The sequence below is a fragment of the Pieris brassicae genome, chromosome 4 (assembly GCF_905147105.1).
Source record: "Pieris brassicae chromosome 4, ilPieBrab1.1, whole genome shotgun sequence".
Taxonomy (NCBI): domain Eukaryota; kingdom Metazoa; phylum Arthropoda; class Insecta; order Lepidoptera; family Pieridae; genus Pieris; species Pieris brassicae.
This window is the reverse complement of record NC_059668.1, coordinates 19,596,966-19,662,300: the sequence shown is the minus strand read 5'-3', so window position 1 is coordinate 19,662,300 and position 65,335 is coordinate 19,596,966. Positions and strand designations below refer to the sequence as shown.

The following is a 65,335-nucleotide window of genomic DNA, read 5'->3' as shown; positions in this document are numbered from 1 at the left end:
AACATAAACTTTTAAGTTTTACTATAATATATTTATCGTGATAATAATATTATTTTATTATTAAGTTTAGTAAGGAGCTGTAGTCCCGGTTGCCCCCTAAATCCGTCGCTGAGTTTTGTTGTTATATCATCTAATCAATATAATCCCCATCTTTTTAGCAAGCAACTGTGCAAGAACTTGACTCAATGTATTTTTAATAAATTCAGCAATGATACAAGTGCCTGATATAAACATAATGCTATAGTAAAAACAAAGAAATATTATTATTACTAGCTAATCGGATAAAATATAACAGTTAAATCAATTTTATTAAGTTAAGCGATGTAATAAAAATAACAAATAACACCAATGTTTTTAACGCTTTTATAAAATCAAATTTACTGAGCGAAGTTTACATAGCTGAAAGAAAACTCTCACTACAAAGTAATTGCGCTTACTTGTTCATCAGGCGAAGTCTTTCGTTGTATTGCATTAGGCACTTTAAATTTGACAAAACAAGAATACGTCTTTTGTTATAATAATTTTATTTGTAATTTGACAGTTAAGACGATTAAGAAAAACACTTTACCGTTCGAATTCATGTGGTAAAATAAGTTTTAATTTAACTCACTTTAAATTGAGACTTTATTTTTAATTCTGTTCGATATTTCTAATAAGCTAGATTTAGAGTCCTAGAACATATTATTTTAACATATATAAGAGATGACGTATAGAGTCACGTGACACGCTTGAATAATTTGATTGAAAAATATTTTTAGATAGGGACATCCAGTCACACAAAGAGGAACATGTCTCATTTGGTTTGTTTCGTATGTTAACATTATTTTTTGTCCAATATAAACCTTACATATAAGTGTAATTGTAATTTCACACAATATCTGAAGTTTTAGACGGTTGTGAAACGCACGCACTTACGAAGTACTGAACGATAAGTCGAACTGAAAGAGTAGTACATCCACCACGAGTGGTTTATGGCTTCCATCTTTGTAAAGTCGCGCACAAACGTAACTTGTCAATTAAAATTAAAATAATTGCTAGCCTTCAGTAGAACGACAAGTTTGTCAAATAGGAAGTTTCGTAGAATACATAATAGTTAATTTTTACCCAGAAGCAAGCTGCACTTTGCACAAAGTGAACAAAAATGGGAAACCACTATGAAACGGCGTAGTCTGCTTTATAGTTTTGTACTGCCACCTACGTTCTACGGCAACAATCACTGCGATGACGTCATACCCTGAAACACGATTACGAAGTAATATCGGCCGTTATCTACTCGAACTTAGCTTACTTTCCCTTCCTAACCCGTTGGTGCGTAAAACCAACAACTTCTCCTTCCCGACAAAGGCTCCGACACATGCTAACAACTCTGTATGATCCCATTACCATACTAAGTACTTTTCTTATGAGGTTCCATGCCACCCTTCAAGCAAGTGTCCACCAACGATGGCCCAAGCCGAGGTTCTAGTCGCGCAGGAGACGCCCTTTAGCTACGTATGGTAAAATGGCCCGAGTTGAGCAGTCAGTGCCAAGTCAATTCCCTAAGCGAGATTACATAAAAATAGCCACTGCGGCCGTCGGAACGTTTAGTCAGTGGTTGACTAGTCGCAGATCCTCCCTTTAGTTTGTAGGAACTGTTCACTATCCTGCCTCCACAGTTTCTTATGTGTCATAACTAAGCAAATAAAATATAAATATCTTGAAAAGATCTTGGCTCCTTAGTATTATAAACCAAAGCATTTTTTAAAGACACTGCCACGATTTAAAAATTACACGGCAGAATCGTTATGAAAGTAAATCAGGAATAAATTTCTCGACATTTTCTCACAATGTTCACTTTGAATATATGTAGTATGCATCGTTCAGATGCAGGAATATCAACACTCAGTATTCACAATGCGTTTACAAAGCTCCTTTGTCACGTTTTGCAAACGGTACCAGCTAGATGTTTGTGTGACTTTGAATGTGGTTTCGAAGTGTATTTTGAAGTCTGTTAAATCCTACGGGTAAAATGTAGGTAGGCACCATCAGCAAATTAACTTGTTTACCTATCGCCTGTCATAAGTTAATGAAAACAATATTTTCTTTATAATGATGCATGTAATACCTATGTTCTATGAATTATTACGATAAATATAGCGTATTAAAGTAACAATAACACTACGCAATAAGATACAAAGAGTACAAATTTTCATATCTTGGAGAGCTCTGTTATTCTTATATTCGCAACATTAAATTGCCAATCAATGGATTTCATTTTACCTAGTATCATAAAGATCAATTTAGTTAGAATAAGGGTTATGAATTCTTAGAAAAAAATATTTTTATTTATAAAGCTCTGATAACGTTCGATACAGTATTTTTTTAAGATAAATTGCTAAATAAAAACTACCTGTACGTTGAGAGATTGAGTTGTAAGTGTTACGGGAATTTAATGCCTGTATCTACCGAGAGATTCAACACGGCTGTGAGCGACTGCATTTTGCACCACGATGTATTCAAGACATAGTGACGCCATGACTATCGCAGTTAATTTCATCACCATCCTAGAAGTTATAGATCACTGCCGTGTCATACTTCCAAGGGAAAGGTGAGTATAATTTTAAAGGTGCATTTATAGCGTGGGAGAGTATTTAGACCATAAGTTTTTAACAACAATTATAAATAAGTTACCTGTTCTGTACTTGTGACATCATGATGATTAATATGACATTTGAATGCCTATTATTATATGGCTGATCGTGCGGGTTTTTATAATAAATCAATCTGAATGTAACACTTCCTTTCCAAATAAACGATTTTTATTATTAATTATTAAGGAACTTGTAACTAATTTGCGTGGATATACCGTACTAGTATTTCTTTTAGAAATTAAAATATAGCTATGTTTAGACGATAGTTAGACATATATTACCAAAAAATTTCTGTAGTTGAGACCAACGGCAACAATTCTCAAATACATTGGTTTGTAATAGTCATTTGTACATACACAAAAGCCTTCAATGTTAGCTCCAGTCAGCTTGTTACACAGGACATATTTTGACACCAGATTAGCCGAGACTTGAAGCAAGCTTTTCTATGTCATATAAAATGTGTTTGTAAAGTGTTACTAATGGGGCTTCTAAACGGGCCATGTTTTGCTGCACTATTGGTAAGTAATTGCCCGGCCATCCCAAAAATATTTTAATGCAACTGATGGCCGAGCAATCTATGGCTGGGCCATGTATTGCAATATGTCTGCTATAGTATGGCTGATGATGCTGACTCCTATACGGGCTAGCAAAGAGAGTGACTGAAACAACAATAGAACTTTAGGTTTAGGTTGTGCAATATTGCAGTTGAATTCGGATAGCCTAGCGATCGTCCAGCAACCCATCGGGGCAATATCTGCCATAAGTAGCTATACAAAACATGTTTGGTTATATGGTCGGGACCTTACTGCAATATTGCATAGTGTGGCTGCTATTGCTTGCAATAATGCCGGGCCACTGTGTTGCAGTCATCAATTGCAGCAAAATGTGGCCCGTTTAGGAGTCCCATTATATAATTTTCCTAATGTTTATCAGTTAGGTCATGAAAAAAACACCTACAGCATTTAAAGAAATTTACTTTCTAAGTGCACAAACCGGTTATGGTTAACTGTTTCCAGGTGGCTTAATGATGTTGATCTGAAAATAATATATTTATTAATATTTATATGTATTTGAACGAAGTAATCCTACAAGCAGAATATCTTTGCTGTTGGTTTTGGCAAAATATTAGCATAAACGATCTAAAAGCGCCTCTGGCTAAAAAAACTACAAACCTACTAGGAAACCAGTATGTCAAAAAATGGAAAATAATAGGATTTCAAAGCAGATACTTTTATAGAACAGAAGCAGCGCTTAATATTTTGTTTAACTCAGTGTCGATACTATCAACATTGATAAGTGTAAATAGTATAGACCCTTATATATTATAGAATTATATAAAAACCGGTTATATATAAAAATGTTTTTTAAGTCAAGACATAAAAAGATGTCCAGTATCTTTTATGCTACGCTTCAGTATGTTAAGGGTAATGAAAAGAATGCGAACCGTTATAATTATAATTCGTTTGCTTGAGATTCAGGGTCTGGTCCTAAGGTCCAAAATCAGTGAATCGCTATGACAGTGACAGTCGATTTTTCTTTAAGATTTCTCACGCAAACTGGGTTCGTAGACTGCCTGTTTATCTAAGTTCTTTAAAATGTGCCATCAAAATAAAATACTTACGTCCTGTGAAGTTTAAATATTAGGTTTTATCTTAAGACCGTTCATTTTTTCAAATTCCTCAGGGGTTAAATCCGATAAGTGATTTATGTCATAAGTGGCTGAATCGCCAGCGTTTGCTTTATTTATTTCTTTTAAAGTATTTACAAACGCTTTATAGTGTACTTCACGATCTGCAGCATCTTTGTAGTGTCTGTTATAATCTTTGATGAATTTTTCGAACAAGGCCGGGGCGTCGTTTATATCGTAATGTGGTTTTCTTTCTGGCGCAGCACTCACCAACACGACAACGAACAAAACACAAATAATGCGAATCATTGTAAGACTATTTACTGAATGCACTGATTGCTTTCAAAGGTATGGTTTATATACCTTTAAATATTAACGTCATTAATGACAAAACAAAGACTCGTTAATATTTCATGCTGAAATTTTTTATCGATATGCTTTTTGAACAATAAGGTAAGTTATAAGTCGTAATCGTTTAAGTACTATATTGTCAATTTAATGATTTAAATAATTCTTTTTATTTATTATTTTTTATTACGTCGTAAATAACAAATGACAGCTTCGCAAAACTACGGTCATTTTAGTCGCCTTAATGTTGTACAAACTACAAATAAACGTTTAAATTATGTATAATAACGATGGTATGATAGACATATACGCAAATAACTATTTAAAATAACTTTATTATTCGTGCTGCCGAAACACGGCTGTTCACCAATGGATTTTCGACATTCTCTCATAGAGTGAAGGAAATATCGTGAGGAAACCGGCATGCCTTTGTATAATATAAAAGAAAACTTTTTGCTATATCATGATTATGTATCTGCTAATATTGCTATTACAAAACGGCGGTTGGTGGTAAAAGGACGAAGATTAGTTACGTAAAAGTCTGTTGGTATGTAAAAATCCACTTATTATCATTCAATAACATGTATGCGTCAGTACAGTATTGGCTAATAATAATAATAATGGCTTCAGCGTGGGACTGACTTTCATCCCACAATTCGGAGTATTGCTATTAAATCAATATATTTATAACTAAATGTTGTGCTTTAGTTAAACAGTGGAAATTTTTACGAATAATCAGGCTTTCTATCAGTTATTGCGGCAGAAATGTAAACGTCAATATACATAAAACTATAAAAATAATATTAAATACATAAACTGCCAAGTCCACACGCGAAGTCCATTGGACTGGAGGAACTAGTTTGGTTTAGGCTAGATGAGAAAACATTGAACACATATGTAATTATGATTGTTAATTGTAATTTAATAGTTCTTAACGACCAAGAAAACCACTTAACTTAAATAATACCAAGCATTGTGTTACTGTAAATGTTCAACAAACTTTAAAACTCACTGTAAATTGTAATCATTTTACCATGAATTGTAATATCTTTACTTAGCATTATTTCTTTTCGATTAATACCAGTCGGTCAGTGTAAGTAAATATATTTAAAAAAGATATACATATCAATACATCAATCACACTTGCAAAACGATGAATATGTCTGATTTTTTGTTTCTTATTTAAAAACACTACGATCTACCGAATAAAAATGTTAAATAAAAGTGTAGACCCTAGACTCCACTGCCACCAGCCTTCCGCAATAGAGGTTTGGCACAATAAGTTTTGGAATTCAGATTTACAAAAAGGATCATCACAGCGTCTTTGAAAGTTGACGTCAGTTGGAAAACACAAACCTGGCTACAAAGGATTTTACCTACGAGACTTCTATAGTTGACCAAAAAATACCTTTTAAACATTGCAACAATACTTTGTTTGTCCGAAGTTTTAGGTTAGGTTGCTTATCGCTTGTTCGAAGCTGCTTTCAGTCCTAAAAGTTTACCTTGACAAGCGAACATGAAACTTGTTAATGGATTGGTATTATTCTAGTGTCTAAATAATCTCAGGTCATCATGAAAATATTGGGTTCCACTTCGTCTACAATCGTTTTTAAAAAATTTCTTTGCAAATTGTAAAACCTGTCCAAATAGATTTTGTTAGTTCGTCCGTAACTACTTAGTCCGTATTGTATGAATGACTCAGCTTGCATGTGGTAACGCATTATTTTTATCTATAGAGAAATAAGTTAATTTAAAATTATAATACAGGCACTGTCGTGGTTCAATAGTTACACGACGGAGATGTTTTGACCGAAACATTTTACGTCATAGAAACGAAGGATCTCAGGGTTAAGTATCTCGACATTTTCTCACGATGTTTACTTTAAGAATATAGAATGCATTGTTCAGATGCAGGAATATCAACATTCAGTATTCTCAATGCGTTTTCAAAGCTATTTGGACAAGATGTTTGTTTGACTTTGAATCTGGTTTCGAAGTGTGTCTGTTAAATCCTTCAGGTGAAATGTAGGTAGATACTATCAGCAAATTAAGTGGTTTGAAATGTTTTGCCTATAATCTAAGTTTGTTTGATGTGACAAGGTCTTCGTGGTCATTATGAAATTTTATTGACGGTATATTAAGCATGTAGATATCTAAACTTTTCGGCTTTTCATCCTATTCTTTAATAAAGATCTTGGAAACATTCTTATGTCTCTAAAATAGTGTTTAGAAAACATTTAATTGAGCTGTCTTGATTTAATGTGCAATTTACCCAAATCCTTGAATATTTTCGACTGACTACAAACCAGAACCCTCGAGTCAAGTAAAGGTGTAAATCAGGTACGGTGGCGCTTTATGAGTAATATAACACTATTTATATAGTTATTACCTAATAATTAAACCTGTATTACCTACCTACCCGACCTAGGTTGTTAAGACGCTCTTTATAAGGTGATTTATTTGCTTACTGCCATTACAATGAAGCTTAAAAACTAAAAAAGTTGTAGCAAAAAATCCGACATTCGAGGAAATCATTTCATTTGAACAGACTTTTCACAGATTCGGAGGTTCCTCTCCATTTCTCTGAGATTCCATCATCAGGCCCTGGTTTCTAGATCCTGATTCAAAATGAAACGTCACAATCGGTTCATAAATGACTAAGTTATCCGCGAATAAAATATACAGTCGAATTGAATAACCTCCCCCTTTTTTAAGTAGGTTAAAAACATACAACACCTGATTAAAAACTACTCTAACCCTATGATGATATAAATCTATATATAATAAAAGATGAATTAATTATTGCATAGAGATAAAAAAATTAACATGCTTATGTTGTGAAGGGCAGTGTTGGCCTAGTGCCTTCAGCAAAGAGAATGGCTATGGCTTTATAAGGGAACAGGGGGTTCATTCAAAATTTATTTTTCTTAAAAGGCCGGCAACGCACTCGCGAGCTCTCTGGCATTGAGAGTGTCCATGGGCGGCGGTATCACTTAACATCAGGTGAGCCTCCTGCCCGTTCCCACTATTTTATAATAAAAAAATTTCAAATGCAAAAAAAATCGATGTGGCTTCTGACGAGTTACTAACTTACTCGACCTAATTGCGTGGATATCCCCTGAGAATATTATATAGTTAACAATAACGTAATGTGCCTCTGTGATTGTTTAGAAACTAACATATAGTGTTTACAAGATGGTCAGAACTGTTTTGTACTAGAGGCAAATATCAATAATTGCAAACTACATAACTTTGAAATATATCATTTGTATATGTAAATATAAGCTTTCAGCGTTAACTCCTGTTGGGCTGTTCGGACGAAATTTATTATAATTTGAAGTAGGTAGGGAAACCAGACCAACAGAGTTCGATGTTAAATCCAACGATTTAAATAACGGCATTTTAATGTGTTAACACAAAATATATAATACTTCGTTTATCAGATAATTCACGAAAAAAATATGAGCGTAATTACAGATTTATTTTCTCAGTGGAAAAACAGAAATAGTTTGAGTTACAATGAAAAATATTGAAGACTTTTTTCCAAGTGGCTCAATGATGTTGACCTGAAAATAATATTTTGATTAATATGCGAACTGAATACACACACAGTGAATTCCTGTAACGTGAGTAATTAAGCGGTAATTATTCAAATTTGAGTAAAGTATTAAGGGTCTAAGCGTCTAAATCAGATTTCAGAGCATAGTACATTAGTATGTCAAAAACTGAAAAAAAATTAAATATGAAAATTAAGCAGACATTCAGCAGATACTTTTACAGAACCGAATCAGAGTTTAATACTTTCTTTAACTTATTGTCGATACTATCATTTTTAGATGGTACTGGTACAACTCAATAAACGTTTATAAAAATGAAAACATATTTTTAGTCTATTTTATGTTTAGTATTTTTTATGCTTACGTATGTTCTGTCATTAATTTTATTCATAAAATCTTGCCAACGATTGGCACACTGATAAATAGGTACAAGAAATCTAAAATACAAGATTTAATGTGACAATCACTTTTAGGCAAACATAACAAACACGAAGAGATTCAACAGAGAGAGAAATTCAACAAAAACATAAATTAGGTAAGCTAATGACAGCCTCATTCGCAATCTCTTTAAGATTTCCCGCGCAAACTGCATGAATATCTAAGTGCTTTAAAGTGAGTCATCAATTGATATAAATATAAAATACTTACGTTCTATGAAGTTTAAACAGTAGGTCTAACAGTAGGGACCCCGTTCATATTGTCGAATTCCTCAGGGGTTATATCCGTGAATTGGTTTATGTCGGCAGTGGACGATGATCCAACACTGTTCCATTTATTTATTTTTTCTAAAGTATTTACAAACGCTTTATAGTGTACTTCACGATCTGCAGCATCTTTGTAGTGTTTGTTATAATCTTTGATGAATTTTTCGAACAAGGCCGGGGCGTCGTTTATATCGTAATGCCGTTTTCTTTCTGGCGAAGCACTCACCAACGCAGCTACGAACAAAACACAAATAATGCGAATCATTGTAAGACAATTTACAGAATGCACTAATGCTTTAAAAGTTATGGTTTATATACCTTTAAATATTAACGTCATTAATGACAAAACAAAGACTCGTTAATATTTAATGCTGATATTTTTTATCCATACGCTTATTGAACAGTAATAAATCGTAATCGTAAATTTTTCAGTCTGGAAAATCTAATTACTATATTGGCAACTTAATGTTTTACATAATTGTAAAACCATAAATTTGCTCTAGTAAGTTTATGCTATTAGAATATTAAAGTAATTTATGCGTCTTTTAATATTGTTTCAATATGATTGACTGATACTTAGTTTCTATTGTTATAACATGAAAATATAATTTGTATTTACAATTTTCTTAACCTACAAAGTACCTTTAACGCTGGCAGCGTTGCCTCGCTGTATTGCGATACTTATTCGTTGAGCGAGGAAAGCACCAGCTCTGGGGCCACCAGTACTATCTACCAGGCGCCAACTTAAATCTTTAATAAGCGCCTGTGCACTTGAACCACACGACCCAAGAGTCCTTAATCCAAAGGAAACAAAATCAAAGTTGGAGGAAGGACGCTTGTACTTGTGCCGATTATTATTTTTTGATGCCCAAGGCTACTTACTTCAAAGCCACAAGGACACTTATGGGGACTACATATGGGCACTCCTAAGCGGAGGCTGATGGCAATGCGAAGTGATTCCGGGGCCAAAAGGGTGCCAGTGTTTATCGAAGGATAAGCATTTAGCCATTGACCGGCTTCCCTAGACCCGACAGCCACCGACCTTGCGCGGTCTGTTATATATATAGAGATAGAAGATCATCCCAACTCCTTTGAAAGTTCACGCTAGAAAGCAAACTCAAGCCTGGGTTGGATGCTAACCGCGCGAAATATAAGTACATAATATTGTGCGGCAAATAGACAATATTGGTAGGCCCTGAACTTCGTATTCAAATGGATCCGAAACAACTTGACTTCTGGAAGTTGGTCGTTGTTTGTCTCATTTAAATGCTGGTTCTTTGTTTCTTAGTGTTAATTCTTTTGGTAAAATGCATTCAGGAACATCGCCGAACATTAACATAGTATTTTCTCGCTTACAGCGTGTATGCCCGCAATAAAGTACATTAACTAAATATATATAAGGGGTGTCAGACGTATTTAAAATGATAGATTCTGAAAGCAGACGAGCAGTGTTTGCCATGTGGTTTAGGCGTGCTCCTGCGCACACCCTGCGGTCGTGCGTACGTATCACGGCTGTGCACAAACGGATTTTTAACATCCTCTCGTACGATGAAGAAAATATCGTGAGGAAATCGGCATCCGGCACCTTAGACTTAAAAATCGACAGCGTAGAAGTCTGATTACCTGTCTTCGAGACCATTTTTTTTGTTAAAAATTGTCAATTTTTAAAAAATTTATTTATACTCTGAAACATTACACATGTCAAAATGAGGACAATCAGCTACTTATTTAAATATATTAAAGGAAGTATAAACAGGAAATGAAAATGACTTGAGAACTTTAGAAGGCGCAGCGCTATCCAGACCCATGCAACTTCCTCACAAACGAGTAGCCCGCAATATCGCAGCTAACAACCCACGAGTCTTTGTATTAAAGAAGTCATGGGTCTGCCAAGCATCCACGAATATACAATGTAAATACACAATTTATAGGAATATGAGACAAGACAAAAGAAAATAATAATATCAAATGATTAATACAGTATGGTTGCGAAAACGATTCGGCGAATGGTCTCTATGCTGAAAATGCTAGCGCGTCATTTTTAACCACAGATATTATGAAAATAATTTGGTTATAGCATATAAATTATAACAGTGAATTTGTTTGCCTAATGTGCGCATTTTACAATCGAAATTGCACGCTTATCATAATGTTAACCGTGGAGAAATACCAAACGATAAGATTGGATATGGACAAATCATAACGTTTAATACACAACCTGAATAAACGACAATGCAAGGGCGATGCCGATCAAGCATACAGCGTTATTAAACCATTACTCTTCCTAGAATTTAGTGTGTGACATGAAATTGTAAGATTCGTCGGCATTGCTGTTGCTATTGGATGTTACAGACTGTGGACGCTGTTAGTTGTATAAAATTCTTTTAACCTATTTTAATAATAATAATATTTGTTTGTCCACTAGGGCTTTGCCAAATTATATTCAGCCATTTTGTAAAACAAATTCTTGGCTTAGGCCAAGTATATATACGGAATACTTATTTATATATAATTGTGTATATGTATTTTGGTAAAATAAATAAAGTTTTGCGTTTTACAGTATTGAATATGTATGTTAATTATCAATTTCCTATGAGTTTTTTTAAAATTATACACTGAATATCATACATTTATTATTAAATGACAATTTATAATGAGCAATAGGATCCTGCATCATAACATATCCAGGGAATAGTTGCATTCCAAGTAAGTCAAGCCGCGAAAACAATTCGGCGAATAATTAATGTTTATGGACCTAGTGCAGTGTTTGTGGGAAGTAGCACAAATTTGATTTAAGCTTTTCAATCCGAAATTTTGATCTCAAAGATGCACGTCGCTCTGGTCGCCCTATTACGCATGAAATGGTTGCCATAATGGATATATATATATATATATATATATAAGTATTTTGAGTGGAGAAAAATCGGCATATTAGTAGTTACGACGTAGCTGAAGAACTAGGAATTGACCACATAACTGGATACACAAAACTGCTCGATATTTGGTTACCTCACGAGCTCACTGAAAGAAACCTAATGAACCGTGAACTCATTTGTGATTCTTTAATACGACGTAATGAAACCGAACCATTTTTGATGAAGCTGAGCTAATGTCTGTTGATGAATAGTGGATAATATGCTAAACCCGAGTCCCATACTGCAAAAACTTATTGCATTTTGACATATTGCAGTAACAGTCCGTGCTGGGGCTTCTTTATATTATATCTTTATCTATGCCTATTACTTTTGTAGTACACGTAAACGCTGTTGATCTAATTACACTATTCTGTATTTTCAGTTTGTTGTGGAAGTCTGTGTACCATTTACTAAACAGATTAATATATAGCAAGGTACATAGAGATTTATTTACGAATTCGTCAATCACTATCTACAATGTATTATTCTGTAAGTTAATTTATATTTGCGATAAACGATTTTACGACTTTAATCAAATAGAGCTTTCCGTTTTAGGTCTATCCGTTTGGTGATAACACTGAAGGGACCATCACTTGATTTAATTTAAGAGCCTTTGCATTGTTCCAATTTCCTTATAAATGGGTTTTAAAAACAAAGGACCGTGAAATACAGACTATACTTGTTTCAGATTGATAGAGGTATCTGATAAATTATTGTATTTATTGCCTATGGTATGTCATACCGACGCTGTGACTGACGTTTAAGTTTGTTTCCCGCCGAAAGATTAATAGTTTAGAACAAAACATTTATCAAATTGATAAGTATATTTGGTGGCATAACTGCTTTCAGTTTAGCACACTCCTAAGAGGGAGATGCTCTCAGCTATTCTACTATCACGACCAAGTTACTGTGATGAGGCACCGAAAGTGCCGTTTCATATTAGAAAATAAGTTAGGTTAGGTTAAAGATGCATTTAATAAATAAAGAAGAATATGTTTAAGTTATTTTTTTGTTTTTAAATAAAGATGGTTTTATTTGGTAATCACTCGTGCTATGCCCCTGACATGAAATTTACCGGATTAACATACTTCATAATAAAATTAAACTAAATATTTAAAAAAAATAACCTCCATTGATTATAAAATATTCCTCCTTTTATAAAACATCTGATAAGGCACAAAGAAGGTTTTATATGTGCGACACATTTACTAAAAAATTATATTCGATTTAGGCCTGTTCATGATCGTATCATCAATCACGCCTTAGACAATTTACAAGATAAAATGCCTCGGAGTAAATTGTCTGGCGCACGTGACTATGACCACAGATTAGGGTCGATGACGTAACACATTCGATTGTTTTATCTATCCAAATGCTTATTACCAATGCTTTAATAGTAATTGTAATCACAAATTTTATAACTAATAGAAGGAAATTGAGAAATGTGATTTGAAATTATAAAAGGAGTTTTTTACAACAATGTTATAGACAATAGTTTAAACTCTTTATAAATATAAACGCACGTACGTACCTAATTCTGATTATAGAAATGAAATATTATGTGATGTGGATAAATGTTCTCCTTTCTTCTTCTCTTCTTTTCAAATTTGCAACATGTTGACAGAATATCATGCATTTCTTATTATACAAATGATCTCATTATAATTATTATCGAGTGGCTTTCTAGAATTTATTAACATACCTACTAGACTCAAGACATAGGCAAATACGAACAGTAATAGCTTTGAATTTCATTTATAGTCAACTAATAGTACGTTAATATTTTTACATTATACATGTATGTTCCGAAAGTGTGAGCTAACAAGCGATTATGGTCCGATCACTGTTACATCTATTTGCTAGTGACAGTTGCAATATTGCTACTGAATCGTGCGATTCTCGCAGAGATTTTTTGTTATAAGGCTACCGTGTTTAGTTGAACTATTAGAAGTCATTTTATCAGTATCTGTAAAGCGTCAAGAGGCACAGCACGTACTCGGCCCATCAATTGTAGCCCGCGCCACGATCCCTCATCGTTATCGGAGCGAACAGCTTATGATCGAACGAAAAATTTAATTTTCTTAAGGAAAGTTCATAAATATCTTTTGTAGTATTGTTGATAACGCTGCGCGTGTAGGCTGTTTATATATGAAAATAGACACAAAAGTCCCTGCCCCATATTTCCTATAGGTTACTATAGGGTTGACAAATTATTATAAATTAAATCATCATTATTCTCTTTTTTTAGTCCATTTCTGGACGTAACTAGCGCCAACCCTTTACAATTCTTCAACGTGTGCGCCATGCATTGGCGTCCGTCCATCTAGTCGGTGGGCGGCCCAACGGTCTTTTGTTCTGCCGAGATCTCCATTTACGGAGCCTGCGGGCCCATCGGGTCCTCTCGACGTCGTTGCGTGTTCATGATCTAAATTAGTGATAGCCCTTTTTATTTCCCGTAAATTAAAGTCAGTACGTTCATTATAGTTTAATTTCATTTATTGTTTTATTCAGTATAGATAACTCTAAGTTTATGCTTGCTATACATATATTATGGTTCAATTCTTCATCGTAGAGAGTATTTCTGAAACAATAATACAAAAAGTTAGTGTGCAAGACATGCCCTTCGCTAGAAGCACTTTTTGCGAATGATAGGCGCTAAACACTAAAGAGATTTATAACTTTGATAATTAAGATTACTTTCGCAAGTTAAGAGTTTACATAGTTTTGTAATTAATGACTTTCGAACGAGCCTTAATCAGAGCCTGACAATTGTCAGTGTCAATTGACAGCTGTTAAAATTCAACGTTGTTGGCGCAAAGGTTATTGCGCCATTTAAATCGTTATTCATAGTATTATGTTTGACCTTTGAAAAAGTCAACTCTTATTACATCACCATTAAAGCAACAAAAATACACTTTAAGTCTGTATAAATTATGGAATAAAATCAATTTAGTTTTATTGAGATTAGAGACCTGAAATTATGCATAGATATAGTTTTTATAATCCAGTAAATAAAGAACCTTTTCTTAAGGACAACGGACTCGGAGTCATGCATTTTTTACCACAATATCATTATATTGTCCGAAGCATTCCATATATACGTCTTTACCATGTAACTAATATTAAATTTTAAACCTTCATTTGTTCACGCGAGAAATTCACAATAAATACATATTAATAAGATACGTTTTACGGATACATTATGATCTTTATATATATAATATTCGGTTATTGAGGTAAGGTTTTTATTTATTTTAAGTTTACGTTTTATTTTTCTGTTTGCCTATATTTATGTTTCTTGATTGTGTGAATTTGTATGTTCTGTCTGTGTTTAATTTAGAGCGTCATAGTATTGTCTTTTGTTTACATAGCTTTTACACATTAAGAAAACACGTCTTAACCGGATTGAAGCTATGCATTATTATTATAAATCACCGTGACCACGTACGCTGTAAAGCACGCGAAACGTATCAAAAATTAAATTTGAAATTATGTAAATAATTATAAGTTTACAATAATAATACATAGCTTCAATCCGGTTAAAAAGTGTTTTCTTAGATCGTGATATTTTCTTGTATTATGTACGCATATTGATTTAGAACTTATATGTCCATAATCAGTATTTAGATGAGGTATTGACTGCAAAATTTTTAGGAGCAAAACAAAATGTTTGAAAGCACCACTAACCTTTTATAAAAATCCGTCAAATTCACTCGTCACATCTCTGTCGGATAACGAATTAAGTCCAGCTACCGACGATTTTCCCGACGAGTTCACTTGATTTATAAATTTGAGATTATCAACGAAGTTTTCGTAATGTTCCTTATATTCCTTGTCATCCTTATACGATTTGTTAAAATCCTTAATGTATTGCTCAAATAAACGTTTCGAGTCCTTTAAATCGTATATTATAGGCTTTTTACTTTCTTCTTCCATTTCTAATTCCTCGTAAAATTCATTAAATTCTTCTTTATCATTGTCATATTCGTAACAAATAGTGGATATAAACAACGTCAACAAAAAGCAAATAGTGTACTTCATTTCGGAACAGTTGCTTCTAATCGTGTGCGAGATGATTGCTCAAAAGTATTCAACATGCTTTGGCCTCCAGGAACAAGTTTCTGCCTTTTTTATTATTATAATACGATCATCTTTGGTTATTATTTTAGTATCCATGCGTAGGTAGTCGAGGTTACGAGCTTGGAATGTCTAGATAAATAAGTTTTACAATGTCATTTATATTTTTACGTTAGTAAAGTCAAAGCTTACTACAGTAATTTAAATTTTAAAAGTTTATGTTTAAAGAACTTTATTTTTCATTACAAAAAAAAATATTTTTTTATTTACATGAGAAACTTAATATATATACGAACGAGATACACGTCGCAATCAGCCGTCCCAATTGTAGTCTACTAGGATCATTCTAATATGTATCTTTAATGCCTTTTGAATTGGTTAAACGTGCTAATAATACGAATTTTAGACAGTAATTGATTAAATCTTAAATACAATTGATTTCACACCTTCATAATTAATAGACTTCTAAAAATAATTTGGCAAGATAAGCAAACTCGCTCGACGAGTATTGCGTGTAATGATATGTTCGTTTTTTCTAATGATAACCTACTATGGACAGAGCTATTTGAAAATGTTTTAATAAAACAGGTGCTATAAACATATAGTTATTTCATCGTCATAATTTTGGTGTCTTAGTAGATTTTATTAGTTTGTGTTAAAAACTTGTATCTAAATAGGGCTTTTATTAATTTATTTGTTTATGGTTGTATGTTAGAAATTTTGGTTTTGCATGCTATATCCCATATTTCAATTAGATTCATGAAATGTGGCTTTACTAAACAATTATAAATTAAATCACGCACAGATTGCGGAATGCATTTTGATATTGACCAAAATCTGCCTAAAAGCTAGTTAGTTTACGTAAATTGAAGTTCACCTGTTGGCCTGCAAAAGAAAATATGCCATAATAATTCAGTTCGAATAAGTTTGGTAGACCGTGTCATGTCAGGTTTTTCAACTTAGACGGTTCTTTAAAGGTGAATCCAATTAGTTTATATGAATAATATTCAAAGCCGTTTAAAATATTTGAATATAGAATTATTATTTGCTATATTTAGTTTATAGACGCAAAACCAATTAAAATTTTGATTTGGAACATCATAAATGTTGTCCTATCAATCTTCATTATACAGATTATTATAAAGCTTTAGATCCTCGATATTCGCGTCGGGTTATTTTTCTGGGTATCTATTTTTAGCATTTTTTTAATAATCATGTTTTTGTTTATAATCACTTACTCACAAACTTACTTATGTGGTGTAAAAGTACTGGAAAGTCGAAAATAACATTATCAATAACGCGTCATTCAATTCCCGCCCCGCATCATTACGTTTTACAAGAGGACCCCCCCCCTCCAAATTCTTTACGTAATATTTGAAAGCTCTCTTACGTATTGCACTTCTTTTTTTTACTTTTCTCTTCTATTCTTCTTTATTCTTCTAGCGATAAGTCCACCCGTTGCAATGTTTTTAATATTGTTAATTTAATTTAACCCTTAGCAAAAAAGTAACAAATAAATAATTCGAATTAGGGTAGCGTAATGGTACAGGTGGTCCATAGCCATTAGCCATGTTTAATATTAGGTCCTTACATATGAAATTGACGTTTTGTATGGGAGGAACAAAAAGTCGAATATTTTTAAATATAATATATTTAATTAATCCAAGTATGAACCATTGCTTACTATGCACTTTTGCCATCTCATAGGTAGATCTCATTGATCCCTTTACTAAAAAAAAAACAGTCGGACGAGAATCAATAAAATCTGTTAAGGCGATTTGGACTGCCCCATCAGACTTAATTTTTTTCCCTTGCAAGAAGTTGTCCAAATTTCGAAAAAAATGGTAATCTGTTGGAGCAAGGTCCGGGGAGTACGGAGGATGTCTTAGACATTCCAATTGAAGCTCTTCTAATTTGGAAGCCGTCTGTTGTGCAGTGTGTGGTCGTGAAGTAGCAGTGGCGTGGAGCGATTGACCAGCCTAGGTGGTTTAGCCGCTAGCTTTTCTGTCATGGTTTGCAATTGCTGACAATAGACATCAGCCGTAATAGTCTGGCCAGGTTTGAGAAAACTGCAATGAACAATACCGGGTTTTGGATTTAATTTTCGCTTGGGACAGGATTTGGCTGGCTGGCCAGGGTCCAACCATTGCGCTGAGCGCTTCCGATTATCGTAAAGAATCCATTTTTCATCACAGGTAATAATTTGGTTTAAAATACCTTCATTATTGTGCCGGTTCAGTAATGTAACGCAGCAGTCGACGCGCGTTTGCCGGTTTGCTTCAGTCAATTTGTGAGGTACCCACCTTTCAAGCTTTTTAATCTTCCCAATTAGCTTCAAGTGAATTAAAACAGTTTTATCACTAACACCGCAGCCTGCAGCGTGCGTAACTCGGACGTGGTTTGCGATGGATCCGCTTCCACAATAGCCTTCAATACTTCATTATCAACTTGGGTCTCAGGCCGTACACGGGGCTTGTTCTGCAGGTCGAAATTTCCAGAACGAAAACGTTGGAACCAAAAACGAACTGTGTTTTCCTTTGCAACATGACCGCCATACACATCATTCACCCTTCGAGTCGTTTCCGCAGCACTAGTGCCACGGCGGAACTCATACTCGTAAATAATGCGATACTTTAAGTTTTCCATTTTGTAAAATGAGTGACGCAATTTGAATTTGGAATTCCTTACCGAAGAGGAGAACATCGTGATTAAAGTGGCCAGTACGAAATACGCCAATTTCATATTTCACTCTAATAAAATGACGACAGATAATGTATGTATAATGTAGAGCGCGTTTGCTTGTCTTGCCGAAGCCGCGCACAAATTATTTGAAGAGTTCAATTAGGTGTGCAACTATTTAATCAATTACCATCTAAAATTTGCAATATTAGCGCGTTTACCAAATTCAAAATTGCATTAAAAATACATGTCAGAGTGAATCTACTAGACTGAAATTGGGACGTGTATCTCGCTCATATATACATAATGTTTCTCATGTAAATAAAATACAATCTTCTAAATCTAAGAAAATCGCGAGATTTCTGGGGTTTGTAAACGTTCGCGTCACCTCGTTAGTGGCTACACTTCCCCTGAATACACAAACTTGTCATTCTTGATTAATCCGCACGTGACTTGATTTTACTCCTAAAGAAAATAGTTTGAGACAAATCAGAATTGGACTTCTTAGGTAAAAATTTATTCCAACGACGTGCACCTTTTCAAATAAACTCTTTCGCGGAAAGACTTTATTGTTTCGTATCGCTTTCCACTGGGAACGAAATCGTAAACCTATTACGACTGCGTCAATCTTTTGTCATTTTTGACTTCCTTGGGTGATGTAACATTTTATCATAAAAAAAACAGGAGGATGTTTATTCTATGGATTTTTTTTTGCACAATGATAGTCGTAATCGTTCATCAAAAATTTTTTTTAATGTAATTGGAGGTAAACGGGTAGAAGGCATTACCTAATGTTAAGTGACACCGTTGCCAATGGGCACTCACATTGCCAGAAGGCTTGTAAGTTGGCCGGCCTTTCAGCTTCCTGAAATAGATAGCAACAACCATAAAGGTTAGTTTAGAATTGCAAAATTCTTCCAAATAATCATAAACAACCGTTTACAAACATATAGAGAGTGATAATAATATATCTCTATTAAAGGTTTTCACAGTATGCCGTCATATATTGCTGTGCCTGTGTTGTCCGTAATTATGTTTAAACAGTGAAACAATCATATAACGCTTTTGCCCTTCAATCTAATTTGATATGTTATTTGAATATTCATTGAAATAGTGATAGTGAAATAGAAAAAAATATGTTTATTTGACATATATTTCTATATATTTACCTATATGTAATGTATTTAGTATCCTGGTAATAATATCACCTTTTATTTTTCCTGAAAAAAAAAATTATTTTGCATTTACGACTTCGTTCCCCGGGGGTAAGCGATATCACGTATTGTCGTATATAAAAATGGAATTTATAACTTTATTTCATTAATAAAAGAAAAAATAATTCTTGGCCGTACACTTCATATTGTTTGGCCGGGTACACAAGACATTTAAAAGAATTCATCAAAAATTAATTTAAAAATTCCCAGAATTTACTTCACGCGTATTAATTTACACGATTATAAGTATACAGAATACACAAAGAAAATTAATTTTCATCATTTTGAAATTACCATCAACTAACTCAAATATACCTTAAAAAGTAATGTTTATTTGGTTAAATTACGAACAAGTCATTGGCAATATATTTAATAAATAATAATATTTATATTATTTATATAATTGTCTATATAACACGGTCTGAATGTTTATTTTCAGCTGACAAACAAAAGACGAAATTGATTTGAAATAATTACATTTTATACTAATTACACTATAGTGATGTATTTTGCGTATATAAATAATCAATTAAAAGCGTCGACACACGGCCCTAAAATCAGAGGCAATATCCGGCAAGGACTGGGTTTATTTTGAATGGAATCTCGCTGTTGGCCTTAAGGGCCTTTACAGCTCAGCTCGGGCTGTTTTGGCGAGCGTAGCTCGGCTAGAATGGCGTTTTATCCCGCGGCTAGCGTAAGATCGTCTCCTGTAAGACTCGGACCTCGGCTTGGGCCGTCGCGGGGTGGTCAATGGCCTGAAGGGCAGGACGGAAGCTCACTGGAGTGAGCGAGCAAGGGCTGGGTACTGCCGATTCGAACTACGAGCCGATTTCATCCCCACCACTATTGTCCCGATATCGACAATGATTTTAGGGTCGAATTTCTAATATTGAAAAAATAGTGTTGTTTCCCCCCTCCCCCAATTAACTACTTTTTCATAACATTGATCATTTTTAATTAAATACTGAAAGTAGTTATTGCCTTAACGCAAACATTTTGTTAGTTCGAAATAAAAAAAATATATAAAGGTAACTGTGTCGATAAAAGGCGCGTAGCCTATTAAAATATCATGCTTCATTGGTAAGCCTCTCCGGCATTAATTATGCTTGTTGCTAAGAATGCTATCTAACATTATAGTGATTAAAAAAACGGTTAAATGCAATATTAAAACCAATTGAAAAAAATTGTGTTTAAGTTTTCTTACAGAGATTTGATTATACCTGCAGCTGAGTTTCATCATCGGACGTCGAGGCAGAATACAAAATTCCACCCGTATCACCTCGACGTCCGCCGTTCCACGACTGAGCGTTTTTCTAGGCAATTTTTGCCGCGCACCACCGCTATGTGGAACCAGCTGCCCACTGAAGTATTTCCGAACCAATTCGACTTAGGGTCCTTCAAGAAAAGAGCGTACAAATTCTTAAAAGGCCGGCAACGCACTCGCGAGCCCTCTGGCATTGAGAGTGTCCATGGGCGGCGGTATCACTTAACATCAGGTGAGCCTCCAGCCCGTTTGCCCCCTATTTTATAAATAAAAAAAATGACGTCAGATAACGAAGAAACCGAATTTGAATGTAGTTTCATCTGGATCTACAACTCTTATGTGTGTCTCCAAATCGCTATCGACCAAGAAGTTTTTATTGCAAGCAAAAATGATCATCAACGACATTCAAATTGTCCCTTATCTGTGGTGCCATTTAGTGTTATTCATGTCATTACTTACAACGTGTGAAATTGTATAGTATCTATAATTTCTAATTTAATTTATGTCGAAAATAGTCGCTCGTACTGTTTATTAAGAGTTGTTAGAAACATTTAATTCTCTCGTAACATTTGTATATGTAAAGCTTTAGAAATTATTTTAGCGAGGTCCTAAATAATTATTGTTTCAGGGGAAAATCATGAAGGGTTATGTTAACTAAGTGTTACAATAACTTTAGTAATTAGGATATTTTTATTTACTTTCAATGGTCTACGTTGCAAAATGCTAAGCATGTTTTTCCGTATATTAGCTAAAAGAGTAATCTTAGAATATTTATAATGCCAAAGTTTATTCTTTGAACTACGCAACAGATTTTTAATGATGTTTCGGTTTAATAGACAAATAGTTACCACAACAGCGATTATTATTATAGCGATTAATAGGATATTACGTATTATATACGTAATATATACATAGTATAAAACAAAACCGTAGTTTCCCGCCATTTTTGTTACTAAAAGTCAAATTATCTAACAATAGTATAAATATTTTTATGTTTCAATTAAGTCACAACTGTCAAGCCTATACTAATATATAGTCGCTTATGTATAAACAAACCCGTTAGTAATAAATTCAATTCCCCACGCAAAATGTATAAATAGGATAATAAATAAAAACACAATAAGAAAATACCTGGCAAAAATAAATCAAGAATTAAATTAAAAAAACAATATTTAACCTTGTTTTTTTATTTAATTTGATTTCTTAACAAAGACGTGATGACTGATACCTCTGTGAAGTATATGTTTTGATGTGTAAAATGTTTTCTTTGCATTGTTAAAATGGGCTCGAAATTATAATAGAGCTATAAATTTTTTAGAATGAGATCAGAGATATTAAAGTAAATGACCATAGTTCTAGTGCGCATGTTTTCGCTTAAAGGGATGAACAAGGATACTTTGTGTACTGTCGAGACGAACGTCACACGCGCCATAGCTGTTTCAGAGACAAGGATCTGCAAAGTTTAGAACGAACCAAATTTAAAAAATCTCCCTTATATCGAGGTTGACAGAAGTTCTCTACTCCAATAAATTTGAAAAAATATTAAATATTGTTAGCTAGCAAATTCAGCACTTGCTGAAAACCTCCAGTTTTATTTAAAAGTGTTTTTGTGTTGCTTACAATATATTACGGTACTAATTTAATTACATTTTTATTGTGGCAAGGATTGTGCGTGAAGTAATGTGTTAGAGAGTGATAAGCATGAAGATTTTTACAATATTAACAATTCTTGGTAAGTTTTTTTTAGCTATGTGCAATTTTTTTATGGTTTAGTCGGAATGTTTTCTCTCATTTGCTTTTTCAATATACATTTGATAATGTTCTCTATGGTTTTCGCGATTACCTACTATTTTAAACACTTATTTAACAAGATATAAACGCGCACCTATCATTGTTATCTCTCGCTATCTATCGTTAATTCTCTTTGAGATGTTAATAATGTAAATCTTAATTCCGTTAAAGGATTTTTAATTTAATAAATTCGATCTTATTTACCTTTCATACATTAAACAGTACTTCGTTCTTAATCTTTAGTAGATTAGTAATAGTAATAGTTGCATATAAGTTTTATATCCGTAATTGTGAGTGTCCATTTTTATGATAGGCAATATCGCCTTGAATTCACCAGCGTTCAAGTGAACGAAATGGGATAATATAAATCACTCAATATGTCCATTTCATTACCACTTTCTTTCCGACTTTTCTTTAGAACCCACTTACGAATGGTAATATGCTTTGTAAAAAGCTTTGATAACAAGGCATTTGTAGATCTGTCGTAAGCTTTATTGTTGTCAGTTATACTTAGTTAAAGTAATATTTTGAATAAACAACTATTAAGTTGTATATTAATACAACCGTGGCCTGCATTGGCAAAAGAGTGCAGATCGTTTTTCTCGCCAGGCCGTGTTAGCGACATGCCGTTTTCTTGCCTCCGTCAATGTTACAGCCATTTTGTAGCAAACATGCATGGCTAGAGATGATGGTAAGCGGCCGGATGGGATGTTGTTGGTCCCTTGTAGGATGAACATGTTAGCCCCATCTCACCTCAGAGCAGAGAGTAGGCGGAAAATAATAATCAGCTCAAATATAAGAGTCTTTCCCTAACTTCGATTTTGTTCTCTTTGGAGTAGAGACTCTTGGGCCGTGGGGTTCAAGTCCATAGGCGCTAATTGAAGATTTAAGTTGCCGTCTGGTAGATCGGTCAGGTGACCCCAGAGATGCTGCTTTCCTCGTTCAACGAATAAGTATTGCAATACAGCGAGGAAATGCTACCAACTTTATAGGTGTACTGGCACAGGGTCCAAAATTGTTTAAATGTGTTTACCAGACTTAATCTTACATTTATTATATATTTGAATTGGCAAATAGTAGTATAAAACAAAAGATGCGATCGACCTATTTTTATAGTAACTTAAAATTAATTATTTAATTGTAGTACAATAGAAAACTTATTAATATAAAAATTAAACTAAAAACATAATATAAACTAAACAAACCTATTTATAACTAATTATAAATAATGCAACTCATGAATTCAGCCAGTGTACAATTAAATATATCCAATCATGCAAATACCTTATTAGATGTCTTGAGCACCCTGAATATTAAAAAAAACACATTTTTATCGGATTGAAGCCATTATAAACTTTTAATTATTTTACATAATTTAAATTTTTTCCGAAGTTTCGCGTGCTTTACAGCGTGCGTGGTAACGGTGACGCACGCTGTAAAACTTCAATCCGGTAAAAAAATGTTTTCTTTCGATGTGTAAACGCTATGTTAACAAAAGACAATACCCTTAATATTTTTAGGGTGCGCAAGACACGCGTAAATGGCGTTTCTCTGAGTAAATTTGTACGCGCTCGAGGCACTGCAACCAATTGCGATATTATTTGCAAAATACAATGTTTATTTACGCTTTTAACGCTATACATAAGTAATATATAAATGTACTAGTAATTCAATTCGGAAGTTCATACAGATTAGGTTCATGCTTTTAAGCGGGCTTACCATATTATATTTTAAGAGGTTATAAAAACCCTTGTTGTATATGTAATAGAATGCAATATGTAAACATTGAAAGACATATTATAATATAAATCGTTGTTGAAGATTAATCAGTTCTGAAGTGCAACCGACTCCATAAAGACCAAAGGAATTAAACGATAATCACGAGAGTATCTCCAATATATATTAGCCCTTCGTTTTTTCCAGCCTTTACCTCAGCATATAAGATCACGCAACTAAAGGTGCCGCTGTATGCAGACCCGCGGCGAGCTGCAGAACTCATCTGTGATTTTCAGATGAATGACGAGACTCTACACTCTGTCAAGTGGTACAGAGATATGCATGAGATCCTTCGGTATAATCCCTCACAAGAGGCAAGTGTAAACTAATTTTGACAACCCTAAATAATTTTTCTGATTTTATAAAGAGGGCATTGAGATTCTGTACCACGCGAGCCGCTACTAAAGGAACTGCATCGAAATTGAGTTTCATCGTTAGACGAATATCACTATAGAATTATCTACATCATTATCTACGGAAGAGCGACACATTAGAAAGAAAAAAAAAAGGTTTTAAAGTTGCTTGATATTATACAATTATTCCTATGTTATTTCGAGATACATATCAACATTATATCATTAACAACTAACACGTTTTCAAACATATTTACATAAGTGTTGTGATTGTCCTCATTTTGTCATGTTAGATAACATAAATAAAATAAAATATGATTGTCCCGTAAACGGCGTAGAGGAATGCCTCTAATGTCTGCTCTCACGTTTGTGTTAATGGTTCAATTTCAAATCGTCAACAAGCCTCGTGATAATTGTCAAAATTTAAAACAAAGGTATTTTATGAATTTAATTTCACGGTTTATTTCGAGACACGGCGTCGGTATGACCATAGGCAATAAATAAAATAATTAAAAGAGAGAGCGAGGGAGAGTGAGGTATTGGAACCTCTCCCTCTCTTTCACCATCTATACCAATCATACTTTAAATTAAAACCTTGTACGATGTATTTAATAATAACTATTCTATATAACTGTTTTTATTTTTTAACAGCCTTCGATAAGATTATTTAACGTTACGGGAATAATTGTGCAAGGCGGTGAGTGCCAGGCTGAATGGTGTATGGTGCGAGTAATGCCTTTACCGTTCTCCGTCCGAGCGGCATTTACTTGCGAGATATCCACCGAAGGACCAAGATTCCAGATAGCGAGACAGACCAAGCACATGACTGTTGTCGGTTAGTTTTTCAAATATTTACGATCATACTGTCATGTTACAATTGATTTTATTACTTTTTACTTTACTTTTAAAGATATTAAGTATACTTACAAGGTTGTGACAAGATTCAGAGTCGAGACTCATGAGCGCAAAGTATGACTCCGTATGTCGTAATCCATGACGTTTTTGAAGTCTCGATCTTTTGCCAGCTTCTCTAAAGAGCAAACAAAATAAAAAGTACTGATACTTTTGTTAAATTAAACTATTAATTTTTTACTTGTCTTACGCAGAAAATCGACCACAAAATATTTACACAGAAATATTTAGATGTTAGGTTTCATAGATTATTTTTCTTTATTTCATCGTGTGTGTGTCTTGCCTATAAGTGCTTGTCACATTCATTATTGTATTTTGTTTTTCTTGTACCAATGTGCCGAGCTTTGGCAAGATTTTATAAGTAAATAAAAACCTTGTGTTTTTAAATATTTGTATGCACAAATATGTATTTCGTAGCGATGCCAGAGAGGGATCCTGTCATAATTGGAGCTCCCAAATTAGTGAGACCCGGAGAGCATGTACTGCTTAATTGTAGCTCGGACTTCTCGCTGCCACCTGCAGATATCAATTGGTATATTGGTAACGAGGTTCAAAAGGTAGGTTATATATTTATCAATTATGTAACTCAAATATTATAATTATCTTACTCATCTATTATATCGGATTAATATACGAATAATTCTCACAAATGTACAGTGTAAAAAAATATTAACTTAACCTTAAATTAGTGAAGCCATGTTGAGATATTTTTTATCTGGTAATGTCTTTCGAAGTAAGGTAAAATACAACTTATAGATAAAAAAATATTACAATTCAATGTATTCATCTTTCTACTAACCACTAAGTGGCTGTCTAAGACCGAATCAGTTGCATTGGAAATAATTTCATCTTCTGGGACTCTTCACAGTATCAACAAACATTTTGTATACAGACATATACATCGAAATGACCTTTGCATTTCAATTATTAAACTATCACGTCTTTGTAAGAGAAGACGTAAGCCGAGCCAACACTTTGCATCAACAAATGCATCCTATCGATGCAGCCACTTGTGCCCAACAAGTGGCTGCATGCATGGCAATATTACCAAATACTACTTAACCTAACATACATAGTACCTACTTGAATTCAAGTAAAGACTTAGCCCGAACTAACATTGCTCAATCAATCTCAAATGGTATTAAAATTCTAATATATTTGGATTCATTCATGATATCTGTATTGTCCTTAATAATAATAATAATTCTTCTCCTTAATTAAATCAATTGAAAGCCAGTTCTTATATACTTAAACCTTCAATTGGTGAAAGCTGCCTAAAAATAAATTTTGAGTTTGTCGCGAACATAAAGACCACAATAAGAACAATTCGAAATGATATTTTTTATATTAATTTACAAAATACTAAAATATTACTTAATCTTTTTAAATGCTTAGCAAGAGCTGTGGCAGCGTACGGAGCTAAGTTTACCCCAAGCGGGAGGTTTACGTGCCTCCTGGCGCGTACTTCATCTTGCAGTCCCGAAAGAGAGCGGCGCAGTGCGTGTGCGCTGCGAGGCTGTGTTGCCAGTGGAGCCACCAGTCCTACGTGATACTAGCGTTGTCCTTACACTCTATTCACGCACGCAACTCTCCAAATACGTTGCCAACACAGGTACGTTAAGTAAATTTCTTTCAGAATAAACGACACATCAAAACAATTTTGTCGGAATGTTTGACGTTGTTCTTGCAATATAAGGTTGTAGTCCTAACCTAAACATTAAAGTCCATTGTACTGTCAGAGTTTAAAGGCGATACGGTCAAATTTTTGTTCAGTCCAAGCCATGGTGTGAATTAAGCAAATTGAATGAACGAAATCTGCCCGTTTTATTCGACGTCTTGATATGAATAAGTGATGTATCTCAGTTATAGGTTGTGAATAGGCTCGCAATAAGAGGTCATAGTAGGCCCAAAGGTAGGTATATCGCAAACTCTATTGGTTCTTACAAAGGTAGTTTATAAAAATGTATGCAATATAAGGTTGTAGTCCTAACCTAAACATTAAAGTCCATTGTACTGTCAGAGTTTAAAGGCGAAACGGTCAAATTTTGGTTCAGTCCAAGCCATGGTGTGAATTAAACAAATTGAATGAACGACATCTGCCCGTTTTATTCGACGTCTTGATATGAATAAGTGATGTATCTCAGTTATAGGTTGTGAATAGGCTCGCAATAAGAGGTCATAGTAGGCCCAAAGGTAGGTATATCGCAAACTCTATTGGTTCTTACAAAGGTAGTTTATAAAAATGTATGATTTAATAGCCTCGTATACTAATAATAATTATATAATCTCAGCTCTGACACTTACTCACGTAGGGAAGTGTCATTGTCATTTTAGTACTGTACGTGGTATATTTAAGAGATGTTTTAAGCTGGTGCGCTTCACGGAACGAGTTTTTAAGATAAGCTGTGTTATGGAAGTTAAATCGTTTTCTACAGAAAAAAACCTGAATTCGACCTTAAATCTAATTTCTTTTCGGTTCATGCATTTCAGTTGAAACAAAGCCAAGAATTTTGTAGGAAATTAAATACACATTGCACTAACGTTTTAGCATTATAATACTATTAAGAATACTAAGAACTGCAAGTGAATAAAGATTAATACGAAAGACTTAATAACTGTACTACATTAGTCAAATTGGTTTGTATTGTACGAAAAGTATTGTTAAATTTACAAATATTACATATTTTTATTTATTTAGCCAACAGCTTTTGTAAAAATTGCAAAACCAAATTATATTTTTGTTACTATACCAGTATTATATTTTACCAGGTAGGTATCATAAATATTAGTGTGTCTGTGCGTACATGCGTGCGTGTGTGTGCGAGTTTGTGTAAGCGTATGAATTACTAATTACTTTATAATTTATATTGCGTATAATTTGTATTAATTGTCGAATTGAGAAAATAGATATGCCTGCCACAAATTCTATTTATGGTGGCGTTATGAGAAAATTTATTTTATTTTGTACTTTTAAACATTATGGTACATCTTTATACAATAAACAAGTTGATTTTACGGTTATGTATTTACGTAACAATGTACAATAAACGTATGTAACATGACAAGTATTACGAATAGTTATTATTCATTACAAAGATATTTCATGCCGTTTTTTAATTAATTAATAATACGTACATCACGCATATACTAGAGCCACCCAATATAGTTGTCTTAGCATCCTCCACCCAATTGGATAACTTCACCAAACTTTCTTATAGGTGGTCTCCAACGCAATTCTTTCTCGTGGCGCTGCTTTTTTGTACGTTACTGCATTTCATGGTCATGGAAAGTTAAAAAATATTGATTAAAGCATTTTATTTTTACCTTTCAGGCGCAAGAATCGACATTCAGTTAGTGTGGGCGACGATGTGGGTATATGCTCTTATAGTAATAACCTTATGAGGCACAAATAAGACACGTTAAACATGTAGTACTACGGTCAAAAGTACTAAAACTAATCGAAATTTTGATAGTCGCATTGTGATTAAGGCAAATGATTAGCTTGTCATGATTCGCTAGTTTTAATATCTAGACACAGCGATTGTTTAAGTGAAATTAAGAGGATATGGGGCAGAGAAGTTTGTCCGTGTCACTTATAATGTTACCTGAATGTTATTGTTGGGAGATTTTAATCAGATAACACTGAATCACGGTTATTATTAATCTTAACCAAAAGCCACATTTAATAATTTCATAGTTTTTAATGTATTTTAATAACTGTACATAAATTAATTATAGCTATAATGATTAAATATTTATATAATAGTTTTAGAGTATATAAATCTATTGAAAATAGTTTTATTAAAGTCATATAATGTTGTGTTCACCTGTCTTTATATCCTTATTTCCTAATTTATAGTAAAATAGATTAACTACAGAACTGATAAATACATATAGACGATACAGGTAATCAATTTTAATATTGATTTAAATGTTATATGATGGCGAAATAGGGTAAATGACACATTTTATATAGAAACATTATACATATACGTAATTTTCAAATAAGTCAAGCATAGACGACAGACTTGTGTTTGAAGTGTTTTCTTAGCTTTTTTATTCACCTCTTGAATTGTCGCGTCTATTCATACTCTGTAAGGATGTTTGCTGAAAGCACTTTCTGTTTATTAAAGTATCCTATTTGTTCCAAGTACTTTTACGCTCGTAGTTATAGAATAAAAAGCTAGGATGTAAATATAAGAACGTTTTTGTTAATTTAAATGGCTGAACGCTCGTAATGAAAGTTCTTAATTGAAAAATAATAGCTATAAATAATATGTACATTAAGCTATACCGTAACAATTCCATGCAATATGTGCAAATTTCTATGGCTTCAGTAATTATGAATGTTGCCACATCTATCATAGGAAGTGAAGAAAACGTTTTATTTTTACTTCCATAACTCTTCGAAGTTCCAAAATACGAATGGCAAAAGTCAGAATTACAAACAATTATCGATTGTTTCTCGTCTGCTCGTTGCTCAAATAGCAAAAAGTATTTCAATATATTGAGAAGATGGATTTATAATATCCTTTTTTTATGAAATAAGAATTCCTGCAATACGTGCTATACACGTATATAAAACGTGGCTAAGCATTTCATGAATGATGTTATCGGGGTACAATGTATATCACTACCACCGAATTGACAAGATAGAAAACAAGGTGGTCTAGTTTTAAATATAAATATATTTAACATTATTCATCCCTGTGTAATGTGTTTATTCAATTAATATAATTCTTTACTTACTACGCTGGCGCCACAAAGCGAGGCAGTCTCCGAACTAGAAAATCCCACCTAGGTGTACCCATCTCAGATTATCCCGGAACACAGATATTTCTGGAAAGACGCCATGGAGGACCTACGCGATCTCCAAATGCCAATTTCTTGCTTAATTAATTTTTACATTACATTGGACAACCTATGGAAGTACATTTAATTGTTTTTGACTTAAATGACAAGTAAAATACTGTGTCTTACTACTCAAGTAAAATCGTTTTTTTTATAGAAACTTGTCACCTTCGGCAAGAAGGTATTATGATTGATTTGGACGCCTTAACACTCGACGTACTGTGGAACTAAAATAAATGTTTTAAAAAAATCTGTAAGTTTTTCCGCATACTTCTGTATAAGCATATGCGTTTTTGCTTATGGTGACATTAAGGTAAGTTTGCCGTATCGTTTTTTGTAATAGAAATATTATTCTTTTTTTCGTTACAAGATAATGAACAGAAAATCTTTTTGTGATTTTACGAGAAATAAATGTTTATGTATAGATTCATATTTCTATCTCGATACGATAAACCTTGTAAAGAAACCATTATTAACGCAAACATTTGCGGGCAGAAAATGTTACATCAGAAATTGTTATAATTATAGCAATCTAACAATCCTTGACAAACTCATCAAAAACCCTTTCATATATTCGATAAAATACAATTCAAAAACAAAATATTTGGTACAGATCCTGCGTGAATTTAACCGAACATTTCCCGACATCATTTGAGACGCGGCTTATCCAGGTTATGTAAACAGACCTCCATTTCAAACAACATTGGAAAATGGGGCTGTTTTGAAATAATAATGTGATAAAAGGGCTTAAAATCTGTTGCGGATTTTCGATATTATCTTCCAACGAGTCATACACCTTAAAAACCCGTATTGATAGCATAATTATTGTTCAATTGTGTGTTGAAAACATGATGACAGTTTTAATAGACTTTCTTTAGATATTCTAATATTTCGTAGAATATATAAAAACATCATAAAAATTACAATGGGCTGGACATGTAACACGAAACCCGGGAAAAGAATGGTTGAACGTCGTGTTACAGATTAGCTTAACTTAATTTATGATTTTATGAAAGTAATACAAAATAAATATTAATTTTCTACTTCATTAAGAAAATGACACATATCAATCCTTTTTGATAATCTACTAACTTCTTAAAAATTTGAAATACGCTTAATCGAATATTCTGGATAATGGCAATTCGAAACCTTCATTAAAATACGTTCTTTAATTGCGCGGGGGGGGGGGGGGAGAGTTTACAGTACCCACGGGATGAACTTTAAACATTAATTGACAGTTACGAAACCCATGATGAGAACATGTTGAATTGGATATTTTTTCGCAAATTATCCATTGTTTATACAGTCAAAAGTCGACACCGTAGGAACTACTCATATTTGGTCGTCGTAATAGCCGATGATGTTGTTATTAAATACCTAATACTTTTACCAGTCGAGACCTTTGATGTTGGTCAATATAACCGATAAGAATCAAAACAATGTTGACTGTAGTTATTCTGCTCTTCGGGACGAAGACAATTAAAATGTACCAATTCGACTTAGGGTCCTTAAACAACGCACTTGCGAGTCTTCTGGCAATGTCCATGGCCAGCGGTATCACTTAACATCAGCTGAGCCTCCTGCCCGTTTGCCTCCTATTTCATAAAAAACTAAAACAACAAAAACCACGACAAGTGGTCCTGCCGTTCTCGACTTATAAGTGTTCGAACAAACCTGACTTTGTTTTCCATGTTAAGATTTGACATTTAGACGCTGTGCTGTTTTTTTAATTCACCCATCATCATATGTACTTTCAAGGCAAATACAGGATTTATTTATTTATTATTCGTTATCTTGAAAATTTACATTACCTCTAATATTAATTTATAACTGCTACTAGCTATTATTTTAACTTATCTTTGAAAGTCCTTTTCATCGTTACACTGATAATTATAGAGCTATATTATCCAACGAGATGAAATAACAGCTTTCAATTATATCTTGGCTATTCACTGGTATAGTTTAATAAATTTTAATTGGAGTATTTTGATTCAGCTTTTAGTTTATAATTACTCAATACAATATCAATCATTCAAACAACACCAATAAAAATATAAATCAAAACATGTGTTTTTTACGAATTATATTCACATATACCGGGATACTCAATCAAACTCAGTAAATAAATGATGAAAATTATGGCTTAGCTAATTTTAAGGTTCTGTATAGCGCTAATTATTAATTAAGAGACTGCTTTTAGAAGTAAGATCGCCCACTTATCCTATCTTCATTCATTTAATTTCCCCGGTTTTGTGGTATTCTGATGTAAATAAAGTGTTATTTTTATCTCAAAATGTTTACTAGATATCTGGCTGAATAATTCGGAGTAATGGTTAAATGGTATTAATTTTATCCAAATATTACGAAATTCATTTCGTATTTGTTAGAATTATTATGAGATTTGAGAAGGATATTTCTAGGTTTAATACTACTGATGAGAAGCTGATTCTTTTAGAATCTATTGTTTTTAACATTAGACAAAACAAATTAGCACATATTAGGATATTTATGTGGGTGCCAGGAGGATTTTGGATTATCCTGCCAAACCTATTATATGTGGTAACGTTTACCACCGTTGAGGGCGTTCCCCAAAGATAAAAAAGGAGAAAACATTTCAGATAGATTCACAACAAATTAAAAACAAATCTTAAAATAATAATTAGAAAAAACATACCCCTTAACACAGTTATATCCGATATAATTCAAAATTATACATCACACAAGATACAATTTATGTCTTAAAAGCGTCGAATACACGGCAATCACCGCCCGTGCCTCGCGTTTTCTCCCTTCCCTCATCCTATTATATTCAATTAATAATAACCCGTTTCTTGATTAATATTATTTTGCACCGAAGCTAAGCAAAAAACGGGCACCTAAGAAAATGTACGTTCTTTAGTATTGTTTTTTTTTAAATAGCTGTTACACATTAAGAAAAACACTTTTTGAACGGATTAAATCTATGTATTATTATTAAAACTTATAGTTATTTAAATTATTCTAAATTTAAAAAAAAAACCGACGTTTCGCGTACTTTTCAGTGCGCGTGGTCACCGTGACCTATAAGTTTTAATAATAATACATAGCTTTAATCCGTTCAAAAAGTGTTTTTTTTAATGTACGTTCTTTAGTTAATTAAATTCAATTGTTTTACGTAGTCTGTAATATTTATAATGGTGTAAAATATAAACGGGAAGTAACTTCTGGCATTTTTATAATTTTCTGATGAAAACAAACGACAAGTGGTCGACAATAAAGACAAGATTTTTTACTTTTTTTAATTAAATAAAGTTACAAATGTAAAGGTAAAAACCTAAAAACGAACCTAAGACCTCTTAAGAAGTTTATTATGTTTTAATAATTATTACAATTATTATTCTCAAATTCAGAATCAGACCGTCTTGTTCTTTTTTCTCTGTTAAGTAAAATCTAAAATCTCGACGAAAGTAACAACCAAACCAGACAAAGTAACTAGCACAATCGACTAACAACGACACAGTCCGCAGCCAAACACATGCGTTGGCCGCCATTGTGTTCAATATTCATTTGTAACCTTAGTCCAAGTTTGACATGAAACAAAATGGTACAAACTTCAACATCCCCCCAGTGTTTGAATTTCCAGTGGTACAAAGATGACCACATCTGGCACTCTCTGAATTATATTAGTAAAATTTAATAATCTTAACCGTACCAGCTGGAGATGGATGGCGATTCTAACTTTTTCGATCGTAAAACTTCCCGAGTTACACGGTCAACTTTGTGTACACTTTCATGTAATATGATATTGTTTTCTTTTATAGTGTCTTCTTAAAAGGTTATCAGGTTCTTGACGTTACATTTTTTATAGCATATAAACGGAACACTTCATAAAGAAAAATCGCTCAAGTGCTGGGATTAGTCAAGATCCCGTAACAGTACGTATGAAAATTGCATCTACACGTCAAATTCTGAAACTTATGGTTTTAAAAAAATATATACACAGGTACCTATGTACTTAAAGTAATATATTCTTAAATGCATTAAAGAATAATTTATTACCTCATACAATCATATTTCTACAAAAGCTAATTCAATTAGACGTTTTTTTGTTAGAATAATAACATTTGCAGTTCGTAATACAGGACGATAAAACAAAAACCTCCAAAACTCGAAAAAAAGTTTTGTTTCCTTCCCTTCAAGCCACAAAACCTCTATTTGTCGAAATAATCAGTGAGACTCTGAGCCGTTTTGTAGATATTTTTCCTCTATAACTCGCAAGATCAAATTGGACCTTTGGATCTCGAACATAGCAAGTTTTATTTTGCAACCCGATAATTTAAAGCTTATTACGTCTAAAGAAAGTTGTTTGTCAAATTGTTCAAAGAAAAATAAGTTATCGTTTCCAGGAATTACCACATTTGCAAGGCAAGCAGAAACTCTTATTTAGAAGTATATAATAAATAGTGTTACTACTATTAAGTAGTATTGTGCTTAATATATAACAAGTGCTTGCTTCCATATGGTTAGGTGTTTGTTTGGGTATTAATAATTTCGACTTGTAGAGGATAAGTCAAATCGAAATTCGCCTAAGTCAGAAGCTTCCATAAGTCGAAAACTGTACACGTAACTAGATTTTTTTGTTGTTTCTCTTGATGTTCAAGTTAAAAGTTCTTTTGTACATTAAAATCCAATTCTCAATAATGCCGTCAATCTTTTAGGCACTTACTGAAAACTTCCTGCAACCTCGCTCAAATTATATACTTATAATTTATTATTTCATTGACTCTTTGTATTAAGTTGTAGCACTGATCTGGAAACTTGACATAACAAAGAAATTCATAAATATATTCACTCATACATCAATGTTCAAATATTGTTCATACAGTTTTCAATTTTGATAGAATATCTATTTCGTGTGTAGTCATCGGTTGTAAAACGAATCTGAGATAAACCTGATATTTGACGTCAGGTCATAAATTCAATTCATCAACGCGAATGGGACCCGCCTTAGATTAATGCCTCTGTTTATTAATCATTTTTATATTTAGAGAAGTCCCTAAGCCATCAATCGTCTAGGTACTTGCCTAGGTCAGTTTGGGTTACACTGAATAACTAAATCTAATTTCTAATTGGATCATTTACTTGGCCTTAATTAACGCGTTGTATATATATTTTTTTCATTTTGTCTACTACGTTATTACCTATAACAACAGCAAAAGCAAAAGTTAACAGTTTAAAGTACGAGAAATCAATATTTCGATTTGATTGGCGTTTTAATTACAATCTTAAATACTCACTTCGTGTTCTCTAGTTTTCATAGCTTCTGGCCACATTTCGTGCCAAAAATACACCCGGATTTTTGCGCCTGATCAGAGGTATGAAAACTAGCAAACAGATTTTTGTAATTCCCGGGATCAACCTGGTGGTCTGTAAGAAATAATTGAACCACAGAGGTTAGTCAACTGCAAATTAAAATTTATGGTATACATATAGTCTGTAGATTCAATGAAAATTAGAGTAACACACTTGCAATAACGTTTTATGAATTAAAATATTGTGCATATCATTTATTAATCATGATAACTGGTCTAGCCATAAACTATATATAAATATAATAGCGAGTATGGAACACGGAATAGATCCCATTCGTATGTGATAATTAGATATACAAGCGCCTACGATTAGGTGTCCGCAATCTCCTGGAGGGTTGCGGTTTCGTCCCTCACTGCCAAATAATTTGCATATTACAGATGAAATAGCCATTCTATGTTAATGCATCTACGACTTAATGTTAACTAGTTGACTAAAATAATATGAATTAAATACAAAGGTTTTCAGAAAAAGTTGTTAATATGTATGTTTCTTGTGTAACAATATATATGAGATATAATTGCCATTCAATGACTTGGAAAGGAAAATGGAATCGTGTGTTAGAATATAATATTTATATTCTCAGAAGATTTTTCTTGGAAATATTGGGGTAAACACACTCAACATCGTGAATAATATCCAAGATAAAAATATAATCAATATTCAATAATAAAAGTTAGGGAGTACGAGGCTAATCTCATGTAAGGGCACTCCAATTGCCAGAAGGTTGCTGGGAGTGCATTGCCTGCCTTAAAGATTAAGTATACCCTTTGAAAACCAAGAACATCAAAAAATGCTTTTCAAATGTTAAATGTTATTGACTATAACGGTGTTAAGTTCAAAACAATGTATATTAATATAGCATAATTCTATAAGTAGTTGTAAATAGACTAGAATAGTAAGACTTTTAAAAATTAGTTTTTAAAGCGAGAAACAAGGCTTGGTTACTTTCTGCAGTGGCTGAATCAGCACAATAAATGTATTAGTTATTTGTAATGACCATATGTAAAAATAGGCATTTCATCACAAAACAACGCTAACAGTGTAAGCATATTATTTTATATACCCTGGTGCCTCTACCTACTTCTATCATTTCTTCTATAATGACTTCAATTCATTCTTAACTTTTCTCCTTTTACAACTCTATATTTTAGCAGTAGAAAAGCTAACACACTAAAAATTGTGTAATGAACACACAAATCAATCATCGAATCATACACACAAAAAGCATGCATTCAAAATACACAAAAATAAGATGTAACCGCTGCTCTGGAAGCTTCCAGCTTATGGGTTCCCCAAGAAATTATGCACCTGGATTTTGGAGCATCAAGGCCGTCATCGATGGCGCATGTTCCAACCTTAAACCCGTGAATGCTGGGCTCCCACAAGGCTATGTCCTATCCCAGATATGCATACGAGTATCAATGCAACTTAGCAACATTGACTGCTATGCCGACGACACCACTGGGAATAATCTTTACGCTGGCCGGGCAGGTATTTTTCGGGCAGTTGTCGATGAGTACTGGAACAAGGAATAATCTTTACGCTGGCCGGGCAGGTATTTTTCGGGCAGTTGTCGATGAGTACCGGAACAAACTTGCGTCTGAAGTCAAAACTCTGTAACGTGGAGTGTCGGACAGGGGTAGACAGGATAGATAGCAAATGTAGCCCAATATAACCCCAAGAAGACACAAGTTAGCGCGTTTTTCGCTAAAAAACACCCTTTGTCGCTACTCCTCTCTTCAATGACTTAAAATATCTGCTAGGGATACTGGGCGTCGACATATCGAATGATGTTCGCGTTCATTGGGAAGGAAAGGCTTTGCAACTCAAGCAAGCGCAAATTCGGCCCCACATGGGGTACACTTCTCACTCCTGGGCGGTAGCTCTTCAGTACCAGCTCCTGCATTTGAAGGCATCGAATTTCTTAAATCAGATTTTGATTATAGTTCCGATTGAATATATATTTTAAATTTTAAGGTGTGCATTTTTATTATTCCTGTTTTTGGTGCAGTGGAAATTTGGGTGTTAATTTTGATGTAGTTAATGTTTTCGTTATGCTTATATTTATTTTTATATTAAATTCTTTGGAGACCCCAAACTTATTAAACAAATAATCAAGTTTAGCAAAAATATCAAGATTGTTTTTTCAGATTTAAATTTGCCGTCAAAGGCAATGACTCGCTTATTTTTAAATTTCCAAGTTTCCTGCCCTCTAGTGACGGACTTTATAGTCTAAATAAGAAAGGAATACGTTGTATTTTAGATGATATTTGAATAGATGTCAGCCTTTTTAACACAAAATTTTTCACCTAAAAGGTTTTATGTTCTGACACAGACTATTGAATTATTGATAAATGTCCTGCGACAGTGGAAGTCTTTAGAACCTTTCAAAAGAGCATATATACACGCGAACAATAATTGCGAATAACAAGCTTAAATAAATAAAAAAATGTACTAAAGTAGCTTATCAAAGTTATTCATTATTCTAAGTTATAATAAATTATTTTTTATTAATAAACAATGGTCGACGTACCAAAGTTTTTGTACCTTTTAAAAATTGTTTGAATGAAAAAGAATATGCTATCAATAATATTATCTACGTAATCGACAAAAGGTCGAAACTACACCACATAATTTATCTCTTTGAGTCAACAGTTTTATCTAATCGGTTACTATCAAATAGGCGTGGGAGGGACACTGCATTTGTTTCAAAAGTACAAAACACTAAACATTTTAACAACTAAAAGGTATACTTTTAGCATAAAAATGTGAATAACATTACTGAAACAATGACGTTTTAATTATTAAAAATGGTAGTTTGTGAGTTGGATAAGGAAGTGTCGGGTGAAATACTGGGATGGAAGTTACCAGCCTGGCAAGCGCTTCTATTGCATCGAGTGTTACCATCATTTGGCGGCCTAATTAACTATCTTGTCATCATTTGCTTCGACTTGGCCTTAGTTGTTCAACACTACCAGTCTGGTAATAGAGTGTAAGTCTAATCAATATGATTTTTACCTCTTCAAGTATTCAAAAGTGTTCAAACGATAAGTGTTTCAATGAATAGACTTAACAAAGTAACATACTTAATAAATAAGTAACAGACTAATTGATTTTATGTATAACTATTTGACAAATATAATATTTATATATTTATTAAATAGTTTATTGATAATCCTCAGCCTTTATTAAAATATAATTATTACAATTTTAAAATTAAGATTATATGTATAGATAAAACAGATTACACCATACGAAGAACATTATATACTAACAAAGACAATGTACTTTACTGGTGTGGGTGTGTGTGTGTGTGAGATTACGATTGAGGTGATCTTAAAAAGATCTTCCTTCGAACATACGCATCTGGAACTAATATGGAAAAGTCTATTCAAAACCACTAACCGGGCGCGAACCCAGGACATTCCAGCATAACTGTTTCAGCACAGAACGGTTATCTTTCATCCAAAAAAAGATAAATGTATATGAATCTGCCCTATTGGGTAGGGCAACAAAAAATATGATATGACATGTAACATAAATCTTAGCAATTCCATAATTTTTTGTTGCCCTGTATAAATAAATACTTAATTAGAATAATTGTTTTCAGGTTAGCTGGATTCTGTTTTATACTTATATATTTACCAGCTATAATATCTCTCGTGTTCTCATTGGCCTCGCCACCTCCAACATTACAACCGGAAGGCGCAACATTCAAAATATCGATTCAAAAATCTGATTTAAAATGGATTTTTACACAAATCGCAAACGCTATATTTTTTCCAGTCGCAGCTATAAGCAGGTGTGTTAAATTTTATTTCACTTCCGTTCAAAATTAATACTATTATAATTATATTTATTTCTTCTTTCTATGTGCGCAATACTTGCTGATACGTTAATGTAAAAAAATGTATAGATACCGGATTTAGAAATAAATAAATTATGACATTTGTCAAAACCAAACCCATTTGGAGGCCTACTACTATTGAGATCATTTCTTGCGCTGACGTTTAATGACATATATTTTTACGACTTACTAATAAAACTTACTCTACTTAGTGAAGATTTCTTTGATTTAAATACATTTTGTTAACGCAACACAGACGAAGTATTGTTGAGGTTTTGTGTTACAGTTTCAAAATTCGGAACGCGTAAATAAACATGCCTACGCGAAAGAATGATGCATCTTTTTATATTTAACCACATTTTTGATGACAAGCGAGAAATTAACGTCCCTTGTACATCCGAAACCATATTAGTCTATATAAATGGTTACTTGGATTCTAATAAAAGTAGACCACTTGCTTGGCCTACTATTACTTACATAAACGACCAATTAGGGTCTATTATTTTTCTACAATGATGTACAATCTTGTTTTGGTAGCGGTCACAACTTCCGAAAGTCTAAAGGCGGATTCAGTGATCCATGTCTTCCTACCAAAAGTGTCATATCCTGCTCATAAGATCTTTTTTTTAATTACAGATACAGCTATTTAATATTCTGGTGGATTGAGACAGTGTATGCGTCTCGTTCTGATAATGAGGAACGCACGAGGGACGCTCTTATGCGAGCACGTACGCCATCGGCGATCGAACTCTATTTATTCCTTCAGGCGTTTATACATTCTGCCCCTCACGCAGTTCTGAATATAGTGGATATGATGGCAAATTTTTCTAACCCTGTATATGATACCAGTAAGAATATTTAATATTTTTAAAATCCTATAACATATTTGTGTTGGTAAATAACTGCCATAGCCTTGAACCATGAACTGGAGCTCCAAGATTATTAAAACAATATCGTTTTGGAATAAGAGGCACAGAAGACTTAAAAAAGGATCAAAGAAATAGACTCAAAAACATTATTGTACCATGTCCCAATGGGTTTTTTGAACTTAAAACCTTTTATTAACAGTTTATATATTACTTTAAATGATTTAATGATCAAGACTACATACAAATTAGGTTGACTTATACTAATTTGTTGTATTACCTACCTTAAAGACGTGTTATTTTTACTGAGAAACTTCTTTACAATAAAAATAGGTACATAATAAGAAAACTAATATTTCAGTGCAGCTTCAAGCAGTCACATTAGTAGCTTCGTCATTACGAATGGCAAGTACTGCAACTATATATAGGAGATTTGAGAGAGAGAAAATTTGCGGCCGTCGATATCCATGGAACATAAACTTAATTCATGATAACAACGCTTTAAATAACACAGACGATCAGAGTAATTTAAAAGAAGATGAACCCATCTACGAAACGATTTCGCAAAGAAAACTGTACACGCCATCATTATCACTACAAAAACCAAGAAGTGAAGTCATTAGCGATATGATCCATTTTTCCCCAAGACAGTCGGAGAGAACAACTGTCTACGAAGATGATTTATATTACGGTGAATCAGATACGAGTTCTGATTACATGACTCCGACTGTTGATAAGCGGTACGACAGCGATGACGAATACATTCGACCTGTTTCCATTATAGACAGAGTTGCACCTCGTAGGTCTGATGCTTATAACGTAGAAAATGTCGATATAACGCCTCCACCAGTAACTCCCGCTCCACGGGTAGCTTCAATAGCAGTTTGGGCAGAAAAACTAGTTGAAAACGCAGAAAATTTACCGACATGGCTGTCCGCTCCGCCACGTAGAAGGCACTTGGATCTGGAGACAGAAGCTGACCTTCCGTTGCCCCGTCATATTCCCAGTTCCCGCATTCGTGGCTTAGAACCCCCTGACGCGTCAGCTTCCTTTATTCATTTTTTGGGATGGTATGGCTTTTTCATATCACGATTGCTCTCTTTAGCCGCTTTCATTAGTTTATCATCTTATTTCTCGATAATAGTTTTATTCATACATTACCAAATCATGTTACTATTTTTAATCGTGCCTAAGGCGCCGACAGTTCGTAGGGGTTTCTATATTTTCCTTGCATTTATTTATTTATTTTGCCTAATGGAGTTTAAAGTTCGGTTTCGTCACGTCCGAGTGTGGCATTTATTCTGGTTTCTTGTGTGTACGGTTGAGATCGTGATATTCATTTCCCTTTGGGCCACTATAAATAATCCTTTACACTTTTGGTGGAAAAATTTCGTCGTACTCGTGACATTATGTAGTATGGCATTGAGCTATTTATTATTTTTAATCTATTTTGTTATGTTACAGCCTAGGGAAATAGTTGTAAATATTGATCCTAAAAAAAATTGTAAATAAAAAACTTTTTTATTGTCATTAACGCATAGATATTTAAAAATCTCTCAACAGATATACGTATGTATGGAGTAAAAAAAGAACGATTTGTTTTGAACCTAAAATAACCTTGCGTACAATAGAATGTTCGAAGAAGTCTGATTGGATCCATCTGTTGGGTTGTTATAGTGAGGCACTATGCGCTACTACGTCTAATTTAAAGCATAATTTACTACAAAAACAATTTCAATGAATTACGATGAACAAAGATTAGTAAACACCTCATGATAACGTTAAATAAAGTATAATTAAATGTGTGACAATATAATATATCATAATATTAGGTCCTTACATATGAAATTGGCGTTTTGTATGGGAGGAACAAAAAGTCGAATATTTTTAAATATAATATATTTAATTAATCAAAGTAGGAACCATTGTTTTCTATGCACTTTTGCCATCTCATGGGTAGTTCATTGATCCCTTTATTAAAAAAGCCAGTCGGAAGAATCAATAAAATCAGTGAAGGCGATTTGGACTGCCCCATCAGAGTTAAATTTTTTCCCTTGTAAGAAGTTGTCCAAATTTCGAAAAAAATGGTAATCTGTTGGAGCAAGGTCCGGGGAGTACGGAGGATGTCTTAGACATTCCAATTGAAGCTCTTCTAATTTGGTCGCCGTCTGTTGTGCAGTGTGTGGTCTAGCGTTGTCGTGAAGTAGCAGTGGCGTGGAGCGATTGACCAGCCTAGGTGGTTTAGCCGCTAGCTTTTCCATCATGATTTGCAATTGCTGACAAAAGACATCAGCCGTAATAGTCTGGCCAGATTTGAGAAAACTGCAATGAACAATACCGGCACTAGTCCACCAAACGCTTACAAGTAACTTTTTTGGTTTTAATTTTCGCTTGGGGCAGGATTTGGCTGGCTGGCCAGGATCCAACCATTGCGCTGAGCGCTTCCGATTATCGTAAAGAATCCATTTTTCATCACAGGTAATGATTCGGTTTAAAATACCTTCATTATTGTGCCGGTTCAGTAATGTAACGCAGCAGTCGACGCGCGTTTTCCGGTTTGCTTCAGTCAATTCGTGAGGTACCCACCTTTCAAGCTTTTTAATCTTCCCAATTTGCTTCAAGTGAATTAAAACAGTTTTATCACTAACACCGCAGCCTGCAGCTAACTCGGACGTGGTTTGCGATGGATCTGCTTCCACATTAGCCTTCAATACTTCATTATCAACTTGGGTCTCAGGCCGTCCACGGGGCTTGTTCTGCAGGTCGAAATTTCCAGAACGAAAACGTTGGAACCAAAAACGAACTGTGTTTTCTTTTGCAACATGACCGCCATACACATCATTCACCCTTCGAGTCGTTTCCGCAGCACTAGTGCCACGGCGGAACTCATACTCGTAAATAATGCGATACTTTAAGTTTTCCATTTTGTAAAATGAGTGACGCAAACAGAAAAAAACAGAAGAAAATTAACAAATGAATGACGGTCATCGAAGCACAAATACATGAGTAAATAGCTGTACAAATTTGAATTTGAAATTCCTAACCAAAGAGGAGGTATTTGAGGTCAAAGTCAAAGTACGACAAAACGCCAATTTCATATGTAAGGACCTAATATATAATGTTATTAATAACACACACAATTTTAATTATATATTTTCTCTAATCTAGTTTTTTTAGTTTGCATAACTGTTAATAGTTGGTGCGAATCAATATGTAATATTTCTGTGTAAACGGCAAAACACTCGTGAGTTCTCTGGCATTGTGAGTGTCCATGGGCGGCGGTATCACTTAATCTCAGATGCGCCTTCTGCCCGTTTGTTTTATGAAAAAAAGAAATAATAATAATAATTGTAGAATTGCACCAGAAATAAGGATATATATCCTGACCCTATCTTAATAATAAAAGCCGAAATCATACAAATCTTAGTTTCTACCTTGAAACAAAAAGTCCCTGAGAACGTTTTCAAAGGTTTGCTTTGGCTTGCAATACTAAAAATAAATTTATACTTTAACTCAACGCGTACCTACTTAAAAACAAACCTTTACTATCTGAAATATTAATGCCTGAAAACTTAATATTTTAATTAAAAACAAGTCACAATATTTGTGTGTAAATGCATACGTTACACAAGATCTAAGGGAGTGTTCATCTCCTTATTAATACAACAAAAAAATTACACGTATTGATAACCTGTCAGTTTGTCGGCAAAGAAAATAATCCGTCAAATTTCAACTTTACTACTACTACTGGCTAGTTAGAAACATTGCTATTGAAAACTTTTTTTCAATTTCAATTTTAGAACTCCTTGGTAACCTACTGTAGTATATTGCATTCCTTTTTCATTCGTGTTTGTGAAATGGCGGCAAATCTGATAGAGGAAGATAAGTGACCTGTCAGCAGATACGGGCAAGCCTAGGCATTGGTATGAGTCAAGTTTAAAAAATATTACACGAACATTTAGGCGTCAGGAAGCTTTGTACCAGATGGATTCCCCATACATTAACCGACGACCAGAAACACCTTCATTAGCCGTTTTTCATTTTCTAAACATTTTCAGTGTTACTTGGGTATTGTCACTTTTTATTTGTCAGATGGAGACGAAATGATGCTTTGAATGATTTTAGTTTTCATAAATCAATATATATTTGAGTGACAAGTAGTAAAGACTTAAGCAGTGTTGGCTTAGTGGTTTCAACGTATATCGCGTCGAGCCGTCCTAGCGACAACAGTGTTTACTTGCGCTCCGCGTTCTAATAAAATCCCTTGAGGGCTTCTACGGTGTTGGAGATCAGCGAAGGGTTTCATAGGATTCGCACTGGTGTGCTGAGTCTTGTGATAATTGTTTGAGTTTATATATTAAATATTTATTTTAATATGTAAAGAACAAGAAGTGTGGGAAATTGACCCGGTGTTTTTGTGTGTTTTGTGTCGTTTTTGTCGCGACGACATATTAGTTCTCGGTGGTTTCCTTGTGTATTGGGTTGCCACGTATATGTGAGTACTTTTTATCTTAAAATCGGCTCACGGAAGTGGCCAAAAATATTTTTACAAAATATTTTAATATCTGGAAGTGGTTGTACAACCAATTTGTTTCGGAGGGAGGTCTGAGAACCTGGAGAATAGAACCACTGTCTTCGTCTGCATTAGGCGGTTTGAGTGGTGGGAAGATATCTGTGATCGGATCAAGAAGAGAGGAGATATTGATGTTAGCATCTTTTATGATCAGTGTATAATATACAATACTGACGTCATCTTGTTGTTGAAAAGTTTGGTGCCAAGTGCGGGATATCGCCGTGAAGCGTCGGTCGACGGACATCTGGTGTGAAGTGGATTGGGACAATAGTCTTAGTTTTAATTTATTTGATAATTTGAATTTAAGTTAGAATTAAGATTGTGTTTTGTGTATTTGTCTAGTCATTTATATATATATATATATATATTTATTTAGTTATTTATATGTTCAGGCAGAGTTGGGGGTAGAGTCTACGGTAGTTTTTCGACTCTACCGTAGAGTTTTTGGTAGAGTCGGAGGTAGAGTTGGTGGTAGAGTCATCGACTCTACCGTAGAGTTGGAGGTAGAGTTGGTGGTAGAGGCTGGCTGTCATGAAAAAAAGCAGGGAAAAGCCTCTGCTGTCCTCGGACAGCGAGGGCGAAGATGAGGTCAGGGTCCGCTCAAATTTAAGGAAGCGGGCCTTTTTAAAAAACCCAATTAGAGGTGGAGACGAGGACGTGTCTCCTCCTCCTAAGGGTAAGCCGCCGAAGAAAGCGGCCTCCCACAAGGAAGGACTAGAGGAGGCAGAGAGAGAGTTGCGTGCTCTTGAGGCGAGCTCTCTCCCTGGTGAGAAAAAAAGTGTAGGTGGGGGCCATCCGCAAGGTGGGGCCTCCTCAAGTGCAGCTGTGGCCCCGAATGGGCCCCCGTCTTCGTGGGAAGACTATGAGGATGATGTGGTCCTCCTGGGGGTGCCGCAAATCAAGGAGAGATCGGTTGCTCGGGTTCGCCGCATCATAGAGATTGCGACGAAGTCGGGTAACCTCAAGGGCACCTTCATCCGCGACCTGAAGGTTGCGGCTAGGGAAATCGGCGAGATGGTGGAGGATCTCGCCGATAGATGCCTGAAAGGGGAAGAGGGTAGGCGCCTCCAGAGGGCCAATAATCTCCTGAGGGCCCAAGTTAAAGACCTAGGCCTTGAGCTGGCGGCTCTCAGAAGAGAATTCAATGAGCGCACTGCGCACTTTGCGCAGTCGAAGGAAAACCCTGTTCCCAACCCGGCGGAGAGCTCCTTCACACCGGATGCCCTCCGTCAATTGACGGAGGGCCTTTTAGACGGGGTGAGGGAGAGCCTGATGGGGGAGCTGATGAGGGCTGTGGGTGGCATGCTCGATGCCAAGATAGCGGGGATCGGGGACAGGCTCCTCCCTGAGCCTGTGATGCGTCCGCCTCTGGCATCAGCCCGCGGCCCCCAGGGGGCTCAGGTGGCTTCAGATCAGTCGGGGCCCCGGGGCAGGAGAGCCCCTGAGGGTCTCGCAGGGGTCGAGGCCCACGGGGTCTCAAACGTCTCGGGGCCCAAGGGCCCCGGAAGAAATATTCCGGCTATGGAGAAATCGGCTGGAGGGGTCTCTCTAGAGAAGCCTCCAGTGGGTGGAAGCTGGGCGACAGTGGCCGGGAAAAAGAAAAAGAAGAGTAAGGGGAAGAAGCCGGAAAGTCTTCCCGCTGTACCCGCTCTTACTGCTCAGGGTGGTATAGGTCCTCTGGCGGGGCAGTCGGTGGTTGCGCAGAAGTCTGTTGGGGTGCGGAAGTCTTCCCTTGCTCCGCCGACAACTGCTGCAGTGGTTATCACACTGCTGCAGGGGGCGGTGGAGCGGGGAGTCACCTACGCCGCTGCTTTATCCAAGGCCAGGCAGGCTATCAGTCTGCCTGACTTGGGCATAGAGCGTGTTGGTATCCGGGTGACAGCGACCGGAGCTCGGATGCTGGAGGTGCCTGGAGAAGGCAGGGAGGAGAAAGCCAACCGCCTAGCGGAAAGATTGAGAGAGTGATTGCTCAGCCGCATGGACCTCCTCTCTCTCTAAGAGAGAGAGGTTCCGGGTTTGTTCTTGCTGATTGGGGGGACTGGACGCTTGTTGGAGCGTATTTTTCCCCCAATCAGCGTCTAAGCCATTTCGAGGATTTCCTTGACGCCATGGGCTTGGCCGTACAGAGGGCACTTCCGCGCCCCCTTATCCTCATGGGAGACCTAAATGCGAGGTCTCCCACTTGGGGTGACAGGGTGTCGTGTCGGAGGGGCCCGGTTCTGGAGGAGTGGGCGGCGGAGTTGGGCCTCGTTTTCCTAAATGAGGGAACGGAGCCCACCTGCGTCCGCCCGCAGGGCAGTTCAAGGGTCGATGTGACCCTTGCTTCTGCGGCGGCGGCCCGAGTTACGACGGCGTGGAGCGTTCTGGACGAAGTGGAGACCCTATCGGATCACCGATATATCCGGTTGTGGGTCTCTACTTCGATGAGGTGGGGAGTGCGGGGCCAGACTCCCCAGAGTCGGAAGAGCTTCCCCCGCTGGTCGGTACGTCGACTGGACCGCCAGATTGCGGAGGAGATGGCCATTATAGAGGGATGGTGTGCGCCCACTAGTGTTGTGGATGTGGATGAAGGAGCTGGCGAACTGGGTCTGAGTCTCCGAAGGGTGTCGAATGCGGCAATGCCCAAATGGAGGCCGCCGAAGGGGAGGAGAGCGGTCTACTGGTGGACGTCGGAGATTGGCAATCTCCGTGGCGCATGTAGCGAGGCCAGAAGGGCCTACTACAGGAGTCAGAGGAGGAGGAGAGATGGTCCCGATGTCACGGAGGGCCTTCGCTCTATCTATAATGATCGCAAGAGGGCTCTCCGGGGCGCTATCTGTGAGGCAAAGGAAAGGGCCCATCAGGAGGTACTCCGGGGACTGGATGATGATCCGTGGGGGCGCCCCTACCGATCAGCTCGTAAAAGGCTGAAAGGTGCGGGAATGCCTCTTGTGGAGAGTCTGGAGCCGGCCTTTCTGGACAGAGTGGTGGCGGACCTGTTTCCTTTGCCTCCCGACATTGTCCCTCCGTGTATGGCGGCGACTGTAGTGGAAGCGGCCGGAGAGATGGCTCCGGAAGTCTCTGACATAGAGATGGAGGCTATCTTGACCCGTCTCAAGGCCCGCAAGAAAGCTCCTGGCCCGGATGGTGTACATGCGCGTGTCCTGGCAGTAGTCCTCCCTCATATGGAGGTCTCCGTCCGGGAGCTGTACACTGCATGCTTACGCAGTGGACGGTTCCCGGTGGCTTGGAAGACGGGACGACTGTGTCTAGTGCGTAAGGAGGGGCGCTCGGCAGACAGTTCGGCGGCTTACCGCCCTATCGTCCTCTTGGATGAGGCGGGCAAGGCGCTGGAGTGGGTTGTGGCGTCTCGATTGTGCCGGCACCTCTCTGCTGAGGGGCCAGATCTGAGCGAGGCGCAGTACGGCTTCCGAGCGGGACGGTCGACGCTTGATGCTCTTTGGGACCTGAGGTCCCACACAAGTGGGGTGGTGGACGGGGGGGGGAGGGCATTGGCAGTATCGTTAGATATTGCGAATGCCTTCAATAGTCTCCCTTTTGGTGTGGTCAGAGAGGCACTTGAGTTTTTCGAGGTCCCACTGTATCTGCGCCAAATAGTGGGGGACTATTTTGCGGAAAGATGGATCGTGTACTCCAACATGGAGGGCACGATCTCCTACCACCCTGTGCGGTGTGGGGTTCCTCAAGGCTCAGTCCTTGGGCCGCTTCTGTGGGACATGGCCTACGATTGGGTGTTGAGGGGCGCGCTTCTTCCGGGATTGCGCGTCTTCTGCTATGCAGACGACACCCTCGTAGTGGCCAACGGGGCAAGTTATGGGGAGGTGGCTCGACTCGCAACGGTCGGCACCTCTCTTGTTGTGAGACGGATAAGGGCCCTGGGCCTTAGGGTGTCTCTTGAAAAAACGGACGCCCTATTGTTCCATGGCCCTAGGAATGGTCCACCTCCTGGGGCGGTCTTGATGGTGGAAGGAGTGGGGGTTCCGGTGGCGTCCAAGATGAAGTACCTTGGTCTCGTCTTGGATGGCCGCTGGAACTTCGAGGCCCACTTTGAAGCTCTCGGGGGGAAGGTTGTAGGGGCGGCGGGGGCGCTTGCAAGGCTATTGCCGAATATTGGGGGCCCTAAGCAGAGTGTGCGGAGGCTGTACTGCGGAATCATACGCAGTATGGCATTGTATGGGGCCCCTGTATGGGATGATAGGCTGAGGGCGAGGAACCGCACCCTACTCAGGAGGCCACAGCGAGTGATGGCGGTTCGGGCGGCTCGATGCTACCGGACCGTCTCGTTCGAGGCGGCGTGCCTGTTGGCGGGGACTCCCCCCTGGGAGTTAGAGGCGTTGGCCCTAGGCGACCTGTATCGTCTCAAGTGTGAGACTAGGGCAGGTGGCCGATGGGCTGAACTGGTCGGACCGGCAAGGAGGCAAGCCAGGGAGGCCACCTTTAATAGATGGGCCCATGATCTGGCTATGCCTAGGGCGGGAGTACGCACCGTGGAGGCGATTCGCCCATGCCTACGGGAATGGGTGAATCGCCCGAGTGGAGCCGTGTCCTTTCGGATGGCGCAGATACTGTCTGGGCATGGGTGCTTTGGGCGGTATCTGCACAGGGTGGCGAGGCGGGAAACCCTTCCCATCTGCCACCATTGTGGTGCCCCAGAGGACACGGCGGAGCACACCCTGGCCGATTGTGCCACTTGGTCGAGGCAACGCCATGACCTAGTGTCGGTCGTCGGGACGGACCTCTCGCTACCGAGCGTTGTTGCAGCAATGCTTGGTAGCCAAGAGGCATGGCGTGCGGTGGCCTTCTTCTGTGAGCATGTCCTGCTGCAGAAGGAGGCTGCCGAGCGTCAGCGGGAGGTGCGTGGCGATGGCCGAAGGGGTTGTGCTCGGCGGCGGCGAGGCGGGGGTGCGGGGGCAAGACGCGAGGAGCGTTTGCCCAACAGTATCCCCCTGCGCCGTCGCTGAGTCCGTATGCAGTCATATTCGCCTGAGTTCCCTGGGTTGAATGCCTAGTGCGACCCCCGGGGGACTCAATGCGGTGCCAGACGTCATTCATTCAGAATGAATGTGTCCGGCATAGCAGGCGATATGGAGGGCTCAGGAGGAAATTTTAGTGGGTCGGGTTTCTCCCCTCTGATTAGCAGAGGGATAAGAGTTAACCATCCCCACAGTCCCCGCGATAGCGACTGCATGCGCTCGCGGGCCTGCAGCTGTGCATTTTTACCTCCTTCATAAAAAAAAAAAAAAAAGTGGTTTCAACGTGTGACTTTCATACTTAGGGTCATTGGTTCGAGCCCCGGCTGTGCCCCAATAGACTTTCGGTCTATGCGAATTTAACACTCGCTCGTACGTTAAAGGAATACATTGTAAGAAAACCGCCATGCCTTAGACCCAAAAAGTCGTCGGTGTGTGTTACGCAAAGAAGGCGGATCACCAACTTGCCCATTGGATCACGGAAGAGATACAGAAATGTGAGGCCCAGATCTAAAAGTTTGTACCGCCATTTGTATGCCTATTTGAAAACAAACGTTTATGAATGTTGGCTTGAATTTAACTATTTAAAAAATGTCGACTAAATTCGAATACATATTAGTATCCCTCGGAATATTTCTGGCACTTCATGAAAGTAAGGTGCAATGCATCTATACATCAAAGAAACTCACGATTGAAGTATTCCTTCTGTCTAAGAATTTTTCCGTCTGTACAAAGACAAAGCGGCATTGTGTAAAACGGGTGATATATAGATGTTGTCTCAACTGCTGTTAAACTGGTGTTCAAAAATTAAATTTCGATAAGTAATGTTTATTTAAACAACTCCATAGATACATGACATGACAAAAGAATATGACAAAATACTGATAAAGTTCATTATAATACCAAAACAACTAAAAAAATACTGCTGGAACTTTCTTGCTTTAATGATACCTCGAGCGAGGAAAGCCTGGTGCTTTCTGAGGTCAGCAGTACGACGCGCCAAATCTACATCTTTAATTAGTTAACAATAGGTTTAATTTTATATTATGAGAATGTAAGTGCGTGCTCCTATTTCACCATGCCTCCTGCTGATGTCATGTGGAACATGGTGTGATGGTTGCAGCTTACACACGTTGTGGAATACAAAAAAAAATCTTGGCGATTAAAAAGAGTGGCGGAGAGTTTATTGACAGTTCTTCTCTTTCGTTCTACGCCCTTGATAGAACTGGCAGTAAATGTAAAATTAGAAGCATTTAATGTATATTTCTTTTGTATTGACGTTCATAAGTGTAGATTGTGTTACCTATATGAATAAATGTTTTTGACTTTGATTAAGTTAACATTATTACGATTGTACGTAATAATGTTAACTTAATCAAAGTCATTCGACATTCATTAGTGGAGTCTGTACAGAAAGAAAAACCGGCGAGGCAGTTATGCGCAGTATTACAATTCATATTTGCTTCATTTATCCAAAACAAACTATATACTATTTTATATCGAGATGACTCCTGTCAAACTATACTGACGTAACGTTACGTCTGGTTTGTCTGGAAGAAAATTATTTGGCAGTGTGACCGCCCCTTTTCTATCCTTTATCTTGTTTTACTCCTGGTTGATGCTATTGTGCTACAATAACAAATATTCTTTGTGCTTTTGTATACAAACATATATAAAGTAAATAATCATTTTAATTATGCGTTAAAAAACAGTATTGACAATATACAAATATAATTACACAGTCTATCTCTATATTTTTGAAGTGAACTTATTTCAGTTCCTATATTCCTTTATATGGACTTTGTTTATATAGAACAAAAGACCTAATGTTAAGTGATACCGCCAAGGAGACTCTCAATGCCAGTGTATTGCCGCCTTTTAAGAAGTAGTACGCTCTTTTCTTAAAAGACTCTGAGTCGAAATGGTTCAGAAATATTTCAGTTGGTAGTTGGTTCCAAATTGTGGTGGCGCGCGGCTGAAACTACGTTAAATAACGTCAGTTGTAGAAAGACAGACGTTGAGGTGATATTGGTGCAAGCAGGTATTAAGGGTTCCTGGAGTCTCACTTACCACACGAAACGGTAGTATATAATATATAATGTTCTATGTACTGAGTATCTAGAAATATAGCTATCTGAACCGACATTTTTAGATAAGTCGTCCCAAATTGGTGTTACGCTTACTGCTCTATATAAAGTCTTGGCGATTAAAAACTGTGTCGGAGAGTTTATTGCCAGTTCTTCTCGTAAGTTCTACGCCCTTGATTTGAGAACTGGCAGTAAATGTAAAATTAGAAGCATTTAGCATTTAATATGTATTTCTTTATTTACGTTTATAAGTGTAAATTGTGTTACTTAAATGAATAAATGATTTTGAATTTGTAAAAATTTAATATAAATTAGTATATAAAACCAATTCCTACATGTTATAATTATGTTAATATGCTTGTCAGCAATTCTTTATGGTTTCAATCGATGTCACAAAGTACTTAAACAAGTATTTAAGATTACGTTTACGATTTCACGGTCTTATTCCTTTATCGACCGGGCCTGTTTAGCGCCCATACAAAGCTTAATAATAAATTATCTAAGTTTATTATTGAAATTATACTATTATTATATTCACTCAGGTTTAATCGAGCTTAATTGAGGCACTCAACAATTTAGAATAATATTCTATAATTATTAATTTTGTTTTTGCGTGTTCAATTGTTTATTTAAGTACCCAACATCTTGTATATGTATATAGACATCATTACGTATATTGCAGGCACTTGACGAGTTCTGGCGTTCACTTTGATTATTATTTTTTGCTAATTTACCGTGGCCTGTCGATAGCACTCCGGAGATGAAGGCTCGCTTGTAATTACGATCAAGCTGACCGCCATTGTAATTTGTAATATAAAGACTCACTTTCTTGTCGGATCAATTTCAAAGGATTACATTCTCAAATAGCTGACCTGAAAATGCCGTGCACATGTCCCAGCCTAAGCACAAAGTTTTTCATGGTTCCGTTACATACTCGCGCCGAGTACCTACTATACTGACCTTAAGAACGAAGTTAGTTTTTTAATTTAACATGTTAAGTGATACATGGACATTCTCAATGTCACAATGCCGGAGGGTGCGAGAGTGCGTTGCCTTCCTTTTAAGCATTGGCAGGCGCTTTTCTTGAAGGACTTTAAGGGCAACTGATTCCACAATCCACATAGCGGTAGCACGCGGGAAAAATGTCTTAAACATTTTGTTGTGTAACGGCTGCCGACGAGGTGATAAGAGTAGAATTTTATGTTCTGCATTAACATATGACGATGAAACTCAGCTGGAAATAGTGAGCTCAGCTCCCCATTAATGCGGCAGAAGATGCAGAACGATCCAACATCTCAACGCAACGTCATGGGATCAAAATAATTCAAACCCCTCTGGAAAGACTTCGTACTGGGGATCTCCCGTTAATACACCTGTTATAGTTCCAAGTACGCCACAGCATTGCCATATACAAACCACAGCGGTTTCCTAATGTGCATTATGATTTTATTTTTCATATAAATAAATAATAATATTGATATATTTTTCAACAATCTTCTTACTTATCGTAATGTTGTGTATAACTTCTTAATGAGGTTTAAGTTTTTATATACATTTAGTTTGCTTGTGGTTTTTTTCCTTGTTTGTATATTATCAATGTGTTTGTGTGTTGAATGTTGTTTTAAGATTTACAAGTAAATTAACGATCTTTTTCGATTGAATGTTTGTGTAAAGCGGCACTCTTAGAACTACTTCACTTGTTCATTTGATTCATGAATGATTTTTGTTGAAGGTTTTTATATAAAATAATAAAAAAATATGTTTATGTTTTTGTTACGGTTATGGAATCCCAACTCATCAGCAAAGAAGAAAGAGGGTGTAAGGCTGAGAGAAAAAGCCGGCGTAAAACTATCTCGGTACTCTTTTAAAATATCGCAAATTTAATAGAAGTAGCCTGTCTAGCACTAGTCCCAGGCCCTTATATCAACTAGGTAATCGTTAACTTTATAGTAAGCCTTTTTACACAACTTTTCTTTAACATATTTCTTAAATTTATTAAAAGGCATAGATAAAAGAGCCTTTGGGATTTTATTAAAGAAAAGTATACCTTTACATAATCGTTAGCTCCGTTAGTTAACTTCAGGAATCCACCTACATAGTTTATAAATACGTTTATTAGAAACCAATGCAGAAAGTTAATAAATTGTCAGTTGTACTTGGCGGAGGCTGGGCCAAGGCCCTCTCGGCCACTTGTAATCTGACACCTCTTGTATTCGATCTTCTCTACTAATTTGCGGTTGCAGGCAATTGAAGGGTTGTCAATAAACTATCAGATCAAATTAAGTATATCTAATGCGTTCATTGCGTATGACGTGTTTATTTTCGCTGAATTATTAAATTTTTTGACATTACATTTATTAAACTTTGTAATCCACTATTTAATACTTGATCTGTTGAAACTGCCGCGGAATATGCTTTAATTATATTCATCACGATTATTCTTAATACTCATAGAGTATTATAAGAATTCATAGCGTCACCTGCATCATGAGCACACCTGTGTTGTGTACACAGCCGAATTAGGTAATACTTAGTTAAAAATTAAAATGTATTTGATTGATTGAATTATTTTTCCTTTTATAAATATTTATATCCCTTCCTAAAACTATATCCTTGAAATCCCATCTCATACCTCCTCTTTTCTTGGCGATTCCTTTAAGGTTTCTGCAGTTAGGCTATGGAATTCCCTTCCCGTCCCTATTCGCTTAGCTCCTTCTCTATCCTTTAAATTTCTTCTGTACAAACATTACCTGTCCACATCGTATCCCTAACTATCTTACTAACTACTAACTGACGTGAGACGGATCTTAAACTATCGCAATTCATGTGCACATTTTAATTTTTTTATTTTAGTTAGTTTTTTAGTTTAGTTAGTTTTTTGTTCCTGTTTAGTTTTGCCTTAATAACTATGTGTAATATGTATTTTTGCACTTCTTGCCTACCTTATCTTATTTAATAAGATTTCTCACAGTGGTTGCCTGGAAGAGATCGCTCGAAAGCGATAAGGCCGCCAATTGCCCCCGTTCATTTAACTATGTTCATAAATAAATATTCCATTTTAGGCTGTATATATGATGTCTAAATATATCATATATAAATCGAATAAAAAAATAAACAAATCTTTACTCTCTTGACATAGGATTATGTACCCTATCTATATGTATATGTATGTATTATATATACGTTGATTGTTTTAAAATTGAAATTTATAACTCATTACAAAATGATTTTTGTGTTTATTGATAAATCATAACCATAGTTTAGTATATTTTATTTATAATTTATTGTACTTCTTATTTTTTTAAATGGTAAACGCCTTTAACTAGGACAATAAATGTCTAACGGTGAATTTTTTTTTTTTTTAATTTATAAATATGCCAGCCCTAATTCTGTGTGTAAAGAGGCGGAACCCGACAACGGGTTGCGTTGTGCCACACGATAAATCGTCGAACATAGTTCGTGGACAATTTCCCTGTCAGATCAACTTTCATGATATTGTACAGATTTCAAATAATTAAATGTTATTTTTTTTTATATTTCTATAATAATACAATTATAACAGATAATCTATGGGTAGAAACAGATCCCGCGCAGTGATCACTAGTACACGACATTTGTTTAGTTAATAATTTTCAATTAAATGTTTCTATATGCATATTATAATTTAAAAAACATATTTACACGTTTATTATAGATATATTTCTGTATCCTGATAAAACAACTTTAACAAGCCCTTTTTAAAATGTATATTAACTGAATTAAAAACGAAGGAATGTCTTGAAGGCATCTAAACAGAGTTTATTAATTAATGTATAAAGTTTTGTGTGCGTGTGTGAAAGTGTTGCGTGTGACTCCTATCCCTGAGGTCCTAGGTTCGAACCCCGACTGTGCACCAATGGATTTTTTTACTATGTGCGCATTTAACATTAGCTCGAACGGTGAAGGAAAACATCGTGAGGAAACCGGCTTGCCTTAGACCCAAAAAGTCGAAAGTGTGTGTTAGGCACAGACGGCTGATCACCTACTTCCTTATTCAATTCACAAACGATCATGAAACAGATATAGAAATCTGAGGCCCAGACCTCAACGGTTGTAGCGCCATTGATTATTATTATTATTATAAAGTTTTATCAAGGACAATACAGTACATCTTAAAAACAAAAACATAAAAAGTAAAATTAAACTTCTACTCTTTTAAATTCCTGTAAGAGATCAGCTCTGGACCTTTAAGGACGCAAGGATGTAGAAGTCTACATTATTTTATTTTTGCTCTCAAACATCACACAATCACAATCAGATACTTATGAAAATAAATTATAGGAAGTATATACACGTGACAGTTACATGAGATCTCAAGAAGGCGCAGCACTAACCAAATCCATATAACTTCCTCTTAATCGCAACCCGCAATATCGAAGCACACAACCGACGAGGAATCTCTTTGTATTGATGAACTCGCATGGGTCCGCCAAGCTTCCGCAACTATATAATGTAATTAAATAATTATGTAGGAATAAAGAAATTAATAATAATAGCAAATAATTAACTAGGTAAATGTCTCTATGGAGTTCATAGAAATGTCGTCATTTTTCATCCCAGTTTTATTGTAAATCTGTAATGTAAGGCCTATCCCGTTTCAACAGCGTTGTGTTGGCGTCATCACCTAAAGAAAAATGCTTGGTACATATTGGTTGCAACATCAATGGTCTTAAAATTGTTTTTCTAATCACTATTTGTAACACGCAATATGGTGCTGATAAGTAGTATCTTGGGGCAAATGTATTCCCGATGTGTTGTGAGTGCATTTCTTCGCGACTAAGTCAAATACGATAAGGTAATGACTTTAGGAATTGAGTTCAAACAAATGTACAAAAATATATATCAATTGAAGTCTCTTAAATTTGTAAATAAATTTATGCTAGGAACCAGTGTAATAAGTTTATTTTTGTGGGAAATATTTCTTAACAGCCACACGTATCGGATTACTGTGCAACGTGGTTTAGATGGTAACATCTCATATCATAACTCAGGTCTTACACCAGATTCAGTTTGATTCACACACAATTCACAATTTTGTTTTCGTACAAGGAGATTTTACTCTTTGCACGCGAGCTTACAATACTATACGATATATATTTGCCGCGAATTCAGAAAACGTGAATATAGACTGGATAAATATGATAAATGGAATACTATTCCATCCGCAGTGGACTTTGTACATTCTTCGTCATTTTCCGCAGTCAGGGACACAGTTTTTTTCAGCATCAATGTGTTCTCTAGTTCTCCCAATTATTATTTTATGTCAACAAAGCATTTTGTGATGTCAAATTTCTTCCAGCATTCAATAACATTAATATCACGATCGTTACGTACTAAAAACGCGATTGAAAAAATCTTTAGCCGTGAATATAGGAATTGGGTCGCAATTCTAATCCGCATAGAAAACTTGCTTTTAAATTGTTTAGTATAGTAAGAAATACACTTTTTGAACGGATTAAAGCTATGTATTATTATTAAAACTTATAATTAATCCGTTCAAAAAGTGTGTGTCTTAATGTGTAAAAGCTATTTTAACAAAAGACAATACTATGTTTAGTATAACTAACGAAGAAATTTGTCAATTTACCTACAATGCTACTCTCATTAGGATACTCCGGGATGCATTTGGAGGGTAGATCTCCGGGTAGAAGTTTTGTAATTGTGACTAAGGCTGAATTGTGGACGCCGGACGACTTGTCTTGACTACGACTGAATTGTTGTTCCAAGTTCACACGTAAGTTAAATTTCTCACGAAAAATGAACTTTTTTATTAGCATAGATTAACACGACCACTGTTTGTATTTTCTAAGATTTAACACTATTACTTAAACTTAAAAGCGAATATTACAAAACATTGTTTTAACTGCAATCTTGCTTCAAAATCGCTAGATCAAGAATGTTACTTTGTGGCCTTATAATAATTTCATGAGTAAATATATTATTTGGATGTGAATGAATCGGGTGAGCTTCTACCTAAATAAATTATATATCGAAACGCCAATCAAAAGGTTTACACACTAAACTATACAAGGAAAATGCCTATAGGTTGTGGGTGGGTTTGTGTGTGTATGGTAATCATAATAACAAGAGATTTATTTAAAAAAAACTCTCAGCTTACTTAACACAACGATACAAAAACATTTTTAAATCGAAACGCCGATTAGAAGGTTAGACTTTCAAATAATGTGAGAGAGATTGTAGAGTGTGTTTCAGTTACACACCGTACACAAGTAACTGAAGCCTGTCTGTTAAAATCGACTTGATTTAGAGACATTAAATGTGTAACAGTGTTTTAAGGATTTATTTAACAGTGTCATTGTGTCCAGGCCTATGTGTTCTATAGTATCGCTATATTGGTATTGTACTAACACTTTATAATAATTTAGCTATTTATCTGATTTCAATATTTAATTGAACATCAACGAAACTTTTAACTGAGTTGTTAATCTTATGACTGGACTTACATAATTCATAAAAATACCTGGTCATTAAGATTTTGTTGATTTTAATTTATAACTCTAAAATTCTTTTATGAAACTGCTAAAATACTACCAAATGTAACGCATTATATGTATAGCTATCAAAGTGATACCACAGAACATTATAAAGTCTTCGTGTGTGGCCATGTGCGATCGATTTATAATCGCCCTAATGTCGTTAAAGAATAGATAGTAATTATCTCCACGTACATACTTGCGTCATACTACCAAAAACGTTTCAACAATAACATCTTACGAACTTGTAAATATTGCAAAATACAATTCACTTTCTTTCGAGCCTTATTGGATGGACACATGGTTAGAAGAATTAAGTACTTATTGTTAGTACAAGTTGTTATTGATAGATTATGTATACCTGGCTACAACAACGTTATCACTTGTCAGATAAAGATGGAAGGATAGCACCGTACTGTACCAACACCTATTGTAATAATATTAAAGATGGCAAGAATAACCTGCAAATTTCTACAAAGTAACCAGTCCATGTCCATGTCCAACAGTGTACCAGGATCATAAATCGATACTCAGCTAAAGAAAACAGTTACCAAAAATAATAATGCGTAAAGAAGTTTTTACTTATTCCATACTTATTCCGTTTTTATTCAATTGCCCACGTAACTCTTTAAAAAAACATATCCTTAAAATAATATCAGACTTTAATGTAACTAAATCAAGTCGATTTTAACACACAAACTTTCAGTTACACACACAAACCCCCCCACATCCTATAGCATTCTTTTATAAAGTTTAGTCTGTAAATCTTTTGATTAAAAAATTACTTGTATTATTTTTAGTAAGGTCTAACAATTTATAAATTCACTAAAGACGAGCCCACAAAAAAAAACGAGTTGAGCATGACTTACAGACCCGAGCGAGCCGTAACGCAAGTTCGGCTCTGTACCTCAAGAGCAAACAATGTATGGCGACAGAACGTTGAGGAATCATATATGCTACCGCGGCTGATAAATGGACTACCCAGTCAGTTACTAAAAAACCTAACCTTAACCATCACAAAAATTAGTTAAAAAACTATTTTTATTTGCATTTGTCGCTAATAAGACTGCTATGGTTAAATTTATTTTATTATATTACCCATTAAATTATTTTATTTCAGCAGCCCTACATTAGTATCCAGCTTTTATATTTTAATAGAAACAAACAACCTTGTAACGTCTTTTGAATATTTGACCTTTCTGATACAAAGCGCGACTGTTCTTATATGTTTTTAATTAATATATTACTCTGTAAAATAAAGCTTTTTATCGCATAGACTATCAACAGTTCTTTTTCATTTTAACTATGCAATTCGGAGTATAATCAATACAGTACAGGAGGATAATCAACAATAATATTTTTATTAATAACATTGGTCAATGTGTCCAACAGCTTTAAATTTTAAACACCCCAGCGAAAAACCTATCAGATAAATTACGGCAGTACTCAATTAATGTCGCGGCTATTAAATTTTTAAGTAATTTGTTCATTGTCACCGTGAATTAGTACTTTCGAACCCCTACAAATTGATGTTTTCTATGCGAAATTAACATTCGCTCGTACCAAAGCCAAAACTCAACATCGTGTGTAGGCTTGTATCAGCTTGATCCTCATAATAAACGTAAAATATTTATTGGCTCTTGAACGTCCCTCGAGCTAGTTTTCATATCAGGAACTGTCTCCTAGATTTAGTATTAAATTGAACGTTGTAGGAGTTTGCCGTTTACAGTGAATTAAATTGAAAATAAGATTTTATTGTACTTAGTAGCGTAAGCCCTGCTTTAGCGTTTAAACTGGGGTGCGAATGCGAATAATGTATCAAAATAAAAATGAATCGCAGAATATTTAGTACTAACACTTCGTTACTATATAAATACAATAATAAACAAGTTCATACGGCAATATATTATATATATAACAATTTATATCAAGTTTTCGTTTAAAAATAAGAGCAGTGGATTTTTAAATAAATTGATGTATCACTACAGATACACTTTCAAGATGGGTTTAAAAAAGTATTCGAGTTGCCTTCGTATTCATAAGAATTAAAGAGAATTCTATAACGGTTTTAATCAGTACATCATAATATTTTCTATTAAGAAAGACGGTTAACATTATAACATACGTGGTTTGGATCTTAACATGTGATTAATTATTCGTGAGATCAATCATTTGTGAGAAATCTATTGTGGTTGTACAGACTAATTCACAAATCTCTTTTATAAAAATATTCTATACAATAATATTTTCAGTACAACAAGAGTATCTACATATATATTTCTTTTAACACATAGACTAGAAACAGTTATTTACAAACAGTAATGATATAATGTTATATTCATTTGCTTTACAAAAATAGGTAGTTATTACCATTTATTACTACACGTACGTACGTAAGTACAATTTAGTACTGATTACACGTTTTTAAAAGCAATGCGTATTTTGTGATTTCCATCCGTAATTTATTTATGCTAGATAGAAACCGAAAAAGATCAGCTCCTACTTATTCAGCTATTACTTATGAAAAATTAAACATTTGGTCGTAAGTCGTGAATTCTACTCAGCGTGAGTGATCGTTTTAACTATGTACAAACCACAAAGGATAGAGAACAATACTGAGTATTGACCATAGAGTCGTAACGTAGCGTGCGTGACGGGAACGACCTACATAGTCTTGTCTATTCACATGATTTGCATAATGTAAACTGTGGTCTTTTACGATTCGTCTTCGAATGCCACTTTCCCAGCAACAAAAGGATTAAAGTGCTAACTATACTGTGCCAGTTACAATCTGTATTATGATTGTTTGGAGTCGAAATAGTGTCGTATTTTAAATAATAATAAATTCTTTAAGAAGAATGCATTACAAAATCAGCAATATTACATTACATTATTTATAATGACATAATATATTCTTTGGTTCGACATTTAGAATTGGTTATTAATTAACAAACATGAATAATAAATCATATATAAAACATATTATTCATTTCGTTGATAATTTTATCTAAAGGCAAATATTTCTGCGTGTGATAACGTCGACGATGTCTGAGAGAAAGATTCACATTCGAGACTTAGTCTCGAAGAATACACGCGAAGTATTCCGTATGTCAAACAATAATTGCATTTGACTTATTATACTTATAGCAAAGTCCCGAGTCTCATGAGTTTCCTTACGATATTTTCCTTCACTGTATTGCTAATTTTAGCCAATGTATCTCCACTTGCTGGGACCCTGACATACCTCTCCAGCTTCATCCACTTTCATGACATTCACAAGGCGTCGGTATCCTACTTGTTCTTCCCATTCATCCATTTTCCATTACAAAACCACCTAAGCACCCTTGTCACTATCTCTTCTTTCTAATTGCATCTAGAAAAATCGATTGGCGCACAGCAGTTCAAACGCACAACGTCAGACTTGGATATTGCCGCCTGGATAAATATATCTGCTATTAAAAGTTAATAATCTGCTAGTTTAATATAGTTTGTGTAATCAAAACGAGCACAGATTATAAACACAGCTTTAGTCAGTTTTATTCGGCTTGGGCCAAGTAATTAGCAGATAGTTTTATCTGTCTGATTGATGAATATTATCTGTTAAATTCGCAACGCGAAGTTGGCAAATTCAAGTTTAAATACAAACAAATTCTTATGTACGTCTGAGCGAACAAAAGTATGACAGAGTTCGGGCGTTTTAAATTGTTTGATACTCAAAGAAATCAAAAGTTATATATAAGCAGTATGTTCCTAGAATTAAATTATAATGTTGTACGTATAGCAACCTTTACCAACATTACTATTTCTGTTTTACGTATTTGTTGATACACACAACATTGTGTGTGCTAACTACTGTGTACCTGGGAGGTACCAAAATGTTTAATTTTGTATATTTCTCTTTTAATTATTATATAGAGCTTAAGATTCTATCAATAACGATTTACTAATAAAAATATCATTATTAAGTCAAATTTATTTAATAATTTATTATTTTAGAATCCCAGCATTATTGTATAAATATATTTCATATTTATAATGCATATAAATCGCAATTAATAAATAGCAAGCCATAGAGCGTTATATCGTTGAATTGCCGGTTCGTGTATCGATTAGTAAAATGACAACGAATATTGATTGCCTACCACTAACACAGATAATAATTCTTTCCCAGAGGCAGAACTACTTTTAGTATTTTGCATTGCAATCAGTGAATACAAGAGATCGTGTTTCAATCAATTAGCGTGATTTGATTAATTTGAAAACAGTCACGCACTTGGCCCTTGGATTACATTACAAGTGTAAGAAATCGTGAGGAAAGTTTATATTTACTTAAAGCATTCCCAAGATAGAAAACCTATTTCGTGATATCGTTCTAGATTTTATAGAAGCGGCTTGCTTTGAAGTTTCATCGAATTGGCCATTAGGTTAAATAATTGAATTGATTAAGATATCTTACGCCTTTTACGAATGGTATATTATGTTGCGCAAAAATCTGTGACAATTATGTTCTGATACTTAATGTTAGGTGAATATATTTTTGAACTCCGGTATCCTCTCAATGGGCTTACAATTTGTGTCATCATTGATCATTTTAAAGGTGATGGAAAGCAATTATTGTTTTGCCGGGAATCCAAATCAGAACTGCGTTAACTACGCCACAGAGGTATTTCATATGTTTATTTATATATTAACAATTCGTTGCAGAATCATAATACATTTGACATAATTAAACGAAAATAAAGCAACTGGCGGCCTAATCGTTTTCGAGAGATCTCTTCCAGACAACCACCAATGTGTTCGTGTTTCCTTAGTATGTTCTAAAAATATCATTAGTATTAGATAATGACACACTCTGGCTATGGTAAATAAGCCTCAAACAAAAGCGAATCAATTATAATTAGAGACAAATTAGGTAAATACGAAAATAAACACACATTTATTTGTGGTGTAAACAACTATATCTTATTAACAATGTCTAAATCTTATCCCTTTTTGCCTTTCGTGATATTACAATCGTAACCTATTTCAAAATGGAGTCGGTTTATTCCTTGATGGCCCTAAGAACTCTTTATGCCAATAATAGATTAGATATTTCAATTTATAAGAATATTGTGCCTTGCTGGATGTTGTTTGCAATAGTATATTATTTATATAAACGAGGAGGCATAAATTGAAATATCTATAAAAAATAATTTAACAGCCTACATCATACACGTAGTTTAGCTATATTTTTAATAAGTTTTACAAGACAAGTCTAATTATGATTGACGTAATTATGACACTATGATATCCGAAACATTTTAATGTTGATATATGCAGTCTATAGTCATGATTTTAGATTTATAATAATTTTACAAAAATATTTGTACTTATTGTACACGTATGGCCGTTGGTAATTTTCAAACAGTCAAAACATAAAACATATAGAGTTGTAGTCATGCATACAATATGATCCCATGGTAATGTAACCATTAAACTAAGTTTACAGGCAAAAACGCGCTAAGAAACTTTGGGTATAATGTTTTCCGACGAATAGTTTTTAAATGAAATTTCTAATTACCAGGATTAGTACATCTTTTTATTTACTAATCCTGGTACTTGATACTTGCCTGATACTTTAAATGAAGATAAACAGCATCAAAAGTAAAATCATATCTAAACCTGCTAATTAGTATGTTTGTAATGGCTTAAGCGACGACATTTGTTTATTAATTACTTGAAAGCTGACTTTGTGTGGAATTGTTATAAAATAACTTTAGTTCTGAAGGTTCTTTTGTGTACTCTGTGAGAGTTGTCGAATAAGTATTAGATAATAATTTGAATTATTAGCAATACACCAAGATGTAACAAATTTTTTGTGATAAGTTACAATTTGACTGATTCGTAAAAGGTTAAACGTTGGGCGTATTCCTAAATATATGTTTTTTTTTGCAGTATTGGCCTAGTGGCTTCAGCTTGCGACTCTCATCCCGGAGGTCGTAGGTTCTATAGCAGGCTGTGAACTTTCTTCCTATGTGCGCATTTAACATTCGCAGGATACCAGCTTGCCTTAGACCCAAAAAGTCGAAGGTGTGTGTTAGGCACAGGAGACTGATCACATACTTGCCTATTAGATTGACAGACACCGCAGGCACATACATTTTAGACGTTATATAGACGTATTATAGATTATTTTAATACTTTGCATGATTTAATAGCTTCGTATAATTATTATTATCCCAAAACCACGAGGCAGGAATGCATACATTAATGCATAACCAACACTAAGCAGCGAACTGTCACTATGCAAAGAAAAAAAAATATATGTAGAAATTCTATTTAACATTATTTTATTTTATTTAGAGTAATTTTATCTAACGTTACGTGATATTGAACGTATACAGTGTATAGATGAATAGCAAACTGTCAA

At 35.4% G+C, this 65,335-nt stretch overlaps 2 protein-coding genes and 3 long non-coding RNA genes across 7 annotated transcripts in view; 3 read left to right on the top strand and 2 right to left on the bottom strand.

The window, feature by feature from the left end:
- Nucleotides 1-8, top strand: part of LOC123709063 — a 1,658-nt gene extending 1,650 nt beyond the window's left edge. Inside the window, exon 3 of the long non-coding RNA XR_006753677.1 lies at nt 1-8. This exon is cut by the window's left edge and continues 458 nt beyond it. This is a non-coding gene — a long non-coding RNA (uncharacterized LOC123709063).
- Nucleotides 9-5,124: 5,116 nt separating this feature from the next.
- Nucleotides 5,125-29,521, top strand: LOC123708513. 2 transcript variants are annotated; one of them, XM_045659271.1, is made up of 6 exons: nt 5,125-5,152; nt 24,730-24,896; nt 25,587-25,770; nt 26,265-26,404; nt 27,243-27,459; nt 29,179-29,521. In XM_045659271.1, the coding sequence occupies exons 2-6, from the start codon at nt 24,819-24,821 to the stop codon at nt 29,247-29,249; spliced, it is 690 nt and encodes a 229-aa protein (XP_045515227.1). In that variant the 5' UTR covers nt 5,125-5,152; nt 24,730-24,818; the 3' UTR covers nt 29,250-29,521. The 2 variants fall into 2 exon arrangements, with proteins under 2 accessions (XP_045515227.1, XP_045515226.1); XM_045659270.1 differs by lacking the exon at nt 5,125-5,152 and adding an exon at nt 22,444-22,747.
- On the bottom strand, nt 14,256-21,014 carry LOC123708514. 2 transcript variants are annotated; one of them, XR_006753615.1, is made up of 4 exons: nt 20,972-20,992; nt 19,707-19,757; nt 15,469-15,990; nt 14,256-14,362 (listed from the first exon to the last, which is right to left on the bottom strand). It is a non-coding gene; the product is annotated as an uncharacterized LOC123708514 (long non-coding RNA). The 2 variants fall into 2 exon arrangements; XR_006753616.1 differs by lacking the exon at nt 19,707-19,757 and having other exon boundaries at nt 20,972-21,014.
- LOC123708515 lies at nt 22,256-29,367 on the bottom strand. The gene is made up of 4 exons (XR_006753617.1): nt 28,983-29,367; nt 26,221-26,363; nt 25,863-25,965; nt 22,256-22,468 (listed from the first exon to the last, which is right to left on the bottom strand). It is a non-coding gene; the product is annotated as an uncharacterized LOC123708515 (long non-coding RNA).
- A 9,226-nt stretch (nt 29,522-38,747) lies between the features above and the next one.
- LOC123709016 lies at nt 38,748-42,618 on the top strand. The gene is made up of 4 exons (XM_045660091.1): nt 38,748-39,042; nt 39,661-39,852; nt 40,534-40,745; nt 41,125-42,618. Exons 1-4 carry the CDS (start codon nt 38,861-38,863, stop codon nt 42,273-42,275), a joined length of 1,737 nt encoding a protein of 578 aa, XP_045516047.1. The 5' UTR covers nt 38,748-38,860; the 3' UTR covers nt 42,276-42,618.
- Nucleotides 42,619-65,335: the final 22,717 nt, after the last annotated feature.

What these genes read in the sequence shown, in the direction of transcription:
- LOC123709016 (XM_045660091.1), top strand. Translation starts at nt 38,861, where the DNA reads ATGGTAGTTTGTGAGTTGGATAAGGAAGTGTCGGGTGAAATACTGGGA. An exon ending in TACCAGTCTGGTAATAGAGT is followed by an intron (nt 39,043 to 39,660) that starts GTAAGTCTAATC and finishes AATTGTTTTCAG; the next exon opens with GTTAGCTGGATTCTGTTTTA. An exon ending in TAACCCTGTATATGATACCA is followed by an intron (nt 40,746 to 41,124) that starts GTAAGAATATTT and finishes CTAATATTTCAG; the next exon opens with TGCAGCTTCAAGCAGTCACA.
- LOC123708513 (XM_045659270.1), top strand. Translation starts at nt 22,717, where the DNA reads ATGAAGATTTTTACAATATTAACAATTCTTG. An exon ending in TACAATATTAACAATTCTTG is followed by an intron (nt 22,748 to 24,729) that starts GTAAGTTTTTTT and finishes CGTTTTTTCCAG; the next exon opens with CCTTTACCTCAGCATATAAG. An exon ending in CAAATACGTTGCCAACACAG is followed by an intron (nt 27,460 to 29,178) that starts GTACGTTAAGTA and finishes TTTACCTTTCAG; the next exon opens with GCGCAAGAATCGACATTCAG.